The 53,781-nt window shown below is 32.0% G+C and overlaps 3 protein-coding genes across 4 annotated transcripts in view; 1 reads left to right on the top strand and 2 right to left on the bottom strand.

The window, feature by feature from the left end:
- Window positions 1-5,986, bottom strand: part of LOC139482895 (brevican core protein-like) — a 10,670-nt gene extending 4,684 nt beyond the window's left edge. Inside the window, exons 1-2 of the mRNA XM_071266925.1 lie at window positions 5,544-5,986; window positions 4,528-4,613 (exon numbers count right to left, since the gene is read on the bottom strand). Of these exons, the coding sequence (XP_071123026.1) occupies window positions 4,528-4,613; window positions 5,544-5,862 (405 nt within the window). The 5' untranslated portion in view covers window positions 5,863-5,986. The remainder of the gene's footprint in view (window positions 1-4,527; window positions 4,614-5,543) is intronic.
- Window positions 5,987-10,964: 4,978 nt separating this feature from the next.
- On the bottom strand, window positions 10,965-19,645 carry LOC139482894 (perlucin-like protein). The gene is made up of 4 exons (XM_071266924.1): window positions 19,124-19,645; window positions 18,404-18,489; window positions 16,795-16,891; window positions 10,965-11,689 (listed from the first exon to the last, which is right to left on the bottom strand). The coding sequence occupies exons 1-4, from the start codon at window positions 19,443-19,445 to the stop codon at window positions 11,475-11,477; spliced, it is 720 nt and encodes a 239-aa protein (XP_071123025.1). The 5' UTR covers window positions 19,446-19,645; the 3' UTR covers window positions 10,965-11,474.
- A 16,079-nt stretch (window positions 19,646-35,724) lies between these two features.
- Window positions 35,725-42,985, top strand: LOC139481649 (uncharacterized). 2 transcript variants are annotated; one of them, XR_011654655.1, is made up of 4 exons: window positions 35,725-35,899; window positions 38,614-39,941; window positions 40,490-40,599; window positions 42,122-42,985. XR_011654655.1 is itself a non-coding variant. In XM_071265095.1 (3 exons), exons 2-3 carry the CDS (start codon window positions 38,618-38,620, stop codon window positions 42,439-42,441), a joined length of 1,644 nt encoding a protein of 547 aa, XP_071121196.1. In that variant the 5' UTR covers window positions 35,800-35,899; window positions 38,614-38,617; the 3' UTR covers window positions 42,442-42,985. The 2 variants fall into 2 exon arrangements, 1 of the variants encoding a protein (XP_071121196.1); XM_071265095.1 differs by lacking the exon at window positions 40,490-40,599 and having other exon boundaries at window positions 35,800-35,899.
- Window positions 42,986-53,781: the final 10,796 nt, after the last annotated feature.

The raw sequence follows: 53,781 nt of genomic DNA, 5'->3' as shown, positions 1-53,781 counted from the left end.
TGAAGAGCTGCTTTCCGTAGATCAGATCAAAAAAGTCATCAGGAATAGATTTAAGCCTGAAACGTTTGGACTTATCTATTTTCGAACTACTATATTCGGATATGTTAGTTAACGTTTTAAATTCTGCCAATAGAATAGAATGATCTGGGATTTTACTCCTTTCACCTAAATATTAGAAAAAATTGTTTTGCTCGATTACAGATCGGGTAGTAATAACTTGGAATAAGGAACACAGTTGGAGAACGTCATGAGGAACACACATATAATCGACCACGGATTTCCCTCTACCTGATATACAAGTGAAATTGTCTTTTTTCGAGTCGTATCTACCGATTAAAAAACACGTTTTTGATTCATTCAAGAACTCTAAGAATGATTTCCCATGTTGATTTACTGTTTCGTCGATAGCTGTCCTACTTCGTATTGAATCGAAATCAGAAAAGTCATTTAGTGTACCAATTCGTGAGTTGAAGTCACCACAGATGACAATAACGGCACTTTTACTATGATCATAAATATCAAGCAGTAAGTGCGAAAAAAAGTTTTGTGAATTTCGGCCCCTTACAGAATCTTCCGGTGGCAAATAACACGAAAAGAGAGTAAAACTAAAGTCTGTTGATTTGGACGTAAATTTTACACAGTTAAGACCTTCAAAACTGACATTGACCACTTCAAAATTGTAATAATTTAAAATCCATTGTTTTATAAATAACCCTACGCCACCTGAGCCTTTCGGTGCATCACGGTGAATATGTTTTCTATTAAAGCTTTTCCATATATATCCGTTGATGCGCAATTTGTCACCCGCAAAAAGATGTGTTTCACACACACTAAAAATATCAGCATCGACGGCTTCCTCTCTATTTTAATTAGTCCTTAGTAGATTTTTGTTAACGGTCCATCCACAAACGTTTAAATTTATCGCTCCATTGGGCCGGGTTACACACTAACTGTGATTGATTGGAACATCGACATCGCTGTCTTCGTTATTTTGAGTTTTTCTAAATATTCTGCCGTTTCCCGTTAATCTAAACTGATTTCCCTGTGGGAGTTCACGAAGTATTGCCCGAGTAGTATTCTCTATTAGTCTTTCGATTCTTGATTTCGCGCCCTGAATAAAGACTGTTTTCATCGGTTTTCAGTTTGTGTTTATTGCGCAGAATAAGAATTTTCTGATCAGTGTTCTCAAGACTCATTTTCACTAAACCCGGTTTTCCATTAAACCTTGGGTTAACACGCTTGACAGCAGCGATTTTAACTTCTTTTGCGACTGATTGTCCAAGTTTGTGAAATATATCATTCATTATCTCAATTAAAGTCTCATTCTCGGCTAACTGTAAATTGTTCACTATAACGGTAACCGCATCATTGCTCAACGGATTAACTAGTGTATTGAGTTACGGTCATTGATTGTAGGATTAATACTATCGGCTTTGGTATTTAAATTGTTATTGGACTCAAAGTCGTTGAAGCGTATAGAAAAAGAGTGAACAGAATTTGCTAAATCGTCAATTGTGATGACGCTCTCGCTAAATCTAGGTGAATTTCTGATTTTAAGCCGGCATTTTTTGGTCAATTGTAGACAGGACATCATTTCTTAGTTTATCTATCTTTGACTCGAACATTTTTTTCATACTTACTTGGCCTTGTTTTATCTCATTTACACTAGAAACTAAAAGTTTTATTGAGCTGGAAATATCGTCTGTAATGGCCATTTTGGATTGTTTATATTCAGGGGGGGGGGGGGGGTGTCTCATCTTCTGAAGATCTAGATCTTTTTTTAAATGTTTTAGGAGTATTTGACATTATAAATCCTTTCGAAAAGTTGAGATAGTCAATATCTACAGAAATTGTCAATAGCTCACAATGAATGTATTATAGGAAATTGGAACTTTTTTCATCTGATTTTCACACCTGTTGACACATGTAATGGTATGGTAGTTTGTAAAAATTCTTCTTTCTTTTTTAAATAATTAGAAGTAAATGCTGAATAAAATGTATCTACGATTGCTTAAAACATAGGGACAATATTCCAGTAAGTCTGTGTTTCATTTAATTAAACAATCTCGATCTTCATTTTTTTAAATAAGTTACTGTAATCTTACTGTTATAGGAAAATATTTTGTAATTACATATCATAAATATCATGCATATGAAACAAGTATATGCAGCATTGTGTTTGAGTTTAGTGGACTATTGACAATAACATATTTCTGTAAAGCTAAAATTACTTAACATGGCTATATCAACATTTTATTTAAGGATTGAATGCTTCTTTTTGTAACTTTATTGGAGTGTAAAAGCGTTGACCGATTGAAGTACATTTTGTATGAAGCGCGGAAGTGCTTCATACTAAAAATGTGCGCACGGTCAACGCTTTTACAACCCTATGAAGTTACAAAAAGAAGCATTCAATACTTATAATTACATTTTTTTTAGCAATGATTATGAAAACACGAATTTTATTATTGTTTTATTTAATTCACCTGTGCACTTTATTGTAGGATCACGTGTTATCATGAATGAAAAGTTTTATTGTGCAATGTAATTGCTTACGGAATAACACGTGATGTGCAGTTAGCCAATCAGAATAAAGTATCATAATGAAACATACATCTAATGTAATTATTGCAACATATTTGTATTAATTAAAGTGGTGACAATGTTTTCGAGGTTAGAATACATTTTTGAATCAACCCAAAAACCAGTTGGCGAACTCTGCAGGACATCTTTTGAAAAAATGCCAGACATTTCACACTTAGTTGTTCAACAGATAATTATTCTACTGCCAATCATCCAAAATTTATCAAATGGAACTTTTATTTTTGTTATTTTTAGCAAATGAGAATGATAAAGATATGTATATATTTACATGGACCTTGATTTTTTTGGTGTTTAAAATTTGTTTAGAAATATGATTCAATACTTTTATTGCCTTTGTTTGAAATGTTTTAGCTTTCAGGGAATCTGACAATAACAGTATAGCTATAACGCTCAAATAAAAAAATAAATCAATATCCAAATATATCCAAATGATTGTATTCTTATTTAATCCAGAAATCTTAAATTCTGCTTTAGCTTAATCTCTAACAATTTGTGAAAGATATATATAATTACAAATTTGCATTACCCCATGCCTGGTACTATGCTGAGGACTTCTGCAGTACACAGATGCTTAACGGTGAAAGATTGAAAAACATGTTCAGCTGAAGTAGACAAATGGTTCTCAATTGGAAATTTGACAATATTCCATGAGAGAAGGCTAAGAATATACCCAAGCCATGTCTGATGTTTTCGATTTCGGGCATCACAACTTTCTATTTATTCATAGTCATCCTCTGAAGTTATTTTGGTAATTCGTATTGTAGGTATCTGATAGGAGTAGTTGTAGCCTTTGTCACTGGAAGGGATCGCAATTGGTTACGTCTGAACCCCTATTCATTCCCAGCTTGATACATGAATGAAACAGTACCGGCCTGGCCATCAAGTGAAATGTATTCTTGCCATCTATTGTTTCAGTATTAATGTCAACTTTGTCTGTACCTTCTTAAATAAGATTAACCTCACAGGAGATAACCAAATACCTTGAGGAACATATCCATTCTCAATCCTGTCGATCTCATGCTAATTGTTTTGGTTAAATTTAGTAAACAATGACATCAAACGCACTATTTTGTGTTAGAGTAGGGCTACCTTTACGTTCTATATTGGAAGGGAGTGAAGTGGTGGTCTGACACACAATACCATTAAAACAATATGTAATAAATTAGGTAAAAATTTGGAACAATAAATAGAAAATGTATTTGTTTTTAAGCAAAAGCAAAAAAGCAAAAACAACTACAAAAAATTAAAAAGAAGGGGTAGTTTTTTGGAAAAAATACAAAATATGACCAAAACTTCTCGAAAAAACATATTTTTTTAAATTGTTTGGTTAAACAAAAATATTATGTACGCCTAAAATCAATACATTGTATTGAAAGAACAGAAAGAAAAAAGATGTTGATTTAACTTGAAACACAAGTAATACATTTTCATTTTGAAAACATTCCTCCACTTTATTATAAATTTTACAAAAATTGCACCGTACGATTTTTTTACGACAGATCAAAAAAGGAAGTTCAGATATTCGTCTATCACGTGTAAAAAAATCAGCTGTGTGTTAGGTGGGTGCATTAAAGTAAGAAACTAAGCCTCTTCCCTTTATTTCATTCGCCTATATGTAATGTTGGATGGAAACATACGATGCTTCGCATGATCAATGAAAAAGAAAGCCTGTTAATAGCAGGTTTCATGAAAATCATTCACAACATTCATCTTGAATATAACAAAAGCTTACGAAATGTAATGATCTAATTCTTAAAACATTTATCTTACGTTCGTTTTCGCCATTATTCTTGCTCTTCATGATCAATGAGAAAAAAAGCCCGTTAATAACAGGTTTCATGAAAACTCATTCACAACATTTTTTTTCAATTTCACAAAAGCTTACGAAATGTAATGATCTAAATCTAAAACTTTTTAACTTACGTTCGCCTTGGCCCATTCTTCATGGTCTTCAATAATACAATACGTGGAATTGCCAAAGCTAATGGATCTTGTATTGGTCATCGGAACTTAAAACAAAAGCATGATGATTTTTCGTTAAAACGTTATGTGAATATTGTCTATTTATGATCAATTTACATTTGTTTTGACATATTAATTATAGATACATTTAGAGGCAAATGTTACATCGTCAATCCAATAAAGTATAGGTTTTTTTCCTTAATTATTGTAGCTACGTAAGCTCCGGTTTAGTAGTATTTGATATTGCTTTCACGTGAAAAATGAAAAACACTTCAAGTAATTCAAAACTTAGCTGTGAATGAATTCAATTATTTGATTAGAAGTAACACACCAAGACAACATCATTATTACACGGATTTATTTTTTTAAGCAAGAAATGCATAAATGACAAAGGTTTCGTTTTGTTGATCTTTTGTTGCAGATAATTTTTTTCTGTTTGGTGTCTCTCTATCTTCTATAACGTTTGCTTAAAACACCAGAACTGGTAAAAAAATCCTCATTTAGGAGCAATCACTACGAAAGCTGTATACTGATTCAACAATATTGTCCATGTTTCTTGATCTTGTCTTGCTGATATTATTTACATTTTAAAGTTTATATCTATCAATTATACTATCTACCATGAAACGTATAACGCATAGAAAATGGTGAAAATCATCATTCATCACTCATAGTTTCAAATCTCTGGTCACAGCTATAAAATAAAACATTAGAAAGGGGGGGGTCTCTTTCTTAGGTCATTACACATGTAAACTCATACCGTCAAATTCTTTTTTGTGTCAGTAAGAACAGCTACAATATTGCTTACAAGTAAATATTTATAAGATACAAAATAGACAATAACTGATTTGAGGCAAGAAACAATAAAGGCACAAGTAGTTTACCAGCGTTCAAAAGTCATAAATTGATAACATTGTAAATACAATAAATGTACATATACACAATTAATTGTAAATATGAAAATCATTTAAACTTACGATATATGTTCCGTCGAATAGTATCCCATCCGTTTATGGTTTCGGTACCAATGTCACATTTCTCTGAATTATCTATACGACATGTTGATTTTCCATCCGAAAAGCTTGCAAAACAGCATTGCCAATTTGACAGACATATCAGTGCACATTCAATCATTGACGCCGAGTTAACATCGATGGTATGTTGGCTCTGCAAAACTCTAGTGCTGCCAGTCCTTTGAAATGATTTAAACTCCTTAACATTTGCGTTTACTAAGTTTGACAGACATGTTGTAAAGAAACAAACAGTTGTGTAAAAAAGAAGACTGCACATTGTCATACTGATTTCTGCACATCTGCGTTTCTGGTTTGTTATAGAGTAGACTTATTTCCAGTTAGAGGTTATATTCTTATGAACAGAACATCTTGAATAGGACCTAATGTATCCATATAGTAAGCAAACATAACATGGTTATGTATTTGTTTGCAATTGATTGATTGCAACAAGGCTATATAATACGAAATGTACTACAGCATAAACTGACAATACATCACTAAATGTTTGATAAAGATATCAGAAACAATTATACGGATGTTGAACATTCGACTCAGACAAAAATGACGTATCTCCTATATTTAGGAGAAAATCAGTAAGCTTACGTTTTTTGTTTCCTTTGATCATCTTTAGACCATCTGTAATTAGGGAATAAGTACTGTTTTCAAAACATAAAATACAAAATTGATTCCCTAAGTAGTACTGCATTATATTCAAGTTTTGAATGGCTTTGTTTTGAATTATATCAAATGACTTTATTGAAAATGTTACCTTTTTTTTTCAAATGAAAAAAAAACATAAAAAGAAAAGTGATAAAGAACGACCGGTGTGGGAACAATATGTCCATTTCTTTTCGAGTTGATTTCAGGCAACTATTTATAAACTTTTATGCATCAATATTTTAACACCGCTTGAAATTGGAGTATATATTTCCTGTTGCTGATATTCCAGCAAATGATTTTCTTTACATAGATATTGGTTTCTGACAATGAATCTATTAACGCAAGAATTTGTTGTGCTGAGGTCGGTGTCATCATATATTGTTTGACTGTTATTGAATATCTTTTTTACTTCTTACCAGGGGTTTGTTTCAATTGTTGTAACTATAATCTTGTTCTTTTTCATCAACTTTAACTAAATCGAAGGAGACTTATATATAAAGCAAGTCGGACGAAATGAATTATTAAACGTGTTATTTTCAATTTTTAAATCCCTGGGTCGACTGGCTGGTGGACTCTCAGTCCCCGAGGGTATCATCAGCTCAGTAGTCAGTGCTTCGGTACTGACATGATTTAACAAACTTTACTAAAAATGCCGGTTTATAAATTTTGAAATTATTATGAAACCAAGGCTTCAACGCCCTTAGGCAAAGTTGGCTTTAGAGGCATTTGGCTATTTATTTCAGGTATTTTTTTACATATAGCTCTTCCACGATTTTCGGTATTTATAGATCTTCGGATGTCAAATATTTGGCTTTGAACGTTCCTGATGAAAGTAAATCCAGAAAAGCGCTTCGGACGCAATGAATTATTAAACATGTTGTTTTCCATTTTTTTATCACACAAACCGTGCATAATAGATGACGTAATTTGACCAGAATTTAATTTCCGTTCCAAAGCATGTGATATCCGCTTGTGTTTTGTGAAGGTATCTTTTCTGAACTCTTCATGCTTTAAAGCGTTTTCTATTGGTTCGTCTTTTTGTTTTGTTTCTTTTTATATTTGCTACGGCCTTTTCAGTTTTGCATCGAATTATAAATTCTGAATGTTCATTTGAACCTTGCGAATATATCTAGAAGGAGATGAGACCAAACTGATCATTAAAAAAAAAACAAGTTTGTCTTTTTTGTCGGCAGTTCTTCAAAAGATTCGTCTTTGATTAATACAAAACTTTTTAAACCATAATTATACATACCAAAGTTTTCCAGATCATTTTCTTATTTTCAATCCTACATAATACATGTAATATTAACAATAAAAAGGAATAATCTAATATCCTACTGGATTGTAATGCTTTTAAAAGAGTCTTTCTAAAATATACCGGATCTTTCTAATTTTTCACAATTTAACGTAAATCCATCGACTCATAATTTAAGTCACTGATTATCTTGCTGTTTAATGCATTTTGCATAGTTTCCATTGGGAGACGATGCTTATCAAAATGCCAATCGAGTGTTGTGATAATACAAATATAACATTACCTGTAACAGAATGCTATGCTTTAATCATATTCAATTTATTTCATGGACAAATGATTTAAAGCTCAACATACACAACCCGATTACTACACCGTTATGAAAAGGTTAATGTCTAGACTATGCCTAACAGAATAAAAAACTGAAGGTTAACATAGCAACTGGTTCCTTACTGACTCCAGTGAGAAAGTTCACACTAGGTTAACCTTCTAATTGTTGTTACCAAAATCTCGTTTTGGAGCACCTGCGATCACCGTACATTTGTGAGTTTGTGGTGCTCAGTCGTTAGTTTTCTATGTTGTGGTTTGCAGACTGCCTATAACAAGCCACTTCAAGTGCAGTTTCTATTTGTTCCATGGGTCGGTATAGTCTTACGTTTAAATGTGTCAGATTTCATGGGTTTTCCCTTTTGAATTCATCTTGGAGGTTAATATTTTTTTTATTCAAGTCTTTTTTTCCAATTGTTAGTGCAAAGACAAATTGGTCTACACGTATTAAAAATGTATATATAGATTACTACGGATTACTCCTTATATGTCGTAAAATCGGAAATCGAAATCGATTTTGTTTTATAATCTGTAGATCAACGGTTGTTCTGTATGAAGAATTGTGCACAGTGAAACCTGTCCAAACCGTTTTGTTCGGTTTTCACAGGTGTTCGGATTGTAGAGGTAAACATAAGTCGACACCAAAATAACTTTGGCACTTACTGACAAGGGATAATAGGTGACACAACAAACAACAATTTATTTTCATGTTGATTTAGATGCAAATATTCAAATATCAGGAGACAAAGATAGATGTATTGCTACATTTTTGTTTAAAAATGAAATGCCACTCCGTCAATCAATAATGTTCTACTTAAATTTGATGTGTGATGAACTAAATATAAAAAAAAATCCATAAGCGGTGTTGGGGTATGTTTTTTATGTGTTAAGGGAAACTAATAGTTTTAGCGTTTTAACAATTCGATTAAATGATTCCTCAAACGATCCGATATTGAAGCAAACATTCTATTTTATGCATATATGTCATGATTGTATGATACTAAACCACCAACGGAACGGATTGTGTTTAATTTCATATGATGAAGACATAATCTTTCAATTGGTTCAATTGCATGTCAGTAAAATCTAGTAGCCTTTTGTTTATTTATGTTTCATTTTCATTTTGTTTCGTTTTTTTATAACCTATTCTGTCTTCTTCTATAAACTGAGTTTTACTGTGCGTTTTGTAGTGTTTTTCTGTATTCTACATTGACTGGAGGTATAGGGTATGGTTGAAATCACACCCACCATGGTTTTACTGACCTTTGTTATTCTTGTAAATTTTATTCTTTTTTACTATAGCTTTTTCATAAATTTAGGAGTTTAGTATGGCGTCCATTTTCATTGAACTAGTACTTGTCTTTATTTAAGGGCCATAATAGTCTTGATATAGGGTTGATGCTGACAAGACAAGGAAGCAATAGAACCAAGAGTTCCAACATTAACCTATAATGCTACGACAGATAGACATGCATTTATTGAATGACGGAGTAAGTGTTGTACATAAACATGGCTTATTAAGAAAATCGTTCGATTTGTTTATTTAATTTATTGAATGTCCGTTGCATACACATATTTTTACTTTATATCTTTTCTTTTAGTGTTTAATTTGATGAATAGAACTTTGAAAAGTGCATACGTATTGATCAGTAGTTCATCAATACATCAGGCCGTTGGTTTTTCCAGTTTGAACGGATTTTTCAATAATCATATGTGGGGCCCTTTATCGTGTTTATAGCTTGCTGATCTGTGTTAGCCAGGGTCTCGTGTTGAAGACCGTACTTTGATATATAATGGTTTATTTTTACAAATTGTGATTGGATGGAGAGTTGTCTCATTGGCAATCATACCAAATCTGCGTTTACCAGTATATATGCAAATCTAATCGTATGTTGTCTGAATACGATTAATTTAATTACTTCAGTTGCATTCAATTCGTTTGAATGCATCTAAAGATAGTAATATAGGACAATGAGCTACGCCTTCCTAATCAATCAACTCAACAATTGGCAAACAGTGTCAGTTCAAAACTTTAACGACGTGTATGTGATCCATTGATATAATATATCAGAACAATAAATGATTCACTAAATAATCTTTATTAAGAGTCGTCGGCATAGTTTACAAAAACAAGAATGTACATTAAAGTCTTTTCAACTTTTAACTGGCTTACAAGGCATACCAATACTAATCAAAAAAGGTTAGCAATAAGTATCAGAAAAACAAAATAACGCAATATGATTAAGTCTGATAGCAATAACAGATTTAAGAGCATGATACGGACAAGATTTTACTTTGTTCATCATTATCTCCTCATGACGCAACTTATTTTTTCTATTATGAAAAGCGGAGACATTGTAGGCTTTATTGCAAATGTGGCTCTTGAAGCCCAATAAATGTATTCACATGACATCCTTGCGATCTTTAATAAACAGATATATTCAAACAAACAAATGCATCAGCTACCGGCCTTTAAGCATTTTGAATGCACTCAAATTACGTTTGACAACTTAGAATTAATGCATGATTAGTTGTCATGGGCAATTTGTACAATAATTATGAATTATAAGAAAATTTTATCAATATTTAACGAACTATATATCTGCTTTGAAATCGGCATCTTAATCATGAAAATTTAAGTCGTATGAGCTATGATTAATTGCACGTGGATTATGGTATAGACCTCATCTCATTAGACCATTTTTGTAACAGTTGTGTATTTTACTTTAAGAATCAAAATGTATATACCGATCACCTGAAAAATAATTACGAAATGTGATTATCAAACAGTTACCAAGTAAAAAAAAAAAAATTTTTAATTTCTGAAGAAAATTCGAAACAGAAGTCCCATATCAAAGGCAAAATCGAAAGCTCATATACATCAAACAAATAGATAACTACTGTTATATTCCTGACTTGGTACGGGCATTTTCTTATGCATAAAATGGTGGATTAACCTTGAATTAATAACTATCTAACCTCTCACTTGCATGACAGTCGCATACAATTCCATTATATTGACAACGATGTGTGGACAAAACAAACAGTCATGATAGGTATAAATGTCAAAATAGGGGTACAACATTCATCATTGAATTATAGACAAAGCACATCAACAAAAAACAAATGCAAACATGACAAAAATACAAAATATAAAACATTATATATTGATATTTGTACATGTATCATATAGCGTCAATTAAACATGTATCCATGTTGTCTAGATGTTATATGAAACTTCTATTTAACAAAATTGCTAAAACACATTGTGTCAGCATTAAACGATTCAAAGTATTACAAGAAGTGCTGCCTGCTTAACTAAGAAAATTTAAAAGTCATATTAAAATCCCACCTCTTGAACACTTACCATACATAACAAATGTTACTTCAAAAGGTAAACAAATTGAAGGAATTCATTTGTACGAACACATCTATTTAAACTAATAGATGATTAATTGTATAAACGAACAAATCATGCATAGCAGATGCTTTGATATACAGAATAAGATGCCAGGAAATAATTTACCAAATATCAAAAGTTTAACTGCTTTAAATAGAATCACTTGTTCGTCTATCATCGTACAAACATGACCGATATCATCAATTGCAATTTTCTATCTACAAGTACTTGTTCAAAATTGTTAACTTTATTGGTTCTAAAATTCGCATATATATGAAAGCTGGCTGTTACAAGAATGATCACCCCAGCGAAAATCAAAACTTTTCCAAATCATCATGCATAGCTCGGTCAGTGGCTTGTCGGGTTGACTTCCATTCATGTCACTAAATGCCATTACTTGGTAAGGTTTACTGATCCATTCCAAGTCATTATCATTGTTGAAATTATAACCACCGATCCAGTATCCTTTGACTGAAAAAAATGAAATATTTGTATTTTGGTCCTTATAATGTATGCGTAATGAGTTTTGGAAAAACGGAACTATTTATTCTACAATAGGCTACAGTACTGCTCATCATTACAAAATATTTTTGTGGGGTGAGGTCTTGTGCATATCGTATCAGTTCGCTGTTGAATGCATTTGCAATTTTTGATTAGCATCAGCTGGTTGATTGTTTTCACTTTCAAGTATTTTGTGCAGACCATTTTTTTCCGTGTATCTTATGCTAGGCAATCCAAATGTTCGAAAGGACCTTCATAGGTTAATCCTACCTAGGCCAAAAAGAGGCCTTGAAACATCTTATGTTATCTGGACAACAACAAGAACAGACATGAATGAGACAAACTGGGTTCCAAATCATTTCATTGCAGCTTTGAAAATAGAAATTAAATAGAATGAATCAGTGTGCAATTTTATCTGAGTTGAACACAGAATATATAATTTGTATACATGTATGAGCGTTGATTTTTCTTAACAAATTCTTTTATTGTTTGAAATATATTTGATTAATAACTTTAAAAAGAAAAGGGAAATATGTCAAATAGTTTCAGAAATAAAAGACTATTATTATGCAGGTTATATTGATATATGAAGTTTAAATTAATGAATACAATTAATAGAATACTGGTATTAATACAGTTTATAGATTGAGATCTTAGCTATGTGAACTCTAGAATATTACCATGCAGATTGTAGTACTTGAGAAATATTGACGTACAACGCATATTCCTTTAACTTTACTCATATTTATGAAACAGCAACTAATATAAAAAAAAATACCAAACTCCGAGGAATATTCAAAACTAAAAGTTTGTTTTCAAATTACAAACTGAAACGCTCAAACACGTTGAATAAAACGTAATAAGACAATTTTGGTCTTGGCTACACAAGTTATTGGCCAATAAAACTTGTGTAAAAAAGTCTTTAATCACTTACGATCTAGCCCATAGGAACACGTGAAAAAGATATTGAGAGCCTAGTGCCCGTGTTTAAACACTTGAGACCTAGCACCTAGGAACACGTGAAAAAGATATTGAGAGCCTACTGGCCGTGTTTAAACACTCGAGACTTAGCCTCTATGATCACATGAAAAGGGCATTGCCTAGTGCACGTGTTTAAACAATGGGACCTAGCCTCATGGAGCTCGTGAAAAAGGCAATGATAGTCTAGTGCCCGTGTTTTGACACTCCAGACTTAGCCTCTAGGACCACGTAAAAAGGGCATTGAAAGCATAGTGCCCGTGTTTAAATACTTGAGACCTAGCTCCAAGAACACGTTAAAAAGCCATTGAGAGCCTAGTGCCCGTGTTCAAACACTCGAGACTTACCTTCTAGGATCTCGTGAAAGGGCATTGAAAGCCTTATAGCCGTGTTTAAACACTTGAGACCTAGCCTCTATGAACACGTGAAAAAGGCATTGAGAGCCTAGTGTCTGTGTTTAAACACTCGAGACCTAGCCCCTAGGAACACGTGAAAACGGCATTGAGAGCCTAGTGCCCGTGTTCAAACACGTGAGACCTAGGCTCTAGGAGCACACAAAAAACGGATCTGTGCAGCATTTTAGTTATATTCATAGTGGAACCTGCAAGGTTTTAAACAGGCCTCCAAAAATAGCCTTGCATCTTCCTTTATAAATGTTCTTTTTTTTATAGGGCTTTCCGGAATTTGTGTCTTATTTACTTATTAATATAATTGTGTGTGCATTGTATTCAAACTTGTATTTAAAGGAAATCGGACCTGACCTGCATGGATCTTTTGTTCAAATTTTGATTCTTTCCGAAAAGTGGAAAACCCCTATATTAAATGAGGTAGCAGGCGCTGCATCGAACGGTTGGTGTGATAGTGACGTCATGAAGCTGATCAACATACACAGAAAGATTAATTCCTTTGCAGAGAGAGACTTCGTCCTGAACGCACCTATATGTATTAATAATGTGCAAACGGATTTAGTTGTCTTTCATTTACAGGTCATTGATGTCGGATCCTGTATGCTTTTTTAGTACACTTATATACGGGAACACAGATTTCTTTTCAAAAGCATGTCTAGAAATTTGATTCTAGGATTTTACTACTATTTACGACCTTTGGAGGGATTTCTACGTCATTGATTTTAATTTCTCTATCCAGATTCACTGAGATTGGAACGTCAAGCAGACAGCACGTACTTTATACTGCTAACAGAAAATATATTTTCTCGATTTATTGTACAGGTAAACTATTGTCCAATCACTGACCACTGGTCTACTCATTCATTGCATGCACACAAAAAATAATGCAGGTTAAATAGTAATTTAACAAAACGTTTATCGATTAATTTTCAAAAATTATGATTTGAAGCAGATTTTTTTTTTGCAGGAATAGATTTGTTTTCAAGAAAGATGTTTGATCATAAAAAGAAGGATTGGTATTTTTTTTAATAGAACAGAAAAGAAAAATCAAAAAAAAAAAGGGAGGGGGTCAAGAGGTGTGGTTGTGGGCCTTGAATGATTAACAAGGATAAATTACAAGTACGCATCATGATAGATTTAAAGTTTGGAGCTATTATTAGCTAATTTGTTCATTTTTCCATTTCTGTGGCACAGAACCCCCAAAAAATGACGTATAACATTACGACACAAAATCTCCAAATTAATCGTGTCGCGACAAACATTTTGATCTCATTATTTTTAAATTTCACCCCTACATTTTTTCTGAGTAAAAACAGTTTGAAGTGAATGTCAAAATTTAGAACATGACCTTGACCTTTGACCTTGATCTCATTTTTTAAGTTGGGTACTCAAGGACCTCAAATAAACACACTATAGATTGATGCGCCTTACGATTTATGAGTTCATGTGCATATCATTTGTATCAAATGCATAAGGGGAAATAACTCTCATATTGAGTCTCCGGATAGCTTCCGTCAAAACTAATTAGCACATCCTGAGGATATTACGAACAATTTGGTCAATAAGATTTGTCGCAATTTTATACGGTTGGAAAGTTTTAGCGATAACAAGGAAAACAGTGTTCGGGGAGATACCTCCTACACGGAAAAGTTTTTTTACGCGGTGTCAGTTTCAACAGCGAATAAAATGTTCATTATCATATTCCAAATATCTGAGCGACATATTGCGAAACAACAAAACAGCGAAGGAATTTGGTGAAGAAAAAAATTGTCAGATTAAGAAGAAGAAAGACCTAATAATCAGAACAAAAGCAATAGGTCTTTCCACAGAAAGGTTGAAGGACTTAATAATAATCAGAAAAAAGCAAATAGGTCTTTCTACGGGAAAATGGAAAGACCTATTTATCCTAGTGGATTTGTTTGTTGAATAGGTCTTTATGTCATAATCCGCTTCATTCTCTTAATAATTTGTATAATATATGTATAAATGTTATACTAAGCTGTATAGTGTCTATTGGATATACATATTAGGTAAATCCAAAAACGTATTTGCTTATAAAATATATAATCCATCATACAGTTTTGCCTAACCGGTTACTGGAATAATCGTTCGAGCGATAAACCGGTTAACCGGTTAACCGGTAGTTTAAGATGATGTGTGATGGCCTTATTTGTTGCATCCTTCAAATATATTTTATATTACGATGAATTAAATTTTGTCCTTTGACATTATAAGGCTTGTCTGTGAGGTTTCCTTAAGAAGGTTGACTTTTGTATAATCCAATACTTCGTAACTACTATGGCGTTTGTAATAACTTCAGATTAAAAAAAAAAAACATCTTGATCTCGTCGAATTGAAAATGTCTGAAAACTCGAACCATCAAGTATAGGACATTAATTACATTCTCGTTGTTTTGCATTTCTCAATTTATTTAGTTGGCATTTCGTTTAAAATATGACAAAGCCTAGCTTGAACGATATGGAGGTTGCACATTCAGATGTAGGTGTATGCGCAATATCAAATAAAAAAATAAAATTGTGAAGGAGATCGTGAAAACTTGGAATGTGTCGGCAAAAGTCTCTACAGATCTTATGTTTGTAATTTTCATGTAACCCGACTTAAAATAAAATGATCTATTATTTTACATTCTATATAGAATAACTGATTTCAAATTACAGTTTAAAAAGACTTGTATACTAATTAGGTTTACTTAAGTTTTAGCCCCGAGCTGATAGACAAGTTGCCTAAGTTCTAATTAATTTTATGTTTTATGAATTACCCATAGCAATCAATATACTGGATAATTGAGCTGTCAAATAATTTCTAAATAAAATAAATTTATTAATGATTTCAATCTACATTTTTTTTCAAATCTACTAAAATTGAAAAAAAAACGTCCGGTTAACCGGTTAGCATTTTTGGTATTCGGTCCTTCCGATGCTTAACCCGTTAACAACCCTAATTAGTATTATAGACCGTGCTGATGTCCATTCTATCGTATATATGCTGCCACGCTTAGATATCCACAATTTTTGTAAATATCATTTTGAAAGAATGGTAATCCGTTATACAAGTTATTATCGTGGTCGTGCACTTGTCTCTCCAATTCCCATCATGGAATTAGTGTTTTGTTTTATAATTTGTTACTGCCCTTTCCATTTCAGAAAATCAGTGGTTATAGTCTTTCTTCAATTTGCATATTAAGATCGGTAAGCGAAAAGATTTTGAAAGGGTGTATGCCGATTGGTGCTTTGATTATGTTTGCTGTTGCTGTCCAGCTGATGTAAACCGCAAATCTCTTTTGATTAATCTCTAGTTTGGTATTATTTAGTCGTTGCTTGGGCGCGGCATCACAAGTAATTGTACTGCAAAACACTGGTAATATGTCATTTTATTCCTTTTAGAACAGAACAATGTCGTCTTATCTTTTATTTCGAACAGTGAATCTGAGACTGGAATTTAATAGTCAGTATGAAATATTTTCCTCTTCGTCTAATATAGTTTAATAGGTTGATGAAAACGACAAAAGGTACAATGTTAATCTTGCAGTTTTAAACTTGTTTTTGTATAGAGATTGTTTGTACATGAATATTGGGTCTTGACGTCTAAGCTCTTTTTGGGTCGGTGTGCTATTTTATTGAAGTCAACCGTATACGTTTCTGTATGTGCACTTAAATATAAAAAAATTACCTCCAGTATTCAGTGTCCTGACTTCATTCTTAATAAACTCATTCTCTTCTGATGTTTCCATTTCCACAAGTTTACCTCCCATACATTTACAGTTTACCTTTATCGTGTTTATTAGAGAAAAAGCTATTTAAAATATAGCATTTTTTTAAATGTTTAAAAAAACTATAATAGTTCACATGTAAATGTATTCATATTTACAATTAAAGATTTCAACAACACAACATTAAATATTTAGGAGTAAATAAAACATTCCTTATATTATCTCAAGCTATGTTTAAAGAAGTACAATTTGGGTGCTGGACTTTCACGCTGTGTTCATTTATGTAAATATCGCTCAGTGTTTTTTTTTTTTTTTATTGTTTAAATATTTTTGATTGAGTTAAGCTTTTCAAAAATGTATCTTTCTATGGGCTAATATATTGTTTCAGGGTAGGGTGAAGGTTGGCGGCTATTAAAACGTTTAAACATGCTGCACAGGAGCTTGAAGTTCACTGGATGTTAATTGATGATGTCGTTCATACATGCTTCTCGTTTCTCGATCTTTATAAAGGGTAGACCGTTGGTTTTCCTGTTGAAGGAGGCTCGCGGGTATAAAAAAAAATCAACAAAAAATTAAACATTTGTTTTTTTCATTTTAAATTGTATTTATTACACAATTAGTTATTACTTTATAATATGGTACAAAAATCACCAAGGAAAATCGATTTGGTTTGGCCACAGATGATTTTTAAAATGTTCATATCATAGAAAAAGCTCCAAATTATCTCCCGTTGGTGCAAAAATGTCATATTTTGACGTTTAAATTGGAATATCTTTTTTAATTCATCGGTGACCTATATTTTTTTATGATCGTTTTCAAGCAAGCTATACATAAACTAAATAATTGTAAAATGTTTGCGATTTCTGTAATTTAGTTTTTTTTTTTATTTCGATATTACCAACAACAAATGACCGATATTTCTCCTATAAGTTCAACAGAAAAAAAGGACATTTACAATATGTATGCTTCTTTAGGAGGCAGATTGTGAGATTAAATGAACGGTGACCCCATATTTTTATTTTATATTTCCATTAGGTATAAGATAAAGTTTAATCATAGAAAAACATAGGAAAATCCTATATTAGAAAAAAAAGTTGATTTAGACCCGCGAGCCCCCTCAAATAATTTTACACTTGTCATGTTTGAGACCCTTTATAGCTTCGTGTTAAAGGTCGTTCTTTGGCTTATATTGGTTTACTTTTACAAATTGAGACTTTGATCAAGAGTTGCACTCATACCACATCGTCTTATTTATATATCATGCATATGTGAATCCCAATTCTGTATAAAGGAGAAGAACAAGCTTATTGTATATTCTAGTAAGAAGGGTCTTCATAAAGCGAAGAAATACGCCTGTTAATAAGATATTTTATGATAAAGTTGCCCATTATTTTTTAGCATTGTTAAGATGATTTTATATATGTCTATTTATTAATAACTTCATTAAAATCAATAAATGATCAGAACATATACATAAATTCCTTTTTTTCATTTCAAAAACATATGCAAAGAGTGTTATGACCTTAGTGTATCTCGTCAATGCTCTAAGCCTACACTATTTTTACTTACTTTCGCTTTCTCCCATTCTGTCAAATCTCCAATTATAGAATACATGGAATTGCCAAAGCTGATACATCCTGCACATGTCGCTGGAACTTTAAACAAAGAAAAATCAGATTTAACATTGATCTTGAAAAATTGTAGGGTTAATGTTTTGTATTATAAATTTGTGTTATTTAGACAATTGAATATTTTGCAATTATAAGTCAGCTCAACAGTCACTTATTACATTGTAAATCTACCAGACGTTAATTCACTTAAGAATACGTACTGCTGATAAACTAAGTACATGTATTAAAGATATGAAATATATGAAAGCGGGACGAATGATACCAAAGGGATAGTCAAACTCATAAATTGAAAATAAAACTGACAACGACATGGCTAAAAATGAAAAAGACAAACATACAAACAATAGTACACACAACATAGAAAACTAAAGAATATGCCACACGAACCCCATTTAAAAACTAGGGGTGATCTCAGGTGCTCCGGAAAGGTAAGCAGAATATGTTCCACATGTGGCACTGGTCGTCCGGTAAATAGTCTTATTTGAAGGGAATTGTAGTTACGACTTAAGGAACATATCATGAAATATACATACAATGTTGACTAATAAATTGTCATGTTATACAATCTTAAGAAACAGACAGAGACAAGAGGGAACTGGTTGATGAGGTTTATTATATGAATTATCAGTTATAGTTATTAAAACTTCATTGAACTTACTGTGCTGGTTTCTTGTCATAACGCTCCAACCGATGGCAGTGTTGGTGGCTACACAACAGTTTTCACTTATGTCGAGACGACATATTGAAGATTCTTTAGAAAAACTGGCCACACAACATGCATCATGTAATACACACCTCGCTCCGCACGCTGATTCGGATTTTGAAAAGACATCTGTTGTGTTACACGACGACATTATGTTTTCTCCATTTTTGACTGTGAAAGTACTTGTTTTCCGGTTTACAGCACTCATGGCACAGTAAGTTAGTGGTGTAGATAAAATAATCATAGAAATCATTAACAAGAAACCTTGCATCTTCATTTTAAAACGTAGTCGAAGTGTTGCAATTGAATGCTTAACAACATTTAAATATGCAGCAAAGGTCAAAAGATCCAATCAAATTGCTTTAATATTTATCGGAAGTTTGAATAATTCATAATTCCTTATTACATGTTGTTGGAATGTTGTAATGTATATCATTGACTCGTTCGATTCTATTAAAATTAAATGGATACCCAAGATCTTTAGAGTATATGCTTTTCAAATAGTCATATCTAAAACGATGTTTGAAAATACAAGTCCAGTGTAAATCAATCAATTTGATTTCTAACAAAAATCATATAATAAAACAGGTTAACATATGCACTACCGTGGAGAGGACCAATAAAAATATATCATGTATCGTATTGAAAAAAAAGAGTTAGTTAACATCGAAATGTTTATCGATTTCCTCGATAAAAAAAATATCAACACTAGTATTGGTCACAAATGTAAATTCAAAAAAGGGGGAAGTCAATAACACATGTTAAAGCTGACAAAATAGGACTTGATACTTTATTAAGAATCGAATCGAACGAAAAACAACTGCCATACATGTATATGTGTTGATAGAACAAACACGGGATTTCTTTTTGTTTTATTTCTAACCAAACCACCAAATAACACTTGTTTACAGTTTTTTTTTTTTTTTTATAGTTTACAGAAAAACCACAGCGACATCATTCACGTTATCCCCAATGTTAAGCATCATTCTCAGATCAGGTTTAACGAAATCAGAACTAGGACCGACAGCTTCGAAAACAATGTTACAGAATTATCAAAACATGTATTTCTAAATAAATAACATATGTTACTATCATGTATACCTTTTGTTTTTCATGTAATTCAATGTGTAAACAAACAAAATATTGAATATTTTCTACGTTTTATACTGTTCGTGTGAATTCTCTAAAATATTTATCTGCTCTACATTATAACTATATTTCAAAATATTTCATTTTATTTTTTGATCGACGTTATTTTTAACTTTCTTTTATTGCAGTAAAGAATGACATTTTGGTAAAATGTACTTGTTTGTGTTCTTTAATTGTTTATGATGACGCCTATACAAATAAAATGCAGACTTTTACGTCAATGTGTGTTTTGTAATTGCTTTCAAAATATTTCAATTCATGTAATGACGCTATATGGTACAATTTTGATGGAAACTTGCAGATGTTGTTTGTTATTGTATTGGATTCTTTTAACTGATGAATGCATAGTTATTGAATTATATGTGTATTTTGTTGGTATATGTTCTCTTTAAATTTTAATCAATTATATGATATCGTTGGCAAACACAATGTTTATCGTTGGCAAACACAATGTTTGCACAATTTATAAATATATAATGATTATAGAAGGACATTCTAAATGTAAACAGACGATCAATCCCTTTATGATTGTCATGTTACGAAATGTCTGTCCCACTGAACAATCAAAGCTAAACGTCATGCATTCAACCTTTTTGACGTTTGAACGGGTTACATCTGAATAAATTGAAACCGACAAATTTGAAACTACATACAATAGCCAAAAGATACATGAAGAAATGAAAATAATAGCCAAATGTTTTTTTTTTTTTTTCAAATACATTAACACAGATTTTACTCATAACCATTTACATGGGGTTTATTTGATCTTATACTTCAGAATAATTGTACATGCTTCAGAGGAAATTTGGCTGAAATAGAAACTGAAGCTGAGAGCGAGTTTATCACTAATGAACTATTTGCAAGAAACACTTGGGGAATGTTTATCCTTTAACTGTACAACCCCTAACGGGAAGGATTGTGCCTGATGTTCATATGAAGAAATCATAATCTTTCAGTCAGTTTAATTGAAGTCTGGAGCTGGCATGTCAGTTAACTGCTAGTAGTCTGTTGTTATTTATGTATTATTGTCATTTTGTTTATTTTCTTTGGTTACATCTTCTGACATCAGACTCGGACTTCTCTTGAACTGAATTTTAATGTGCGTATTGTTATGCGTTTACTTTTCTACATTGGCTAGAGGTATAGGGGGAGGGTTGAGATCTCACAAACATGTTTAACCCCGCCGCATTTTTGCGCCTGTCCCAAGTCAGGAGCCTCTGGCCTTTGTTAGTCTTGTATTATTTTAATTTTAGTTTCTTGTGTACAATTTGGAAATTAGTAGGGCGTTCATTATCACTGAACTAGTATATATTTGTTTAGGGGCCAGTTGAAGGACGCCTCCGGGTGCGGGAATTTCTCGCTACATTGAAGACTTGTTGGTGACCTTCTGCTGTTGTTTTTTCTATGGTCGGGTTGTTGTCTCTATGGCACATTCCCCATTTCCATTCTCAATTTTATGTAATTGTATATACATGTTTATTTGATTCTTGTTTAGGTTATGTCATTTCGTAGATAATGTCACACGATGTTGGAATATAAAATGCACACACAATCAAGCATTTGGTTTAAAATGTTGATGTCTAGTAAATGTTAACATATCGTTTAGCACATTAGGGCAGCTACATTTTATTTAAAAGTTTTTGTGGGTATTTTGTACATAAGGTTTTCTTGTTGAATTTAATAAATACACATATATTTCACTTGTTATGCTTATGAGAAAACATTGTACAATCAATATTTAGAATGTATTTACTTCAACATTTAACTTAAATTGTCACACTGAATATTATAATTATAATATATGTGCTCTAGTTCACACGACTAACGTGAATATATATTGTGAAACAATAATTGAAAGGCGAAAAATATTGAATCAGATTGCTAATAATGATTTGTATACAAATAAAGTGTTGTATGTACAGTGAGAATATTAGAATATTCAAACGCAGCGATAACTATGGTCACTATCTCCATCTGTGAATGGTAAGTATCAGTTAATGTATACGGAAATGAATCGACATTTCAATGACACAAATATACTTGGCTCCATACGAATTTGTTTAATCTATAGTTTGTACCTCAATAAAATAACTTTTTGACTCGATTATATGGAACCTTTGAAATTTCAATTTCATTATTTTATTTTTTTATTATTTTAAGTATTCGGATACTGGTTGGGAGGTTACAACTTTAACAAGGACAGTGATTTGGAATGGATCAGCAAACCAAATGAAAGGATTTTATTTTTTTCCAATGAACCGAATCAACCAAACAGTGAAAGATGTTGAATGGCATTTACAAATTTTAATTTCGAATGAGTAGATGGTAATTGTTATACGATAGCAGCATACATATGTGAGTTTTGACTCAGGATGCATAAGGATCAGGTTGTTAGTTTGACATCGGCTGTGTGGAGCAAAGTTATTTTAAGAAGATTTTGTTCCTATAGGAATGTATAGGATTCTGATCGAATTTATATGATGATATATATCTTTATATTTAACTAAACCCCATATTTCTTGAAATCTACTTTTTGTATATTTGTAAACTGTTCGTGTTGAAGCGTTTCGTTTGTATGAGGTATCTGCTCATTTGTCTAACTATGATATGCAATATTCATCGCAATTTGTCTTTTGTTAAAAAGTCCTTTTTTCAAAACCTTCGATATATGAAAAAACAACAACATTAAAACATATTGTAAAAAATAGTGTGTTCTTTTTGTGCTAATTAACATTTGTAAACTACATGTATTCTAATAATTAACATTCCGTACCTTCAAAAACTGCAATAATAAATGTACACAACAATTTTTGAATTGGTTGAAGTATCTGTACCAGCATGACAATAAAACTTCTTAGCTGTGGTTTTAGTGCATTACTGATATTGATATTGCAGTATTCAAGTCATAGTTTACATTTGGTAAAGGATATACTAAACAGTACAGCTATACATAATACATGCACTTTACATTATACATCTAGTAGGCACATCTGTATTTCATTTAGTTGTTAAGTTAAATAAAAGTAGTGCTCTTTATTATAATGTGTACGAGGAATTCAAATTATTGTCTTGAATGAAGACATTATTAAAAAAGGACAAGGGAAATATATTGTTAGCATTTTAACAGCAACTTCTTTCAAAAGTATGCGTGCTCTATTTATTTATTACTTTTCGCATGTTGAAGATTTCATTTAATATATTGTATATGCATTTTCATATTTCAAGGATGGAAGTGAAACAGCAGTATAAAGTAACTCATTATGGAAGATCTAATTAAATGTTTTTAGAAAGCCACCAAACATGTTAATAAAAAGTAGAAAATATGACAGCAATTATATGTTAGGTACTAAGCAGAAGCGTCGGTCGTTTCAAGACCAAATGAGTTGCAATTTGGTGTTTTGATGCTGAAAGGTAGAGGAATATTAGCTGGACAATTTCGCTTTATGTTTATACGTCATTGGAGTCGAGGTTTGTCATCTTACAAAGGGCCGGATTACCTCAGTGAAAAAAAAATTAAATACAAACAGTTTGGAGATTTGTGAATTGTCTTACAATTGGAGTTTCAAAAATGATTTCATATAAAACAAATAGTTAACGGATTTAATTTGTGGTCTCTTTCGCGAAATAATTGACAAATCAACAATATATTTTAGCAATACCTAACCCAATGAGAGATCTACAGATAGACCTATGAATTTCAGTTGAACTGTGAAGAAAGAAATATTCATTTATAAGACTTATATAAGCATGATAAGTGTTTTTTGTAAAGCATTTACTGCAAAAAGATGAAGTTATTCGTATTAAACAGTCTGAGACTAGACATAAATCAGACTAAATCTGCTTTCGTCTCATGGTGGTCAACATTTGTAGCTTTCAAGATTTGTCTCACCTTAGTTTAAGAAAATTAATTACTTCAGTGACTCAATTAAAGTTCAGCAAGAAGTATTTGACCTGATCTAAAAAATTGCAAATATTGACTCCTACAAGTCAATACGTTACCAAAATTGGTCAACTTCAAGACCCAAGCATATTAATAAAAAGGTAAAGCATCTACATCAAACATTGAAAGACAGGTATTTGTCATCTAAAGAAAATATGCATACAACCCTAAAAAATTTAGATAATCTTCATTTACTCAAATTAGTCTTACATGTATGTTTAGTAAAAAATGTTCAATTAGATAGTTACATATAGATAGCTTAGATCCTTGTGAAACTCTCGGAACGATTTATGATATCATATATAGATGGTGAACTTTGGCACCAATTAAAATCAAATTTATTCATAAACATAAATTGACCTAAACAAGTCTGTCATTTTCCGAAAACATTTTTTTTTTTTAATCAATACATTTTTTGACTTCTGAAAGTCAGAAACAATAAAGATCGACTTGTTTATGTCTGAGCTTTGACTCTTAAACGTGACTCGGACGTATAGATATTGATGAGATGTAGTAGGCATACAACTTACTGATGAACAACTAATGGATGCACAGTTAAACCTGTCATATCCGACATACTGGGGGACCAGAAAAAAAATATCGGATTAAGCAGGCTGTCGGAATTCTCAGGATTTCTTTTCTGCAAGGGTAAGCATAATTTGGGACCATAAAAAAGTGTTGGTTTAGGCAAGATGTTGGTATACTTAAGAATTGGATTAGGTAGGTTGCAATGTACATGTAATTATAAAACTAAAAAGAAGTGTTATAAATGCCAATGAGACAACTCTATCAGCCAACAAATAGTCATATGTATAGAGACTTGTATTCGATTTCATTTTAAAACGCAGCATACATGTATACAAAATTTGCATATCATAAAGCATATAATTTGTTAATTACAGTTGTTGTTTATCTTATGTAGTGACATTCAGGTGGTCCTTCGGTTCTGAGCAATAATTTATATAATTTCTTGTATTTTGATATATATTTTTTTAATTATCTACAGCTACATTTCAGTTGCCTCAAATTTCAGCTGTAGTTAGAAATATGTTTTCTGATTATAACATGGTCTTAAAATCGTATGTCACTTTATAATGTAAAAATACGTGATCTAATTGGTGGACGCGTGTAGGGAGGAACGAAGTAAAAGGCAGCTGAACATATTGGTCACTACACATGTATTCCCAGCTTCAAGGTATACTTTAAGGTTAAAAAATAAAAATGATACACATGACAAGAATTTTTTTCACAAATGCATTTAAAATTAGTCGTACATGTAATTACATTTGATATTTGTCAAACATGTTAATCGCTCCATGATATAGTGTAACCATAAACATGATAAAGCATTAGAGCTAAAGGTATATTGTTCAAATATGAGATAATCATTGTCTATGCTGCTAATCCTTACTCAAAAAGGTCGTAAGTGCAAATATGAAAAGTTACGTATCTGGGAAAAGGAAATTGTATCCCCCAATTTACAAAATGTAATCCTGGTATCTATGATGAGTTTATTACAAACAATTTAGTAAGGAGGGCAGAATAATTGTACCAAGTAAGAGTGTAAAAATAAGAAAACTATTGTTCCAGATGGGACGAAAAGGAATCTTCTGTCCAACAACATGCAGGAAATCATACGGAACAAAAAAAGAAAGCAAGCCGTACAAAATACTAGCTCGGCAACTGGTGAAATAATATGAATAAAAAAATCACCTTTTCACCCACAACAAGAAATTTAAACATTTCAGAAAGACCTCCCAATCATGATTTTCTCACTTGATACATACAACTAGTAAAATCTTAATATTTATATACAGGCAGGACGTTTGTATTTATAATTTAAACATTATCAATGACAAAGAATAAACAAAAAATGCAAATGAAATCATGAATTTTGGTCCGTTCTTTGTGAAAATGCATGTGTTTTTTTTTTCTCAAATAAAATGTTAAGGGTTTACAATATACATACACTAGGAGAGACCTATTTGTTTTTATAATGAACTTCCACTTTCAAAATGAGAACTTCACTAGGGCCCCAGATCCGGATTGCGGATTTAGAAAAAAAGGGGGACTGATGAATCCAACACTTATTGACGTTTGGGGTGCGAAATGTAAAATGTGTTTGCATTAACCATGGTATGTATTCTCCACATGCGGCCCCGAACAAAGCTGAATCCGCCTCTGTCATATACCACAGGTGGAATGCAAATTTATAACGGAGGAAGATGTAAATATTTTATGGTATGAAAATCCAGCCTGTCTCAATGTAAATTATCTGAAAAAAATAGTTCTGAATTGGATCCTTCATACCATTGAACGATAATGTCAAGCAGTATTAGAATATCGCTCCACCATTTCGTTGTATATATGAAACGCATCACGGCATAAACAGAAACTACACAAAGTGTTTCCGATCGGACTACTGCAGGGTCACTCAAACGTTTTTCTTCCACATTTCAAGGGGATTATGCTAATAAAATTGAGAATGGAAATGGGGAATGTGTCAAAGAGACAACAGCCCGACCAAATAAAAAACAACAGCAGAGGGTCACCAACAGGTCTTTAATGTAGCGAGAAATTCCCACACCCGGAGGCGTCCTTCAGATGGCCCCTAAACAAATATATACTAGTCCAGTGATAATGAACGCCATACTAATTTTCAAATTGTACACAAGAAACTAAAATTAAAATAATACATGTAAAATTAACTGAAAAGGGCAGATGCAGGAGGTATACTAACCAACTTAATTTTGGTACTGGTTGAAAGGGCACATTTCATTTTTTAAACGTGCGGGACCTAGTTATATAACGTTTGTATAAAAGATATTGCACAACCCGAAGTGCATAAAATTCTGCAATTATTTTTTTTCGCAAAACATCTATTTACTAGGCACAGCACTTTTCCTTTCTGACTTTACAGTAATTTACGAGTCTGGTAGGTCTAATTCCTAAACGTATCCTAACAAAAAAGTTGAACTAGTGAAGGACACCAAACAGATAGGCAACGATAACACAGGCAATTATATCCGGTACAAAATAATTATTGAAACAATGTGAAACCGTATAAGAAAAGCACACACAATATTATGTTCAACTGTTTTAATTAGAAAGGAACACCACCCTTAACTCGAATATTTTTGTTTTCCTTTTTCTTATGATAAACCGTTGAATGATAAAAACATTAATGCACAAATTAAAGTACCACGGAGAGCTTATTTTGATTCGACACTTGAACGATCATCTTAGCATCGTCGCCTTGGGTCATGCAACCAGTAGCGCGATAACCTACGGTATCAACATCATGCCACGTAATTTGATCCGTAATTTCCCATTGGTTTTTTTGCCATAGCAGTGCTTAGGTCGTCTGTGTGCCGTTGTTAAGTTATCTACCCAATGTATCCAAAAACCATTATAACCAATGAATGGAACGCTGTAAAAAAAATTAAATACAGATCTCTGCCTGCCATTTTATAGACGACTACTCCTAAAGCCCCACATAGACCAAAGGGTGTTTTTTGAAACCCGAGTGTTGCATTTCTGTCAGGATCTATTATGTTTTGGGGAATACCGAATATTTTTTCCACTGGTTTGAAAGCACTCAGGTCAACTAATGCTGCATTTAATGTATTCATTATCATCAGACTTTCCACTCTAAAAGAAATATTGTTTTAAAACATTACAACAAGTAGCAATATAATAACAACTCTGATACCATAAAATTGCATGCAAGATACCTCAAAGCATAGCTTTTCAAATATATTTGCTTAATATGTGTTTTCGAATTTTATCGACTTTTTCATCTATGCAAAAGTATTTATGCGTTTTTATTGAATTAGTTGTAGGTTTGAAAAAAAAACATTGGGATACATTTCGTAGATGGTGAACTACAATAAAAGAACGTACGTTATTTTTTTCTTTTGGGTTGATTTGTTTATACTGTTGATAAAGAATTGCATATTCAAAACATATATTGCGAGGGATGTCAAGATATATTTTATGTTGTAATGTATACAGAACGTTAATTGCAGTTCCTGTTATAATGTTGTCACATATATCAATATGACTGCTATCGTTGTGTGTGTTCTTAGTTAACTAACATTTAAAAAAGTTAGAAAGGTATTGAGATAATCATAATCATGAAATACATTTTTCCAATCACCAATAAGTCTACCTTTTTGCACACACGTATGTCAATCAAGTATAGTTTAATCTTTATAGGCGCAATATATTATGTTGACATTTGATATTTACTTACATTTATAATTTTTGCTAGTTCTGCTAGAACATCTAGCGCCTCATCAACGCCCTTAACTACTGCTGCTTCTCCGGCCATTTGTATTGATGGTCAGTTCTTTTCAAAATGTAATGACCACATTCTTAGTTGTAAAAATATTTAAAAAAAATTTAGCACACACACACACACACACACAAACGAACACATACGTATACAACACAATGTATATGTTACAAGTGATATCTTAAAAAAATGTTGCATTCATATGTTAGCATAGAGAATACAACAAACCATAAATCTTTTTTTTTTTGTCATTGTTTAACAAAAACACACAATTCTACGACTAATGCATAACGTTTCTGAGTGGTTTTTTTTCCTTATTCAAACTGTAAAATGGTACTTTACTTGATATTTAGGAAGGTATTTCTTCTGATATAAAAACATCAGTTAGCTATGACATAGACATACACATAAGATGTTTTTAGGCTACAATCTGAAATGAATAACAACCTTAAAACAGATCACATTGAAGACATGTCAATTATAACTGTGCATCAAGCCTAACTTTGACAAGTAGATATTAAACAACATATTTCGTTGTGTATATCGGGGACGGACAGACAAGGTAGATAAACTGTTGAATACAGCTTTTGTAATTTTTTGCCATTATAATCCCTTATTTCGTCCAACCAGGGTAAAGATTAGTAGCATCATGAATCCCGGTACTATATAGTTAAGCCCCATTAGGGTCAAATTGAAGTAATCAAATATATTACTGATTGCTTCTGTAAAGATAAGAAGATGAGTTGTAGATGAAGAAGTTTTCATCAGAGAGCATCATGACGTAAATGTTTCCAATGAAGGCTTCTGTACAACCTTTAAAATGAACATACCGCATAGCATGAAAAAAGGGCTGCGATAAGAACGATGTTATGCAATTTAAACGATGAGAAATAACGACCTGATGTTTGACCATAACAATAAACAAACAAGAATATAATATACAGCAACAAAGGACAACCACTGAATAATAGGCTCCACACCTTTTGGACGAAAAAACAAAATGTGATAGAAAATAAACATATTTGCGCCCCAGCCACTCGCAGTTATTGAAAGACAGTTCGAAGTTAGTACCAACTTATAAAAAACACCCCCAAATAACGTAAATTGATTTGTTTGAAAGCAGAGATATATAAAGTAAAAACAAAACGCACGACACTGTGAAACTACGAAAAATTACAGTCTTCAAAACACAAAAAAAATATACAAACATAAACAAATGAGCAACAAGAACCCAAACGGTGGCAGATCTCAGGTGCCTTTGTAGGAAAGAAAGGTCATGCTCTACACGTGGCACCAGCTAGCAATATATATGAAATTTTCTCAAGATCTCTGTATAAAAGTTTCGAAGTCTTGAATATCTCTTCATAAATGGAAAAAATATATCGAAATCATTTACTGCAGCAGTTAAAGATAAATCATATAATAAAGAGGTTGCATGCGATGCCATCATTTAGATTGGTGTTCCAAAAGTTATAATTCATTTCCGTTTAAAATTTATCATTAACGCATGCACATGTTGTCCCTGCCATTATCTGTATGTCCATTAATCTTAAAATCAGTTTGTTAACTATAAAACACGTTGTCAGGCTAAATACCATTTATTATTATTGTCATTGACGTAGAAGATCTTTTATTATGACAGCTTTCTCTGTTGTTGTTAGCCCTATTTATATCTGGTGTAGAATATGTGGAATACAAATTTATCAATAAAAATCTCATTTGAGTGAGATCGAGGTATGCATAAGAAGCATGCTCCTCTGGAAATAATCATCATCTTAATATTTGCTAGATAATCAGTGATACCAAAAATTGTAAAAAATTGTACTGTTACATAAAGCAAAACTACATAATTATAAAGATCTTTCTAGTTAAAAGAGTATTCAACATACATTGTAGTTCTGAGCACGAACAAAATTTTTCAAAGTTATACTTTCGACCAATTTAGTCTTTCCATTATCACGACCTCTTTATAAAACATATGAATTTCGATATATTTGCATACCAAAATATCGTAAACAAATGCCAAAATATTAGTTGTAAATCAAGGCACATGTAGTATCTATGAATGATAGAGTGCACTGGATGATTTAATTATATTTTTTTACCATCAAATGAATCATGTTAATAACTTTTTGTTGGTATTTTTGACACGTTGAAAGCCTTTCCTAACTTTGACCCAAATCTTTTAGGACAGGTTATCGTCCTTACTTAAAACTTTAACATATGTACTGAGTATATCATAATAATATAATAAATCTTTATTGCATTAGTAACAACATTGCTTTAGCATAATATAGGGTAACTGCATGAATATTGGGAAATATTGTCCCAAGTAGAATTTTATATTGCACGAGCTTGCGAGTGCAATATATGTTCTATGAGCAATATAATGTTTGAAAGTAAAAAATGGTTTAAACTAAGATTTTGACGTTGATGACGTCATTAATTTTGAAGATTTATTGCACTAGTGCAATATTGGAATTTATTACACGCTAACTTTTGGTTACTTTCTGTGGGGAATATTATATTGCTATACAATAATACACTATACATATATGACAAATATGACAGAATACAGAGAACAATTAAATAATCTTAATAATGCAGAGATAACTTATAATAATATATAATAACTGTATCTCTGTATATTAAAGAAATTATTTAAAGCACTTAGTACGTCATCAAAGATTAAGCCATTATATTTAAATCAAATCGAGTGTCACGGAAATATTAAATTAAACAATGTTCATCAGTATTCAATAAACATGTACACTTGTTATTAGTAATTAATATGTATTTATATGTATATATAATACAGTACTTACTTTTCTGAAAAAGGCACAATATGGTTCCAATCCAGGGAACGAAATGTTTGATTACAGACGAACACTTTAACATATATATGTTTAAATATATATATATGTATATAACATCATAGTTTTAAACACGCCTCATTAGCAAATGTTAAATGTTTTTAATCATGTGACATGACAACTGTTACAGTCTTCTATATTTATTTTTTTGCGAGTAGAAGGTATTGAACTTGCATTATAGTTCAACAAAAAAATGGTATAAATTGAAATTATTGGTCGATCTATTTCAAACTTATACAACTAATGTGCAAAATTATACATGTTTAACCATACCCATGTTTTATTTTGATTAAGAATGGAGCTATTTTGGGTCCTCAATACTCTTCAACTTTATATTTGTTTGGCTTTTTATCTGAGCGTCACTAATGAGTCTCATGTAGACGAAACGCGCGTATGACGTATTAAATTATAATCCTTGTACTTTTGATAACTGTTTACACCACTGGGTCGATGCCGCTGCTGGTGGACGTTTCGTTAATATCTTTAAATAATTATTTTGTTGGCTTATAATCAAATTAACCTAACGATATCAATATTTGCTATAATTAAAATAAACGGTCAAGATGCATAAGAACTATTATCAGATAGTTATATATCAGATAGTATAAATTCTATATAACACAAGTATGTCCAGAATTATTTTTTTTAAAACAACTTTAATATAGATCTCATCTGTTCATTGTATTTAAATTAAAAAAAAGAAGGAAGATGTGGTATAATCTAATGAGACAACTGTCCATTTGAGACCAAAATGACACAGAAATTAATAGAAATTAACAACTAAAGGTTACCGTACGGCCTTCAACAATAAGCAAATCCCATGCCGCATAGTCAGCTTAAAAAAGGCCCTGAAATGACAATGTAAAACAATTCAAACGAGAAAACTTTAGGCCTTTATTTTATATAAAAAAAATGAAAGAAAAAGATTTATGTAGCAAACTACAACCACAGGCTCCTGACTTGAGACAGGCACATACATACATGTAGTTTTCTTCACAAGTACTAAACATATCCATATCAAGAAAAATATATATAATGCATATCGATTGCAAAAATCAGACGATTACTACGAAATAAGTGGTAAATTATACAAATATGTTTATCTTAGCATAAAATTGACGGCCATTTTGTTATTAGTTTATATCGCTCTATATTCTAAAGTGTTTCAAACCATGTCAATAGTTTAAGACTGTTTCTATGAATAAATTCATCATATATACCAGGATTGAAATTTTGTATTTGCGTCAGACGTGCGTTTCGTACTCATCAGTGATCCAAAATAATATTAAAAAGCCCAAATAAAGTACTCATTTAAAGAGCATTGAGGACCAAAAATTACCAAAAAAAATTTTTGCCATTAAGATTAATTACACCAATACATCGGACTTATCCTCTAGACTGTTTGTGGCCATTATGGAACTTTTTTGTATGGCTCTATATTCAAAAATGTTTGTAAGCATCGTCACTAGCAATGTGCAACGTTTCGCGACTATTCCATTAAATGATTATTAAAACCAATACAATATTCAAAAGTGTTTTAAACACTGTGTATAGTTTCAGACTGTTACTATAAAGAGATCATTTACACCAATGCATTGTACTTATCCTTTAAACTGTTGGTGGCCATTATGGAACTTTTTTAGATGGTTCTAGCAATGTGCAACAGTTCGTGCTTTAACATGTCTATAGCCTATTTACTCTAGGTGGCCATTTTGATTTTGGCAGCCATCTTGGATTTTTTCAAGATCAAACATTGTTTATAAGCATCCTAACTAACGCTGTGTAAAGTTTTATATCTTTACCATATAGTTAAGTGATAAATGGTAACAATATATTGGATTTAGTCGTTGTACTTATAGTTAAAAAAAATCCTTCAAATGTAAAAAATATGTTGTCATTAATTAAAGATATCAAGTATGTTGATAATATCAGTATCAGACATTTTCCTTGTTAAAATGAGAACGATTTTTTACGAAGTAGAATTTACACCCCTCCCCACTCTATCAGACAAGATACTTGTATCTACGTTGGACGTTCTTTTTTATGTTCTTCTTAGTTTTTCGAAAGAAGTACCAAATCTTTCAATTGGCGTTTAGTTTGGAATGGGGAATACCTATGAAAAGCGTATAAAAGTAGATACTTTGATATTATTGCAAATTAAAAGGAAATAGTATAGATTGTGTGGCCTCTAAACGATCGTTTTTAGTATCCACATCTCTAAAATACGTTGAAATAACTTTGATGACCGGCTTGTGTACCGCAGTTCGAAAGTTATAAATCGATTGAGAGAAAACAAATCTGGTTTACAAACTAAAACACATCAACCTTAAAAGGAAAACAATGAAACAACAGAAACACTGAATTGCGACAAAAAAACAAAAACGACAATGAAACACACAAAGAAAAAAATTATAAGATAACAACTTAATTAATATAATTGATGTTACATTTGTAGTAATTTAGAAAGAAGTTTCGTGGAGCTCTTTGAAGACACAGAAATATACAGTTGTTGGTATAGACATTTAAGTAGTTCATATATTAACACAGTGGTGCATGAGAGAGATCAAATTCTCCGTTTGTTTTTGAAGTTCTGGGGTATATGTTGAGTTTCAAAGTGAGTTGTCAAAACATTCTTGTATTTAATGCATTTATCAAGTAGTTGATGTAATGTGATTTACACTTACATATGTAAAATCGATATTGATTGTGGCTTTATTTGATCATGAGGGCTCAACAACATATTTGTCATGAAAGAGGGACAATCTTTTTACAACATTTGGTTCTCTAAATATTCATGTAGCATGGGTGTTGATAGACCCAATAAGTTTCTTAAGTATATTTCGTATTAACGATGGCACATCCTTAATACATTCGGAACGAGTATCATCGTCTTCGTTTTTTTTTTCGCGTTTAACGGATTGCCTGGCATACTCCTGAACTGTAGTGTTTCCCATTGATGGGTTTAGGCTAACGAGATTTCGAGCCCTTGGATAACATACTTCGCAGACAAGTGTTATTGACCAGTAATTACGTGTCCAGCCGGATTATATATGATTGGTAAAACAGCAAAGCTATAATCTGGATGTTTAGTCTTGAAGTCATCAATATTGAGATCCCGCAACACGTGTTTGAAATTGAATACTTTTGATGCAATTGGATACAAGGAAATTCTCCCAAACTAAATTATCATTACTTCTGCATTCAGGTCCGTACGCTCCACAGATATTCGATTGAAGAGAGAGGCATAGCACTGACTAGGGAGAGTATATAATTATATCCTGATTATCTGTTAAAAAATGTATTGCTATTCAAAAGACAATCTTTCTGAACATTTCATTCGATTAATTTAAAATTGTTGAGAACATAACCACTTTTCCGGGGTAGAAATGTCATTAAGAATAGAAAAAAAGAAAGCCCCCTCCTTCCTTTTTAATAAATTAAGCTGGTACAATAAATTACTTACAATGTGTCTTGTGTTAGTCATACACCATGATCGGATGGTAACACATTATGTTGTCTTCATGCAATAACAGTAAAAAATTTTATTGTGTATGGATAACAATTTTAAAGTTTTATATCTAAATTAATATGTGAGTTTTATTTTACATTGTAAATTAGCCGTATGGCGTATTAAAACCAAAACGCATTAGAAAGGAATATCCCATTTTAGTGTGGTCGGTAAATATGATGCTAATTTTTGCAAATCTTTATAAAAAAACAATAATTTTAGACGGTATATTAGTCAGAATAATGCATATAAAGGTGGTAGAACGCACCTCGGGGTGTTCTACGACATAAAAAAAACACTAAAAATATGCATTATATCTATAACTTTGTTAACATATGTATTAGCGAACTACGAGAGTTATTTCAAAATATTTCACAACCACTCTTTGGCAAAAAAAAATTGGTTACGTATTTTACATTATCAATCCAATATTTCGATAAGTTAAAACGTCCATACAAATTTGAACAGGAGCTGATAAATTGAGATCATATCCCCCGCTCAAAAAGTTTCTAACTGAAATGATTTTCTTCATATATAGCGCTATCATGGTGACTACAAAGTAATCATGGGATGAACGGAATAAAGGACATAAGGACTGGTCATTTAGTAAAAAAAACCTGTATAGTTAGTTACAATAGTTTATGAATTATGAACACAGTTTTATAATCCAATAATTTTTCTTAGTATATCAGTTACTTTATTTTATCAAAATTAATTTTATCAGCAGGTTTACACTTGTTTCGATTTCCTGATTGTTTGTCGACTTATATATTAAGAACAATGCTTTTCCCTGTTTAATGTACTTACTTTTACATAAATCTTATGTTTTAAAAGTATATGTTCTGCTTTTGAAATGCAAAGTTCATTGCAAATTTTTATATTCTTCCTTAAAGATGAAGATAGGACATGGCCACAACTCAACCGCAAGGTTATAGGTATCAGACTTTCGTGTCTGTACTTCGAGGTTAGTACTATACCAGTGTATAATATGTTATCTTGTGCATTTTCCCTTTGAACATTTTTGTGATAGTTTTTTATATCATGCTACTCGTTTGTAATGGAAAATTATCACGAGAAACTAAGGAAGCACATGGCGTTTTTAATGAAATTGACATCACATTGACAACGTCGTCATTGATAAAATAGCGATACACAGATTAGAAGAATTTGCATCTCAACTCGATTGCTTTTCTCCATTTCGCCGTTCCGGCTTAAGCAAGAAAATCAATCTCGTTGAGTATATAGTTATTAAAGGTACCAGGATTATAATATAGTTGAGATGATCAACGATAATCTATAAATCCAGGATAGTTCAATCTCAAAATTTCAGTAAACATTGAGCACAATGAACGAAGAGACCAAACCCAAAATCATATCGGAAGTGTATCAAGTTTGATTTTTCATAGAAACAAAGAAATTGCTAATATCATTCGAACTTTTTCTCTACAACAACATGAGCAGTAGATAACAATGTAAAGCATTTGTGGTTAAAAAAGAAATAGCTGTTCCAAGTTTATCATTATTTCAATGTGTTGTTATCAGGGTTGTATGCCAGTGAGCTAATAGCAAGACTATATTACCATTGATAACCGCAGGATTATTTTTTGTTTTAATATCAGATACGAATATTGATAAGTGTGCAAGACTGCAAAATGTAAATATAATTCGTCTACATAAGACTCATCAGTGACGCTCAGATCAAAATAGTTATAAAGCCAAACAAGTACAAAGTTGAAGAGCACTGAGGACCCAACATTCAAAATACAGCTAAGGTAATCTATTCCTGGGATGAGAAAATCCTTAGTTTTTTGAAAAATTTGTAAACAGAAAATTAATAAAAAAAAATATGACTATACAATTAATATTCATGTCAACACTGAACTGATGACTACTGGGCTGGTAATACCTTCAGGGACGAAACGTCCATGAGCAGTGGCATCGACCCAGTGGTGTTAATAGTTATCAAAGGTACCAGGATTATTTAATACGACAGACGCGCGTTTCGTCTACATAAGACTCATCAGTGACGCTGAGATCAAAATAGTTATAAAGCCAAACAAGTACAAAGTAAATAACATATTTTAATTGTGACATGCACTAATTTAACGGGTTCCGGATCTGTAGCATGAATATTTTATAGTTAAAGTGTCAGGGCTTGACATTTTTAATGTCGAATTATCTCCTTTAATTGTTTATGGTATATTAAAATGATTGAATGGATCTTAACAGCAGTAAACCAATGACGAGAAATTCCAAATTCTAGGATATAAGGCGTGACTTAACATTTCAATAGTCTTCAACCAGGGATCGGATTTACGAAACTATCATAAAATCTGTCATAAGATATATCCTAGTACATGTCTTATAATTCTCATATGACTGCCGTATAACATATCTCAGACCTCGTCCCAAAGCTGTCACAGACTGATCCTATCAAAGATAAACATGTCGCAAGTTTGTTTTAATTCTTTAGTTTTAATATTGGATTTATGGAAATGTAGTGTCTTTCCAACAAATTACTTAACGTATTGATTAATATGCGTAGATATTTTGAAAATTAAAATGAAAAATTATGTTAAATTTATAGAAATAATCTATAAATAGTACACCAAAAAATATTCATATGAAACATTAGATATCAAATTGAGGGGGGAAAGAATAAATAAGTGAGTTAAATTCAATTGTATCGGTTATGATAAGTTTAAAGGATTAAACTGATACTGATATTAATAAATCGAATGTTCATTGTTGACAAATCATGATGATAATCAACACATACAGATTTAGTTATAAGCAGGAAAATGAGAAAAGATAATTATATAATACATTGTGTAATAATATATTTGCTGAATTAAAAAAAACAAATGAGTGTTATTTATACACTAGTAAATAAACTTAAGACTATTCTTATACCATCATAAGACTCCTCTCGTGTAGTCCTAACTTTAAAACCAAAATTAAGATTTATCGCATCGCTGGTGAATTCTCACTTTGTGAACGGTTTAACGCCGTCACGTGGTGACCCCTGTGAGGTTAGTACATTTCATAGGGGGTTCATGACGCGTTAATGGCGACGTCTGTATTTATGTGGTTGTGTTTCTTTGTTTATTTTTCAACAAAACGTAGCAGAAAAATCCAGCGTGCGATAAATTCATTATACGGTTAACTACTGACCCCCTACGGATCCATAGAGGGTGAATAGAATTCATAGAGGATTCGGCATCCGGCCTCACCCCCTATGAATTTTACTAACCCTCTATGAATCCGTAGGGTCTCAGTAGCAAACCATATAACTAAAAATGTCTTAATCTAGGACTACTTTGAATAACAGACTTTAGACTAAGATATGTTGTAAGACCATCCTAATAGTAAGACATGTATAAGTCCTAAGACAGCTTCGTGAAACTGGTACTTGGATTTTATGAAGGGAGGAGTAATTATGATTGACCTGGTAGAGGGTCTATGGGTAAAAAGAATACAGAGTATTTGTATAATTAACGAAAATGTAAGGATCTCACCTGGTATTCGAACCTTTAAGTTAACTTCCGTATAATATGATGCGTTAAGCTTTCAACAGTGTTATTAATCAATTTTATGATAGATAAAACTATGATTGGAGAGTAAGGCCTTTTACCATCAAAATGTGTAATGAAGTAAATGTTGGGTTTTTTTCTGCAGAAATATGGCAAGTAAATTTCCTATTTGCGGTAGCTGCGATTCCAGAAATATTTCTGTACCATCTACTACATGGTGTATCAATTGTAAAGAAGGGCTCTGTGAAGAATGTAAGGTTCAACATTTACTAAACAAAGCATCGAGAAGTCATGGCATTATACATATATTACCTGTAAGTGTCCTTCAAATTGAAGAATCCTGCAAATTACATGGTGAAAATAATCAAGCATACTGTCATGAACACGAATGTTCTTGTTGTACAAAAAGTCTCATTGAGGAACATAAGAAATGCAAAAATTTCACAAATATACACGATAATAATAAGCTTTCAAATGTAAATATCTCTCAACAAATGGACGATTTTGTAGACATTGTAAAGCAAAATATAATTAATACGGAGGAAATCGATGTACAGACCAGACAAATTTATACGGCCTTAATTCAACGGGAGAATAATGAGGCAAAATATGAGAAACTCGGTAAAACCGTTGTACAGACAAGTTCATACTATATGTCTTCAATGAAACAGAAGAATAAAAAGGCGCAATACTCGAAACTTGGTGCAAACGATGAACAGATTGCACAAGCTTATACGTCTTCAATACTACGGGAGAATAAAGAGGCGCCATACTCGAAACTTGGGGAAAACGATCAGCATATTATACAAGAGTATACGTCTTTAATACCACAGGAGAATAAAGAGGCTCAATACTCCAAACTTGGAGAAAACGATGAACACACAAGCTCAAACTATATTTATTTAATGAAACAGAAGAATAAAGAGGCACAATACTCGAAACTTGGAGAAAACGATGAGCAGATTACACAAGCTTATACGTCTTTGATACCACAGGAAAACAAGGAAGAAGCATATACAGAACTTAGTGAAATTGTGGAACTTACCCGTCCAGTTTCTGCATCTTCAATTGGACCGGAAAATACAGAAGAAGCATCTACGGAACTTGGTAAAATTGTTGAACTGACCAGTGCAGTTTATACGTCATCAATAAAACAGGATAATACAGAAGAAGCATCTTCGGAACTTGGTGAAATTGTTGAAGTGACTAGTGCAGTTTATACTTCATCAATGGCTCAGGAGAATATAGAAGAATATTATACGGAAATTGATGAAATTGTTGAACTGACCAGTCAAGTTTATACGTCATCAATGGAACAGGAGAATAGAGAAGAAACATATACGGATGCTTCATCTATGGAACTAGGTGAAATTTTTGAAATGACCAATCCAGTCTATACGCCATCAATAGAACAGGAGAATAGAGAGGAAACATATACGGAACTTGGTGAAACTGTTGGACAGACTGATCCAGGTAACATGTCTTTTGTGCGACAGAAATATAAATAAACAAATTCTAATGATTCCACATTTAAACCGACAAAGAAACATTCATGTTATACCAGACTGACCACAGAGCATTACACAGGTTGTTAAATGTTAAAGCCTTAAATTTGAAAAGGATGTTTTAAGAATAAGTATTTGTTTGTCATAAGTAAAGTATTACAACCATTAATTCAACAATTTTTGTAAAACACGTTAAATAATAGATGAGTAGAAGTGAGGTGGGAAAATCAAAACTAAAAAACAAAGTTAACAATATCATGACAAAATAGAAAGACAATACACAGTGAACATAACGCAACATAGAAACCAGACTCAGCAAAAGATTTTTTTTCAAAACATCCTTCTTTATATAGTTTTCTTAAAATCTTATTCATGCAACCTAATTAGCACGATATATGTGCATACACATGAAAATCATGTATGTATATATCAATACATGAACTAGACAGTATAAATGTATAAACCCAAATTAAGGATTTGATTATTGAAATATGACCGTTCCTTGATCTTCTTTAGGCTAACGTTATAACCCTAGCAAAAAGGAGTGTCCATTTCGCTGTGCGGGGTGTACAAATTTGCAGCCACTTCGGATCAGAATAAAGACGTCCGATGCGAAGCCTTTTTAAGTGAGAAAATTCGAGGTCTTTGCACGTTAAAGAAACACTTTTTCTAACACTTTTTTGAAGTGCCCATTGAAAGTCAAAATTAATATCCGTATTCAAAAGTTCACATTTTCCGCTCTACTCGCTCTTCATCCACGCCAATTCCTAAATTACAATCCTTCCTATTGTATTCAAAATTGATTTCTTCTCATACTGAAAAATTGAGAAATATTTCCCACTGGAAGCTACGCTTATCACACAAGCAGTTAACCAAGCGTTGTTACAAATCCTTGCTCAAATTCTTTTTTTAAATGAAATACATAGTTTTATTTCCTGCTCTATATTTGTCTGTCCAGATGTCATTCCGTTGACCTAGATATAGACAATAATACTGCATTGACTTAACATATCAATGATATAAGGATGAGGCTTAGAAACGGGGAAATGCGAAACTCTGCAGAGCGTTTTCCCCGTTTCGGGCTGAATCCTTTATATCATTGTATCTTTTATACTGCAATCTATAAAGAAAAAACATGTTCAATGCCTTAATGCTATTATTTTATACAAATATTGTGAAACTTCCCCCTGTGATAAAAAGGCCTCATATTATGCAGGCGGAGACATATACAACACAATGAAATGTACATTACCTGTAGAAACCCGAAATCGATGGTAAACAAATTTGTTTAAGAACTAAATAAAATAACAACAATAATCACAAAACCTGAAATATTTATAGTGAAATATGTTTGTTTTTTTTGGGTTAAAATTGCAAAAGAAGTTTGAGTCGTTTTATACATTGGAAACAAGAACAGGTTGAATCGATTGTGTGAATAATTAATAATAATTTTGGAAATTTCTATTTCAATATTCATGAGGAAAAATGATATCAGGTCAGTGACTGTATATGACATAAAAAAATAAACGGTCAACGTATTCTGACTGCTCAAATAGAATAAGTGCAGTATAAATATGTTTAATCAAACATGTTGTTGTGTTAATTTTAGCCGAATGGGTCCATTGGTCTGGTTTTTACACAGATCTAATGTTTGTAAGGTACAATACGTTGTTATAATTTCTGCAATTCACTTCAACATGAACAATGGTCACAAAAATTAGAAGGGTTGTATATGTTCCTATTAGAAAACAAAATTGCAAATCAAGCTAATTTTCGCGAGCGTTTATTTTCGAAACAAAAGAAAAATCTTTTATTTGATAGATGCTTGCAGAAAAATCATTTGAATACAAGAGAAAGAGATGCAAATATCATGCCAATTGAATGTCATGCATCATGGTAATACTATGTTTCATATTAAAAAAAAATCCTATTTTATTCTGTAGAGCCAATTAAATGATTAATAGCAAGACAGTACAGATAAAACAAAAATATAAAGGCTACTTATAAGTTCCTTTATAAGAAGTGTAGAGATTAAATACAAAGAGTGGATATATATTTAAATTGTATATATAATGTCAAGTTTGTTCGTTACATTCAGAGTCGAAAAAGTACTTTTACCCCCAGAATTTGTTTTGTCCTTCGTTTCAGGTCTTTGTTTCATTGTCATGGTCAAACCAGGGAAGGCTGCATGGAAGTTTGGATTAACTAGTCATTACCGACTGTATGTTAAACCTGATGGCTTCACATTAGAAGACATAAAGAAAAGGACGTTAAAATGTCATTGGCCATATGATATCGTGCAACAATATGGAAAGTCAAAAGAAGGGCGAGAATTTGTAATTACTGTAGGTAGGAAGCATATTTTAGGTCCGGGTAATATCACATTTCGGTGTGATTCGAGAGATAATTTAGAAAGACTTTTTCGCTTAGTACCCATCTTTATACAACAGTCAGCAGGCAAACCTTGACACCAGAGGATATAGACTTGAATGTATTTAATACAACCTAAAACCGATAAAGCCATTATATCTGTTTAGAAGAAGACAAGACATTTGTTTTCCTTATGAAGCCAAAACATACAATAACTTTGATTTTTATGTTACAACATACAAGCTGAAAGAAAACAGATTTTGTATATATCTTTAGTAACAGTTGAGCAGATGAATTAAGTTCTACAGTGAATGCGAATCATTCAAGTGACATAAAAACGATCAACGAATTACAATTTTATATAGGCTTGTATGCAGAATTTGACAAAAACTACGAATGTTAATATCCACGAAGATGTGAGATTTCCTTAACCCTCGAAAGTTGGTATCCATGAAAATAAATGAATTCACAATATAATATTTATACTTAGGTCTACTATCTTATGTGCATATTATACTTTTGTTCCTGCCAGAACATGTATTGATTTAATTAATGTTTAGATCAGCTTATATGTATATGCGTTGAACCGTGTTTTTTTTGCCGTAAATTAAAGCTATATAATTCCGATGCTAACTCTTACCTGTTATTGTATTAAGAGGTACTCGTGTTTTAAAAAAAATACCCTTGTTCGTTAAATCATATTAATTCGACGAATATACAATGGTGCCAACAAATTATAGAAGAAATAGATGACAAACCTATGCAAAAAAGCCGATTTCATAGGTTTTGTTATATAACTTAACATCTGGTAACAATATACCTCACTTTTATTCCAAAACACTTCTTAAATTATCAATTATCCAAGAGCTTGCAACACCAATGAAAATGCCAAATGTTATCGTTGCTTGAAGACAAAATTGATGAGCAAGTATTTAGTCAATGAACTTCTTATCCTTTTTCTCAAAAATTTAAATGAAGGGTACCAATAACTTTAAAATAAATATTGGTTGTCAGATATAATGCCGGATGTTCTTAAATTATATATTCTATTCTGATGCTATATATCACTTCATTTACATTCGCACTTACCCCGTTATTTGTCTTTATACTGGTATGTCCCTGTTGTTCGTATTTGTCTTCTTGTTGCTCGATATTTAAAGATGCGGATTTCAATTATTTGGCTTTCTATGTTCAGATACAGGTTTGTCCATTTAGAGGGGCGTGGCTTTGAAGCATGCTGTTTTATATTGCTAATTCTATTTTTGTAGCTTCGAATTTATAGTTAAGATCACTGTTCCTGTATTGGGTATGCTAATGTGTAAATTTCATTTCATTTTATTACACAGTTCCAGATTGTATTTACTTTTAAAAGAATTTATTATTGCTTTTATTGAATTAAGTTGTAGGTTTTATTAGATTCATATTATTTGATTTGTATATGACACTTTATAATGTAATGCATTTTTGTGATATTTGTTAATTAGCTGTTGGATGAAAATTATAAGTTCGTTCAATGAATATCTCTGATCTAGCTAAGGAGTTAATTTGAAGTTGAAATAGATTTAATGAAGTATCCACTGTAATTTTGTAATAAAATAATACCCAAATGCTATTGTCAATATACATTCTTCATAAACTTTGCGAGGAGTGAAGCAGAGTGATTCCATTGTGTCGACTAAGTGATATATCATAATAAGGTTGTTGGATGAAGTGGCGTGTCGTGACAGCATTTGGAGACGTTCCGGATTAGAAATTTTTCAAAGAAAAGATATTGTGTGTTTCATGATTATTTCATGAATGGCTTTTATTTATCTTGAATTTACTGAACCATAAAATTAATTTTCGACTCTTTACATTGAATATTTCGTTTGTTTAATGTTGTCAATTTCTATGGCGACACGACCACTTTGACGTTGTGTATTCATACGCCGACATTTGTGTACGTTGTTATTATTAGAATAGATAATATGAAAAGTTCTTTGAGCCTTATTTCTAATAGTAATTTAATTATAAGAAATGGAATTTATAAAACCATAAAATTAATTTAACATTGTGAATACACAACGTCAGAGTGGTCGTGTCGACATAAAAATTGACAACATTGAAAAAAGGGAATTATCTAACCAACCAGAAGACAGTTAATACACCGAATTCATTAATCCTACTATAAACAAAATATCTTAGATATAGGAAGATGTGGTGTGAGTGCCAGTGAGACAACTCTCCATCCAAATAACAATTTAAAAAGTAAACCATTATAGGTTAAAAGTACGACCTTTAACACGGAGACTTGGCTCACAACGAACAACAAACTATAAAGGGCCCAAAAATTACTAGTGTAAAACCATTCAAACGGGAAAACCAACGGTCTAATCTATATAAATACGAGAAACGAGAAACACGTATGGGTGCGGGAATTCTCGCTACATTGAAGACCCATTGGTTGCCTTCAGCTGTTGTTTGCTCTATGGTCGGGTGGTTGTCGCTTTGACATATTCACCATTTCCTTTCTCAATTTTATTACATAAACAAACGGCAACTACTGTACATCAGATTCCTGACTTAGGACAGGTGCAAACATTTGCAGCGGGATTAAACGTTTTAATGGATCCAAACCTTCTCCCTTCTTCTTAAACAATAGCATGACATCACAACATAGAAAAACACACGATAAAATAGTTCTTTTAAAGCGCCTGCTTCGTCGAGACGAAAACACAATAAGTAATGCATTTTTGATCTTGACCCTTTATATTTTTCCGGCAACAGATATCAGTTTGTTTTTTTAAACCTGCGATCTTTTTATCTATTTTTTCAAACAAAAATGAACGTATCAGGATTTGATACCAGTACTGTGACATTTTAAAATATATTATATTTTTTTCCTTATCTTTTATTTTCGTATTTAGTTCATGTATACTGTTTTTGTTGCTGTTTTAAACCAAACCCATGAGGTATATAAAAAAAATGAATTGAATTGATAATTTTTCAAACTGGTTATCTTTTAATTCACGTCTAACGTATCACAATTTTCACAACTTTAACGTGTTTGAATATATGTATACCATCTAAAAGTTAATTCCCGAATGTCTACGTTGAAAAATTCGCCATAAAATTAGAGATAGATTTTGTTAATTGCAGTTCAGAAAAACTGAAAAACACTATTTTTTGAAGTCCAAACAATAGAAGTCAAGAATTGTATAATTATGTAAAATGAAGACGTCAAACAAAACGTTGCGCTATATAAACTTTATTTTCAATGAGTTTCTCGTTTCCCATCAATGTATTTTGTTCATCTGTACACCGGATTTGATTACCTATACATGCAAATTTATTCAAAAGGTTCAACAAGAAGTGCTTTAAATGTACATACAAATAAACTCAACATAAATGGCAGGCTTTAAATCTATATATTTACGCCATTTTTTTGTAGACACGTTTCGTCTACAAAAGACTCATCAGTGAAATCCAAAAGAGTTTAAAAAAAAAAAAAAAAAGTCAAATAAAGTACGAAGTTAAAGAGCATTCAGGACAAAAATTCTTAAAACATTTGCCCAATACATCTATGGTAATCTAGTCCTGGGGTAGAAAAACTTTAGTAATTTAGTGACAACTGAAGACAAAGATGTTTTGTAATTTGAGTTTTTGAACTGACTTGGGTGAATGTTAAGATTCCATATACTTATGTAGTAAACATTATACTATCAGTATACAATTGCAGTTGTATATTCCCATACAGGTTTGATCTCGCTGATGATTTTTGCTTTTTGGGTAATTTGGAGAGGAATCGAATATATAGGCGTCCGGGTATTATTTCCGTCATCGGACAGACTTTGAGTAACAGACAAACCACGATGTATGACTTTCAACTTCGTACTTTACTCGACCTTTTATTTTTTTTTTAATTCGAGCGTTACTGATGGGTCTTTTGTATACAAAACGCGCGGGTGGAGTTAATATAAAATATCAATCCTGGTATCTATGATCAGTTTATTTTAAATGACACAGAATACAATGTTAAGGATACCTGATCTACGAACGGGCATCAAAAATCCGAAGCTCAGGAACCCGGGAACTAGTATATAATCATGTTTCTTTTATGATTCTTGCAACCCAAAAATTTCACAAAGCCTATGTCGTTAAATTAGAATATCATCCCAAGCGTATACAAGAAATTAATCTAAAAAAAATATATATACCCAGGCCATGAAAAAAATAAAAAAAATAGATAAAATGCATGAACTATTTTGATGCAGTATATTGTAAAAGTTGTGTGTACGATACCAGAGGAACAGTCAAACTCAAATAACGAAAATAAACTGACAATACTATGGCTAAAAAAGACACAAAATAAAAAAAAATAAAGGCGTAGCAACACGAAACCAGACAAAAACTAGGGGTGATCGCAGGTGCTTCAACAGGGTAAGCAGATCCTGCTCCACATGTAGCAACCGTTGTGTTGCTTATATTATTACAAACCCAGTAAATAGTCTGTTTTCGTAGGTCAAATTTGTGGTGAAAAGGGAAGTGGACTGTAGTTATATCATCTGTGAAACGGTTATTCCATAACGGTCGAATACCTCGTAAAGTTTCCCAGTGAACTTTCATGACGCTATTTCAGTAAAATATATCGTGGTTGTGCCTAATTCGAGTAGTGACGTCTTCAAGTTGTGGTTCATTGAGTATTTTATTATCATGACTCTATTTAAATGAGGTATTAAGTACCCATGTTTGAATTAATTCGCTTTCTTCAAATGTAACACGAAGTTTAGACAGACGACGTGTCTTGATCTCCGTAAGATATGACAGTTTTTTTCGGGTTTGTTTTTGTGTTTGTTTGTTACTATAAGTAGATTCATCATAGATACCAGGATTACAATTTTGTATTTGCGCCAGACGCGCGTTTTGTTCGTTTTTTATATGTTTTGTTATTTGATTTTGCCATTTTATTATGGAATTTCCGATTAGATTTTCAGTATTTTGTGATTTCAATTTTTGTCTGCATAAATACTCATCAGTGATGTTTGCGTCCAAATTATATTTAAAAGCCCGTAAAAAGTACGAATTTAAAGAGCATTGAGGATAAAAAAAATTACTAAAAGTTTGGCCATTTAGATCAATTGCACAAAAACATTTGACTTATCATATAGATTGTTGGTTGCCACTATGGAACTTTTTTAGATGGCTCTATATCCAAAAATGTTTGTAAGCATCGTCACTAGGAATATGCAACGTATCGTGACTTTTCCATTAAATGATTATTAAAACCAATACAATATTCAAAAGTGTTTAAAATCCTGTGTATAATTTCAGACTGTAACTATAAAGAGATCATTTACACCAATACATCGCACGTAGCCTTTGGACTGTTGGTTGCCGTTATGGAACTTCTTAGATGGCTCTTGCATATATGCAACAGTTTGTATTTTTACATGTCTATAACCTATAACTTTAAGTGGCCACTCGATTTTGGCGGCCATGTTGATTTTTTGTATATCCAGCATTGTTTATAAGCATTAAAAATTGTATACTTTTGCCATATAATTTAGTGATAAATTGTGACAATATATTAGACTTAGTCGCTTAACTTATTGTTGAAAGTAATAATAAGGATACTATTAATTTCTATCTTATCTTTCATATTTGTTCCTTCCTGTATAAATTCAGATGCTTATAAATGAAAAATCAAGTTGGCAAGAAGAAGAACTCAAGTGGTCTGAATGGGAATGTCAAATGTTTGTTGTAATTGAACTCATCATAGATATCAGGATTGATTTTTTATATTTACGCCAGACGCGCATTTAGTAAACAAAAGGGTGCTTGCAGTTCAAAAGAAACACAGTTCAGTGATTATCAAGGATTTCTTCTTTAGTAAGTGTCATGGGGGTATATTTGAGTTTCAAAGTGAGTTGTCAATACAGACGTGTACCTAATGCATTTATCAATGTAATGTGAGTTACACTTAAAAAGATATTGTTTGTGGCTTTATCTGATCATGCGGGTTCCACAACATATTCGTCATGAAAGAGGGACTCATGTAGCATGGGTGTTGATAGACCAAATAAGTTTGTTAATCATATTTTGTGTCAACGATACCACCTAAATCCATTCGGAACGAGTATCAACGTCTTCGTTCTCGCTTTAACGCATTGCCTGGTTTACTCCTGGTCTGCAGTGTTTCCAATTGATGGTTTGAGGCTCACGATATTTCGCGTTATTGGATAACGTATTTCGCAGACCAGTGTTATTGACCAGTAATTACCTGTCTCGCCGGATTTTAAATGAGTGGTAAACTAGCAGAGACATAATATGTCTGTTTGTCCAGACTGTGTACTGGTTACCTAAATTATACTTCTACTCATTTACATTCATTTGATTTCCGCATCTTGTAAGTATTCTACTCCTACTTTATCAGTGCATCTTATACCTCCCTTACCTCTTTAAAAGAACTGTTTATCAACTTTTGTAATACAGTTTACGGAAATGAGAGTATTAATTATATTTTGAGTGGTTTAAGTATTGTATTTATATTGTGCCATATACCAGATTTATTCGTTCAGTGTCCTAAAATGTTAACATTTGTTTTGCCGTTTCTATAGGTATTTTTTAGTAAGTCTTTCTTCGTTTGAATAATAAACTACCGTTTATGGTTCGGCCGAAGGTTTGAGCCTGTATCTAGCAGCATTTCTCCCAATTAAACCTTGCTCAATCCAATGTGCTCCTCTGTATGGTCATAACGAGATAGTCCGTCCCAACAGCGTCCCAAAACTATCGAATGGGAACCGAAAAGGGTCAGACAGTGACAAGATTCAATATTTTGGTATGATCAGGAACTCTTGAAATGCAATCATTTTATCGTTGGGAGAACCGCATTCTAATTGTGTTGTCTGCACTCAGTCGTATTGTGCTTTGTAATAATAGTCGGGACTCTTACATTGATAACACTGCCGAATTTCGCACTGGTAACGGGACTGTATCGGAACACCAATTCGCATTCGGCAAGGTCTAGTTGCAATTAGGACTCAATCGGTCAAAACACAGCAATGACAATATACTCTAGTTCGTCCATGTCCATTTCACAAGACACCGTTCCGAAAATATAAAACACGATTTTAATCCGATAGGGAAGGGCCTGTCATAACAAAGTCACGTCTGCTATCCGACTTGACACAATCAGCTTTTTTCTAGAAGTTTATGGACGCTCCTAATTATCAGGGTGCTTAGCCGACCAATCCGAACGATTCCAGATCCGTAGCAATATGTTAGGATCATATACGATTGCGTTCAGACAATACTTATATATTCCATTAGCGCTGTCTGGGATTAATAATTGGCGCTGTGTGAACGTCACATTTAAAAAAGAGAGGTGTTTTAGAGTGAACTAATTAAGATTAAAGATATTTTCATATGAGAGACTATTTTGTTAAAAATTTTCTATTGGAAAGATTGTAGTTTGCTTTCTATAGTACTTTTAAAGGCCAGTGAATAAAAAAAAAATCATCACAAAATTCTGTACTACAAATTTCTTGCACCTTTCCATGAAAGCAGTGATGCATTTTCCTGATTCATAAAATTGTATAAACATCCATAGCAAATATTTTACTGATAGGCATTTGTTTTATTCTAACGCTCAAAAAGGAATCCCGATTAGTTACTTTTAGGTGACATTTGATGCTCTAATAACTAATCTTTCTTTTCAAGTTGTAGAGCAAGTTTAATGGATAGAATATCAACAAAAGAAATCTTCAGGTTATACTTTTGGTTATATTACATTGGTTGCGATTTATTACACTGATTTCACAGTGATAATTCAAATGTGAAATAAACCTGGTTATTTCACATTCTGACGTCAAACAACAAAAAGCGTTGTCAAGACGTTGTCGATTACGTCAGATCAAAACAAATTGTGAAACGTAGCAAATATGTAGTCTCTTTCATTTTCGCCTTTAATTTCATAAACACTAACGCTCGCCAAATCAATGTAATAATAAATAACTAATTATATAATCCAAGAAATCAAATATAGAAAACTATTTAACTCGACATCGAACAACACTGTTATTTACCCATATGAAGTTGTTTTCTTTCAGAACCATAGGTCACCCTTTTCAGAATCAACCGGACGATACTATGTTTCAATGAGAAATGTTCCAAGGCATAAAATAACGACCTGTGTAAGGTCACAATTTTCCTTAATAAAAATGCAATCTATAATTTAATTCAAAGTCATATGCGTCTGATAGATATTTGTTACCGATTCGGGAATTTATTTTTTAAAGTTCAATCAATGATAGGTGTAAAAATAGGTGTAAAAATAAATCTTCATTGCTCGCATTTTTGAAGTTTTGTTAATTTATTACTACAATACAGAGCTATAATCATATATGTATGATGAATTATAATGTAGACTTTCATTCAATTGAGCCAGATTTAACATATTCATGTGTAAGATTTTCAACATTTTATTGAGTCACACAGAATAGTTTGATTGATTGTTGGTTGCTTAACGTCCAGTGGCAAATATTTCATGCTTGTTCAGGACATAACACACTGAATAGGAAATCATACTGTGACCTACATGTATGAAATATTTGTAACTATGTCAGTTCTTAACATTTTTAAATTTATGTTTACATTTTACTCTATCAAATGATCCAACTAGTTAAAGTATAACATTCACGTAATTCACAAAAGGGGCGGTTGTTGAGAGTATTTAATTATATCCTGATTATCTGTTAAAAAATGTATTGATTTTCAAAAGACAATTCTTCTGAATATTTCATTCGATTAATTTAAATTGTCGAGAAAATAACCACTTTTCCATTGTAGAAATGACATTAAGAATAGAAAAAAACAAAGCTTCCTCCACCCTTTGCAATAAACTAAGGTGGTACAATAAATTACTTACAATGTGTCTTGTATTAGTCATACATCATTATCGGATGCAACCCTTCATGTGTATTTTTCTTAATGCAGTTACTGTAACATTTATTTTATTGTGTATGGATAACCATTTCAAAGGTGAATATCTTAATTAATCAGTTAGTTTTGTTTCAAATTGTAAATGAGCTGTATAGCATTTTAAAACTTGAACGCATTAGAAAGGAATATCACATTTTGGTGTGGTCGGTAAATATGATGCTAAATTTTGCAAACCTTTATAAAAAAATAACAATTTTAGACGGTATATTAGTCAGAATAATGCATATTTTAAGGTCGTAGAACACACATTGGGATGCTCTACGAAACAAAAAAAACTTAACATATCCATTATGTCTATAACTTAATTAACATATGCCTTTGTGAATTACGAGAGTTAATTCAAAATATTTCACAACCACTCTTCGGCAAAAAATTATTTGTTACGTATTTTACATTATCAGTCCAATAACTCGATAAGTTAAAACGTCCATACAAATTTGTGGAGGAGCTGGTAGGTTGAGATCATACCCCCGATCAAACAGTTCCTAATTGAAATGATTTCTAATTTTTGTTCATATATAGAGGATAATAATAGCGCAATCAAGGTGAATACAAAGTGATCATGGGATGGACGGACTAATTGACATAACGACTGTTCATTTAGTAAAAACTGTATGGTTATGTGAGTTATGAACATAGTTTTATAATTCAGGTTTTGTTCTCAGTATATCAGTTACTACATTTTATCAAAATTATCATCAGGTTTACACTTGTTTCGATTTCCTGATTGTTTGTAGACTTATATATTAAGAACAATGCTTATCCCTGTGTAGTAATAATTTGTACATATTTCTCATGTTTCAAAAGTATATACAATGCCTTTAAAGTGCAAAGTTCATTGAACAATTGTATATTCTTCTTTGAATATGAAGTTAGGACATGGCGACAACTCAACCAAAAGTTTATAATTATCAGACTTTCGTATCTTTAATTCGAGGTTAGTACTGCATCATTGTATAATATTATATAACTTTTTTGTGCATTTCCCCTATTATCTTTTTTGTGAACATTTTTGTTGACATGGTACTCGTTTGAAATGGAAAATGATCGCGAGAAACTGAGGAGACATGTGGCGTTGTTAATGAAATTGACATGACATTAACAACTTCGTCATTTGTAAAATAGCGATAAACAGATTAGAATTGGTCATCTCAACTCGATTGCTTTTCTTTTTTTCGGCGTCCCGTCTCTAGCAAGAAATTCAATCTCGTTGAGTGTATATAGTTATCAAAGGTACGAGGATTATAATTAAATTGAGATGATCAACGATAATCTATCAATCCAGGATAGTTCAATCTCAAAATGTCAATAACATTGAGCACAATGAAAGAAAAGACCAAACCCAAAATCATATCGGAAGTAAATCAAGTTTGATTTTACTCAGAAACAAAGAAATTGCTAATATCATTCGAACTTTTCCTCTACAACAACATAAGCAATATATGACAATGTTGAGCATTTGTTGTTAAAAAAGACATAGCTGTTTTACGTTTATCATTATTTCAATGTGTTGTTATCAGGGTTGTATGCCCGTGAGCTAATAACATGACTATATTTCCATTGAAGATATTTTTATGTTTTATTTCAGATACAAATATTGAGTAATGTGCAAGACAGAAAAATGTAAATAAAATTTACAAAGATTGATATACAAACTGGAGTAAAATACGGTTTTAAGACCAGGGCGTTGAATAAGGTAACATATATTTAATCTTGGATTTTATGCTTGAAGCCATCTTCGTTAGCCAAGGGTTACGATTCATTCCCGCTCTCTTCACCCTTGGCGGATTGAGCCAGCATTTATGATATCAATGTTGCGCCATCTATCGGAAGATAAAAATCACGCCCATTCCGAATATATTATTCTTAAACAATGGAAGCACGTGAACTCTTCAATTTGGAGGTAAAAACACGGTAGAGTCTAGATTCTACACACTTGGTAAAGCCGGAAATGAAAATATACGTCAACATTCATGCATCTGTGCATGAATCATACACAGGAACTTCTATTGGTTGATTAAAAACATTCAAGTTGTTATTTAATATAGTCGTATGTTTAGGAATGTAAAGACTTGTTGCACAATAAACACGTGGTAATTGTTTACAAATACTTTCTACATTTACACGTGATCATGTTATAGGCGCTTTTTGATTGGGTGCAGCGAGGTTTGACTGCAACCAATGAAAATCCTTACCTTGTGTCTCCGAAATTTTATCTCAATCCGCCAAGGGTGAAGAAGGCGGGAATGGATCTTAACCCTTGGCTAGCGAAGATGGCTTGAAGCAAACTACAATAAAATAAAATACATACACATGTTTATCATTTATCAACTTGCATCTGTTCATTGACATAAGTATATAACAATAATACAAATGTTTTTTAATTTGATAATTTCCCCTGAATCTGTCATCAACATGGGCCGTTTTAAAAAGTCGAAAATTATTTTTTTAAATGCAAA

This window comes from Mytilus edulis, chromosome 7 (genome assembly GCF_963676685.1).
Source record: "Mytilus edulis chromosome 7, xbMytEdul2.2, whole genome shotgun sequence".
Taxonomy (NCBI): Eukaryota; Metazoa; Mollusca; class Bivalvia; order Mytilida; family Mytilidae; genus Mytilus; species Mytilus edulis.
Note: the sequence above shows the minus strand (reverse complement) of the source record. Positions and strands in the feature narration are given on the sequence as shown.

What these genes read in the sequence shown, in the direction of transcription:
- LOC139482894 (XM_071266924.1), bottom strand. Translation starts at nt 19,445, where the DNA reads ATGAAGATGCAAGGTTTCTTGTTAATGATTTCTATGATTATTTTATCT. An exon ending in TATGACAAGAAACCAGCACA is followed by an intron (nt 18,490 to 19,123) that starts GTAAGTTCAATG and finishes CTTTGTTTAAAG; the next exon opens with TTCCAGCGACATGTGCAGGA. An exon ending in CAGGACACTGAATACTGGAG is followed by an intron (nt 11,690 to 16,794) that starts GTAATTTTTTTA and finishes CATTTTTTTCAG; the next exon opens with TCAAAGGATACTGGATCGGT.
- LOC139481649 (XM_071265095.1), top strand. Translation starts at nt 38,618, where the DNA reads ATGGCAAGTAAATTTCCTATTTGCGGTAGCTGCGATTCCAGAAATATT. An exon ending in TGTTGGACAGACTGATCCAG is followed by an intron (nt 39,942 to 42,121) that starts GTAACATGTCTT and finishes CCTTCGTTTCAG; the next exon opens with GTCTTTGTTTCATTGTCATG.